Here is a 72,089-nt window from a genome sequence, read left to right as displayed (position 1 = left end):
AAACGATCACACATATATGTATATATATATATATGTATATATATGTGCATGTGTGTGTGTACACATAGGTATATTTATATATATATATAATAATAAAAAAAGGAAAACGTCTACCTTAAACCACTAACCTAGTTCTAAAACAGATCCTTTGTTCGATAAAATGCATGCCCATTGACTGATAGGAAGGGGTGCGGTGGATACTAGAAAGCTGATTGGCTAACTAAAAATCCTCAACATATATAAAAACAAGAAGCAACCACAGAATTCGCGCATAAGCCTGACGAATCCTATAGTGGATGAAACGCAGAATATTCAGTGTAGCTTAATCGCATATATATTTTATAAATTACTATATATATTTATATATATATATATTTATATATATATATTTATACATATATTTATATATATATATATTTATATGTATATTTATATATATATTTATATATATACATATTTATATATATATATATTTATATATATTTATATATACATATATATATTTATATACAAATATATATTTATATATATATATTTATATATTTATTTATATATATATTTATATATATATATATATTTATATATATACATAGATTTATATATATACATATAGATTTATATATATATATATTTATATATATACATATAGATTTATATATATATATATATATTTATATATATACATAGATTTATATATATACATATAGATTTATATATATATATAGATTTATATATATATATATATATATATATATATATATATATATATATATACACTAGACTACCAATGGCCCTTTGGGTCAGTATATATTATAGCTAGCTATGCAATAATGAGTCCTTTAATTATGGCAAAAATGTGAGCGGTTACGTACCACTTTTTACATAAATAATTACATTGCTTTATATCCGGAAAACTACTTATTTTCGAAAAATTTAAATGGGATAATCATTTTCGATCTACTCGAAAATCTTTAGAAGTCGTCATTTTAAAGGAAAATGTTAAGATGAAATCAAAGTAAAAAGATGAAAACAAAGTAAAAATTTACCAAAACTTCTACTTTTATATTTTCTTAAAAATCTACATTATATACAGTGTTGGTTATCCTAACTTTCAAATTTGTCTGACGTCACTTCCGCTGAATGGCTTTGTAAACAAAAGCTTGCAAATATTAATGAAAGCACTTATCACAAGTCAACAGATATAACTTTTGCCGGCGCTGTTGGATAAGTCGTCACTGATCTGAGGGAGATAGCTCTATTTTACTAAGATATTAGCATACAGTGAGCGTCCACATCTTGGCCAATTTAGCTCCCTGTTTCGTACGTTTGTTTTTTCTTATTAGTGACTGCGCAAAAAACTTATTTTTATTTAAAAGAAAAATTCTGATATTTGGGCTTAGCAATGAATTCTCTGGAAAAGTATGCAACGCAAATTGCAGAGTGAATGTAATATTTATAAAACAAGTTCGACGAAATATTTTTTATTTTTTAATTTAAAAACAAACAAACCTTTACTTTTTTTCTCAATTAATTATTCAGTTTTTCTTTCATTTCCATTTTATAGAACAGTTATTTTTTTTTTCATTTTCTTATATTTAAAAGCATTTTAATTTTAATTAAAAAAAAAACGAAAAAAAGAAGATGATATTTAAACGTTTTTCTATATAAACACTTTAATCTATCTGTTGTTATTTTCACTTTATTTTAAATTATTTAAATTTTAGATTCTGTATGCATGCATTTTAATTTAAAACTGTTTGAATTCATTTTTTCATGCAAGAATTTTGGACGCTATAACCAACACAAAACATTTAATATTACAAAAAAAACGTTCGACGACTTTTTGATAAAACAAAGTTTATAGCGTTAGGTAAAAGTGGAATACCTTTAAGTATTTAGTTCGTCCGCTAGAGCATTTCCACTTTATGTTATAAATTTTGTTACATTAAAAAGTCCTCGAACTTGTTTAATAAATATTACATTTCACTCTTCAATGAGTGCTGCATACTTTTCCAGAAAATTCATTGTCAAGCCATAATTTCAGCTTCTTTTTTGTTATTAATGGTTTTTTAATGATAAATGTATTGCGTTTCTTTTAGCGTCTCAAATTCTAGTATGAAGAAATGAATTAAAGATATTTTAAACTCTTAAAAAATGAAAATGACAGAAAATTTGTTTTTATTAAAGCATCGTACTAAACATTTTATGGAATCTTCTGAAGAATTTAGGATTGAATTCGAATCACTGTTACTTTTAAAGAAAAATTGATGGTTTTAAAACATTTCCAACATGCAATTAAACATGCAAATAAAATTCGTAAAATGCCGTTGAAAAAAGAAAGAAGGGATTTATTTTGTCTTTATTTGTATATTCTAAATGCTAAAAAATTGTCGATTAATAAAAAACTTTCATGGCTTTGTTTTTTTTTAATTACGAATGCGCAAAATTCTTTAAACCAGAAGCTGCAGACCAGATACACGGTTTCAATGCCCAAGCAAGACGATTTGAGTTTTATAATATATATATATATATATATATATATATATATATATATATATATATATATATAGTGAATAAATGACAAAAAACTATATTCCGCAATTCATGATATTGACCATCTTATAATTTATTCCTTAGATTCAGTTGACGTTTACAAATCTTGACAGTATCTGTTTCATAGCGCAAAATCAATCACTTAATTATTATATCAATCAGTGAATCTATTATGCCCTTAACGCATCATATCCGTCAAAAAGAAATAAAGTGTGCTTTGACATGACTAAAATCCGAAAATTGGATGAGAAGCTGCAAATATCTTCAATATGTTTCTATTACGCCATTTTGAATTCAAAAACACTTCAAGAACGGTCACAAAATGTTTTCAATCGATATTTATTCACTAATGGACCAGTTTTCCTACCTAGCAAAAATGGACGAATTTTCCAGGCATGAATTTTCCGGATACGAGTTTTCCGGGGACGAGTGTTCCGGCCACTACATATATATATATATATATATATATATATATATATATATATATATATATATGTGTGTGTGTGTGTGTGTGTGTGTGTACATATGTATATAATTTTATATGGGTATGTGGATATGTATAATACCTCAGGGAGATGAACGCTCCTGTCTTGCATAGTACCAGGTGACTCTTGAGCAAAGTGTAGCACCTGTTAGCCTCCTTCTGAAGTATTAGAGGGTTACTAAGATTACTATATATATATATATATATATATATATATATATATATATATATATAGTCTTGGAAGTTTTTAACCTTTAAAACTATACAAAAAAATATTTTTTATCATTCGTTAGAAAACCATCTAGTCGGTAAATCATTTAATCACCTGCAATCACTGCATCAACTCGCTCTCGAATTTACTATAATACCAATAATTTATTTTTCAAGGGATCATCAGTTGCTTACCATGAAACACTGTTGGATATATATATATATATATATATATATATATATATATATATATATATATATTTATTTTTTTTTTTGCGCCGGTGCATGGAAATATCCAGGCTGACGTCTGGGGGGCGAGTTTAAGCCACTAGAAGTGATGCACCCTTAGTCTTTGTTAAGACTTATAGGAGACGAAAATTCTGATGTGAAACCTGAGGAATTTTGTTCGCCCTTTCTGTGGCAAATTATTGCAACGAATTTGTGTTATCAGCCGCTACAAAAAGTGTGGATAGTTTTACATGGGTTTTCACCACTTAAATCAAATCTATTGTGTTGATTTTCTGATAACAATATCAAATCTCATTTTTATTTATTTATTTTTTACGGACTCCTACATGTAAGAAGTCCACTTGCGATTATTTGATGGCAACGGGGACAGGTGGATGATATAAGTAGGAGTCCTTAGCTGGATATTTACACTGCGGCTGTCGATGGCTGATAGCCATTCTACACAGACATGTGAGCATTTGTGCAGTCCGTGTTCACCATCAATGACAAAGCAACCCTTTTTAGATACTGCTTTACCAATGCCGGAGAAGGATCAATAAAAGCAGCCCTAAACATTGCTTGCTTACATATTTACCCTGGCACCGAACTGCAGCTGTTTTGGTATCCAGTATCGCAATCAAAAGAAATCGAAAATCAAGGAAGAAATTTCTTTTTAGGCCTTGGAATGTTTGTACCCTTCATGACGATAATAATGCGCCTGAACGCAAAACAGCTCTAGTGTTTCTTGAACTTGAACTATAATATTGATAATGCAGCACTTATTGAACCCCGCCTTTCTGAAATCTCTCAGTTCAAGGAAAAGAAGCGTGATTATGTTTTCTTCACAAGTGGAAAAGGTCCAGATGAGTCACATCTCTCTGGAGTGGGTTTTGCTGTGAAATCAGAACTTGCGCATTCATTGAAATCTCTGTCTAAAGGTCTGCCAGATCGCATTGTGACACTAACCGTTAATTTAAAACTTAAGGCACCGGTAACACCTGTAAGTTGATATGCAATAACAATGAATAGACCCGATCCAGAGAAAAAGACAATTTTATCAGCATCAGAAGTCATCGATAGCATTCGTCACAATGGTAAGCTCATTTTCGTGGGGAATTTTAATGCTATGGTTGGTGCCGATTCCGATATGTGGAGTGGGGCTTTGGAACATCATGGAGTTTGGAAAATAAATGATAATGGTCTCTGTCTCCTTTCTCTATGCACTGAGTTTAATCTCACTATCACCAACACAGTATCCCAACAGAAGAACTGCCACAAAACTACTTGGATACACTCTCGTTCAAATAACTGGCATATGATTGTTTATGTAATCACAAAGCAACGCGATAGTCATGGTAATTTATTAACGTTAAACCATTGAAAAATCCTGAAGTGGGGACTGCATTATACGACAAGCGAGAAGAAAACTTAGAGAATGTAGAAGTGAATTATGACACTTAAAAATCCTAGAAGGCCATGCGTGATGCCACGTACGCCACTGCCATGAACATGTTAGGCTTACCATAACATAAGCATCAGGATTGGTTCGACAATCCGAATGTTGAAGCGCAAGATAAAATTCAGAAAATGCATCGTGCCCACAAAGCATGGATTGATGAAAAACAAACTCTGCAATGAAAAAGAAGGTTTACAAAACCTGTAAAGCACAAGTGCAAAAATACTGCGATAGATGAAAGAGAAATAATGGACTCATCATACACAATCTATTCAAACGGCATTCGATAAGAAAGACACCAAGACCTCTTATGAAGAAATAAAGAACGTTTTTGGTCCTCAGCAATCGGGAACTTCACTTGTTTTTGCAAAAGATGGAAACTTGTTGACTGATAAAAGCGATATTTTGAACCGCCGGAGTAAAATATTTTTGAGACAATATAAAACACTTACTCTGTTACAGACGACGATGTCATTGGTAGCTTCCTGAAAAAAGAAAACAGAAATTTCTAAGCTGCCGACTCCACAAGAAGTCCTTAACGCTATAAAGCAGATAGCAATGGGTAAGGCACCTGGTAACCATGCTACACCACCGGAAGTGTTTAAGAATGGTGGCCAAAAGTTGGCTATAATATTTTTGTATCTTTTCATATTTATTTGAGTAACAGGGAAAGTTCACCAAGATTTCAGGGATACCTCCATCCTTTATCTTTATAAAAATAAAGGTCTTCGAAATATCGCTTCTTTCAATTGCTGGTAAAATTCTAGCCATACTTATACTCAGCAGATTAATTAGGTATGTTGTTGATGAAATCTATTCTGAATCACAGTGTGGTTTTTGCACTCTTCGGGGAACGACTGATTATTCTCTTTGCGTCAAGTATCTGAGAAAATTTGTGAGAAAAACCAAGACCTGTACATCGCATTCATTGTCATTACCAAAACTTTTTACACTGTGAACCGTACAGCTCTTTCGGGGGAGGTATTGAAGAAACTTGGCTTTCTCAAACAACATGATAAAAGTGATAACATTTTTTAAATTAGATTATGAAAGCATCAGTCGTGTCAAATATGGACTCTTCTGAACAGTTCAATGTAACCAATGACACAAAACAAGGATGTGTCATGACTCCTGTTCTGTTTTTTTTATTCTTCTCTGTTATGTTGAAACATGCATTATCAGATGTTGATGCTGTAAAAATAAAATTTCAGTTCCGTACAAATGAAGGAATATTCAATCATCAGCGCTTCAATGCAAAAACGCTCCTTCGTAGAACAGTTATTTCTATTTGCAAATGATGCCGCATTATTGCAACCTCCCTCGAGGAAGCTTCTTCATTATCGGCTTTCTGTTGCATCACATATCTTAGTAGCGTTGTAAATTTAAGTGCATCGCTCGGTGATGAAATAGTGAATATTAGGGTGGTGCAAAAATAATGTCGTTTTTCATCAGATATGTCAAAAACGACATTATTTTTGCACCAATCTAATAGAATCTCTCGTGCTAGGAGTGCATATGGAAAACTGATTATGGAAAACCGAGGAATAAACCTGAAAACAAAGCTAGAAGTGTATAAGCTGTCGTACTTACCACGTTGATGTATGCATCAAAGACAAGGACGTAATCAAGTTAAGCAACTTGAAGTCTTCCATGAGACATGTTTCCCTACTATTTATGATTTTACTCTTATCCAATGCAGACTCGTTTACACTTTGTAGTAGCAGTGGAATAGAAAGTTTCCTGATTCAATTAAAACTTCACTGGGTAGGCCATGTTGCTCGCGTGGACAATAGTAGGATAGCAAAACAATTGATGTGCGGTCAGCTTGATGGTGGTAACCGAAATATTGGACGTCCTTGGCTTCGTTATAAAGACACATTGAGAGTTAACTTCGCAGCTGTCCAGATCGATGACAAAAAATTTCGAAACTTAATACTAGTGATAGAGGTGCTTGGGAGAGTATGTGGCATCAGCGAATCAAACATTTATCTACGGCTTGTATTCACAAATTAAAATCAACTAGGCTAATATAGCTGCAACGATTTCTCTCAATTGAGTAACCAAAAGTGTTTGTATAAATAAAAAGTCATTTCAAATGAATATAGACTTGCCTTATTGAGCACTGTTATATAGTTTTAGAGGGTTTTTTTCAATTTTTTTTTTTACTCCTGTTCATTCCAAACAAGGCATACTGTCACTGAGCCAGATTCATATGGGTGGAGAGTTGAGCAGCAAGATGTTTGTTCACTTACATTTAAATTTCTGTATATTAATGCAATCGGGGATGCAAGTAACAGGGAGAGAATTCCAAAGTAAGACAGTCCAAGGAGAGAAGCTATTAAAGTGGGAAAACTTTAGGTATCAAGTGCTACTAATCAGGTGACTCATGTATATTTTTGTTGAAGAGTACAAATGCAATAATATATAACAGATATGTACTACATATAGCATGAATAATTGAATAGTTATGTTGATGTAATATTTAATGTTTAATGATTAAGTCTGTAGGCAGAACATATACTTGATACATACATACGTGTACACACACACACACACAAAAACACACACACATATATCTCTATATATAAAAATGTAAATGTTGGTTCGTTCTAAAATAATAAAACCCTATTTCTACGTTACCAATTTATTTGAAATTTTCAGACAACCCATCTTTAGAGTCGAGGTATGTTTTTATGTTATTGAAATAAATTTACCTCGCAAATTATTAAAATATTAAATAAAATAAATATATTTTTAACCGTTACTGCGAATCTGTTCTGTTGTAAAACTGAACTTCCGGTTCGATTCATTTCACAGCCACGAATTGACGAAAGATTTCATTTTCTGTTAACTCGATAAGTAAAAAAAACAAAAAAACTTACTCATGCAGAGAGTGATCCGTGCTGAAATAATGTTATTATTTAAAAAGCCATTCTTACCATGGGGAAAGGAGGGTGTTTTGTACCTATTCTGTACTTTAACCTTACAATTGAATAAAAACATATCATAAACTTTAATTAAACGTGGAAAACGATTTAAAAAAAAATAGCGCGGATCACTCTCTGCATTAGCACACACACACACACACACACACACACACACACACACACACACACACACACAAAAAAAAAAATCCCATATTTAAAAAATTTAAATTCATTTATGTACTTACCAATTTTTAAATTTTATTTATGTTAAGGCTTTTCACTCATGAAACATTACGTTTTAATTGTTTCATTCTTTTCACGGCATTGTTTACATAAAAAAGTTTGTTTTAACTTTTTCTAAACTATTTCATTTTTACGACATGCCTCAACGTATTATAAAAACCCTAACCCCCACCCCATGTTAAAAAAAACGCCCTTCCATAAACCTCGAAAGCCGTTCTTAATATGGGGAGGTTGTTGATTCCGAAAACCGTTTTAACATGGGGAAGTTAGGGTGTTTATAATATGCTGGGGCGAGTCGTAAAATTAACGAAGTTGCTATCTATTATTTATTGCAAAAATTGCTTGAAATTTATTTATTTGACAAAAAAAGTTACATTTTGGTACTTCTTGGGCGTTGAGTTCCATGGCGACCAGTAGAAAAAAATAATAGTCGCTCTCTTAGTCTCCCACCCCACCCCGCACGTAACATATTTTATTTACTGACGTTGCCGTAACTAAACGATTATTTGTCAAATTCACAAACATTTATTTATTTATTTATTTTGAAAAAAGTTTTACTTTTTATGAACATTAAAAGAAAAATAGGTACTCATGCAGAGAGTGATCCATGCTGAAATAATAACGTTACTATTTAAAAAGCCATTCTTAACATGGGGAGGGGAGGGTGTTTTGTACCTATTCTGTACTTTAACCTTGCAATTGAATAATAAAAAAACACGATTTAAAAAATAGCGCGGATCACTCTCTGCATTAGCACCGAAAAATGTTACTAAACATTTATTAATAATTTCTCACTTTTACAAACATTTAATTTTAAATTTCTTTTTAAATGACGACTTTTATCGACTTCAATAAAGTGCCCAGTTGTTAACTTAAGGAGAAAAAAAACCGTTCCAATAATTAGAATTTTTATTTTTTTTTTATTTTAAACAGTTCAAATAATTAGAATTTTAAAAAATAAAAAGTTCAAATTTTTGATAATTCAACAGTTCAAATAATTTGAATTTTACAAAATAAACAGTTCAAATAATTAGAATTTAAAAACAAAAAAAAAACAGTCCACATGATTAGAATAGTTCCACGTGGTTAGTTAATCCTGTAAAATTCTGTGATTTGTTTCACAATATTTGTAAAAGCATCTGTCTGTGACATATCGCATATTTTAGGGTTAAACGGCCTCTCTCGGAACTCAGAACAAGGCGGACGTCGGGATCATTTCCGTAAAGGATAACCCCCTTTTTTTAATAGTATTTTCGGATGAGTATGCTGACAACAAATATCAGTTAAATTTGGCAAATAGCCCCCCCCCCAAAAAAAGTGGTGTTTATTCCGGAAGCTGTTCTTAAGATGAGGAGGTTGGCGGGGGGGGGGGGTGATTATAAGATGGACCTAATCTAAAAAAAAAACAAAAAAAAAAACAAGTTTTTTATGCGCACATAAGCAACTATTTTTTTATTAACTTTTTTTTTTTTACTTTTTTATTTAAAAATTAGTAAATTTCAATGAATAGAATAATAAATCATTTATCATTAATGTGTTTTTGGTTTTGTGTTGAATGAAACTGTTTTTTTTCATTACAACAATAATGAACCAATTTAAATCTTCCGGCATGCGTTTAAGGGTTACGAAATTATCAATAAATCGTTTAGTTACTAAGCCAACGTCAGTAAATAAAAAAAATGTTACGTGCGCACGCATTAGCCTTGAATGGGGGGGGGGGCTCAGGGAGCGACCATTAAATAATTATGCTGGTCGCCATGGAACTCAACGCCCAAGGAGTACATAAAGTGGCACTTATGCACTTATGTTATCGTGCTATTTTTTAAAATAGTATTTTCCTGTTAAATTCAAATTTTACAATATGTTTTTCTTTTATTAATTTGTTAAGTGAAAGTACAGATAACCCGGTCGGTTTCTAATGCGAGGAAAATCTAGCCCCCCCCCCAAAAAAAAGGGGTACTCTGGATAATAACAAAACATTAAAATTGCCTCAGTCTCGAAAGATTTCTTCTCTACTGAACGGGGGAAAAAACGGTGAAGTGTAGTTCACCTTCTGTTTCTCCCCCTCTCTCTTCCTCTCTTAATATCTCTCTTTATCCATCTCTCCCTTTCCCTCTCTCAATCTATCTTTCTCTCTATATCACCCTCTCCATCTCTCTTTGAGCCCCTTTCTCTCTCTAACTCCCTCTATCTCTCTCCTTTCCTCTGTCTCATCCCTCTCTGTTTCTAACTCTCCCCCTCTCTCTGTTTATCTATCAATCCCTTTATCTCTCTATCTCCTTCTCTTTCTCTATTTTCCTCTCACTGTCTCTTTTCTATCTATATATCTCCTCTCTATCTGTCCATCTCTAATCCCTCATCCTATTTTAGTCTCCTAAATTAATTACAGTGAATAAGGCATTGTCAAAACATGGATAAATCCTATTTTAGTCACCTAATTTACTGACTGTGAGAATAGAAGTTATTTGGAAATTACTGCTACCTTGAACAGCACCAGAAGTAACTGGTAAAACCTTTCTAATTAAATTGATTTTGGCAGCCATTTGGTAACAAAATGACATAGCCTTAGCCCTTGCTGCATGAGGAATACCTGCGACCTTGCTGCCAAGTAGAAGAATTATTTATTCTACTTTAAAACATTCAATTTTTCAAAAATCTTATGTTCGACATCTCCAAAACATCCAATATGGGGAAAAATATTGCAGAAATGCAAACTTATTGTTTAGGATGAATGCACAATGGTACGCAAAAAATCACTTGAGGCTCTTGGTCGATCCTTGCAAGATTTGCACGGCAATGTCAGACCATTTGGGAATGCAGTAATATTGCTTGCAGGAGATTTCAGACAAATGTTACCTGTTATTCTTCAATCAACACCAGCAGATGAAATAAATGCTTGCCTCAAATACTCTACTTTTTTGTTCCATGTGAAGACATTAAACTTTACTCAAAATATGCATGTACAGTTGCAGACTGTTCGATCCACACAAAAACTTTTGCATCACTTGTTGGAAATTGGGTACGAAAAAGTGCCAGCTGATCAGAGTTAAGGGCAAAATTCTTTGACTTTTAACTTCTGTAATTTCTGTTTATTTTATCAAAAGAATAGTTAGTTTAAAAGGTTTTTGCAGATATTCAAATTATAAGAATTCATTTGACTGAGTGAATGAGCTATTCTTGCAGGTCAATACAAAGATGCCCATGAACTTAACGCTATTATTCAATGTAAAATTCCAAGTGAGGTAGTCAAATACAAATCCATCGACACTGTTGTGAAAGCAGATAAAGTGGTTAATTATCCAACAGTTATATTTGCCAGGGATGCCACCGCATGTATTGCAACTGAAATTATGTGTACTAATTATCATGTTGTGAAATATAAACCAATCCAAGCTTTGCAATGGCACATAGCTTGCAGTAAAAAAAAATTAACAAACAATATCATAGAAACAACAATCTTAACAGGACCTTTCACAGATGAATATATCTTCATTCCATGCATTCCTATGATTCCACCGGATACATCATTACACTTTAGCAAATTGCACTTTCCAATTTTATTGTCATTTGCAATAACCATCAACAAAGCACAGGGAACAATCTTTACAATTGTGGGCCTTACAGTTACACACTGACTGTTTTTTCACATGGACAATTTATGCTACATAATCAAGAGTCACCAAACCGGAAAATCTCTATATCAGCTAAAATGGAACAGCAAAAACTGTACCCATGCAAAATGGAAATTTAAACCTATAAGAAACATGCTTTTTCTCATTTTGGAACTTTTTCCATTGCGCCAATTTGAGCCACAGCAACGCGTGGCAGGGTACAACTAGTATATATATATATATATATATATATATATATATATATATATATATATATATATATATATAATGCTCCCTATCTTGGGTTGAGCATATTGGGAAGTGATATACAAATCGCCATTAGCATATTATGCGACTCTCTTTGTGTAAACAAATCGAGCGGAGGCATTTGGACGATGTCAAAACATCATTAAATTCATTACCCTCACAGCAGCAACCATATAGCGTAATGGTGAGAAGCCTTGAATGTCATTTGGGTGGTCAGGTTTAGATCCTGGCTCGACGCAGTTGCCTGTCTAGCCGCACTGATGAGCTGTGACACAGCGAAACAATACTGTATGTGGATGACTGCATATATACATATATATATATATATATATATATATATATATATATATATATATATATATATTCTGTTACTTATTTGTTTGTTTTTCCTTCGATACTTGATTTTCTTAAATACTTATTAGGAAAATTTTCCTTTGTTATTGTAATGCTCCCAGATAGGAAGCAACATATTGCTATTCATATTAAAAACCCTTTTTTCTATTTACTTAAAAAGAAAATACAACTTTTTTATATAGGGATCGTGGAATTGCATTAATCTGTAAAAGATCTAGCTAATTTACACATTCTTTTAAACATTCATTTTAATTAATTCCCTATTAGTTTTTTTCATTCGTTTTATGGGATGATCATCTTTAGTTTACTATTACGTGTAATTATATCAATGATTTATACTTGCGTAATACTTGCATAAAAGATTATAATAAATACAAACATCTTTCTATATATATTTATGTATGCGTGTATACATTGGTTTAAAAATTTATTCTAGCAAATTCCTATATCAGTTTTTGTTCTACAGAAATGAAAATTAATATATAGGGTATTTTCAAATATTTGTACTGACGTTCTGTTTTCTTAATTTCATTAATCCGGAAGAAGTGTCGAAATAAAACGAAACATTGATGAAAACATAACTTGGTTTGTTCGTTTTGTTATTTCCCTATATATATATATATATATATATATATATATATATATATATATATATATATATATATATACGAGGGGCGTGCAATAAGTAATGCCCCTGACCCATTTCCCATAGAAGTAGAGCAACGAAACTTGGCACAGTTATTAGTCTTTCTCTACATAGGAACCACCCAGAGTTATGCATTTCTCCCATCGTTTCATGCAGCTCTGGAGACCGTTTTTGTAGAACACCCCAGGTTGGTCCTCCAACCACGACGTGACTTCAGAAATCAAGGCTGCATCATCTGGGAAACGCTTTCCTTTCAAAAACAACTTCATCGCTGGGAAGAGGTGTAAGTCAGAGGATGCAAGGTCAGTAGAGTAGGGAGGATGGGGGAGGATTTCATAACCACACGCCTGTGCTTCTGATCTGGCGACATGTACGTAGTGGACCGGAGCGTTGTCCTGCACGAGGAGGGTACTTTGCTGATCTTGCCCCGTCTCTTAATTTTGATAGCTTCCCTTAATTTCCTCAAAAGTGAAGCATAATAGGCTCCTCTAATTGTGGTAGGAAATCTGTCATCACTACTCCATCCTGGTTCCAGAAGACTGTGAGAATGACCTTGCCAGCGGAGGGCTGCACCCTTGCCTTCTTTGGGGGTGGCGAGTCCAAGTGCTTCCACTGCATTGACTGGGTTTTGGTCTCTGGATCACAGTGATGGACCCAGCTTTCATCCTGTGTAATCAGTCTTTTGAAAAACTTTGACTCATCTTCTTGGCACATCTCCAAATTCATCCTCGAGCACTCGACGCGTTCTTGCTTTTGGAATTTTGTGAGCAACCTGGGAATCCATCTAACAGAGCGCTTATGCGTATGCAAATGGTCATGAATGATAGTTTCCACAGACCCTGTACTAATCTTGACATCTTGGGCTATTTGGCGAATAGTAATGCGCTGATCTTCCAAAATGGCAGCCTACACTTGACGGACAGATGCCTCATCAATGGCAGAAGGGGGGGCGACCAGGTCTGGGAGCTGTTTCCATAGACTTCCGGCCATGTTTGAATTCACGGTGCCAGCGTTTTACAAGGGCATTATCACCATAAGTTTCTTTCATTTCATCCAAAAGTCTCCTGTGGTGAGCATCTTTTCATATACAAAAACCGGATCACTGCTCGACATTCAACAGGCTCCATTTCACACCTGACTCGGTTCAAACACCTGCAAAACAGAAAGCACAATTAGTTCAGAGCTGTTATTTGCCACATAACCCGTAGAGATATAAATCATTGCACATGCAAAATTTCAGCTAGATCGGACAACTGTCGGGGAATTGTCGATAGGATGTATAACTTAGGACAAGCTTGCAAATTTTTCAGTGGAAAAACATTCCGAGAAAAAAACGTTACTGAAAATACATCCGAAATTTCTGGGCATTTGTTGAGGATGGATCTTCATTTGCAGCTTACAAGATCTATCAAAACAAATGGACAAGTTATGTTCCCCAGTCATCCCAACAGAACCGTGTTTTGTCTCTGTATATTTTCAGTGTTTGTTATATATCCTGTTAAATACATGTTATACACGCATCAACTAGAAGAACATGAAATAGAGAAATATTACTGACTGGATGATCACAAACACTAAAGACTCTCGCATACATGAACACGTATATACACCCACAACGAAAACCAGAACCTCAGAGCCTAAAGGTAATCGACTTACTACTAGCGAGTGTTGGCTCAGTGGTAGAGCCTCAGATGTTATTATCATAGCTCAACTTCCACCTGAAAGTCAGAAAACTTTCTTAATAAATATTTTGTATGTTTGAAATATGTATTGTTGAGATTAATGTGAGTTAGGCTAAGTCCGAATAGCTCGACTACCGAAATTACCAGATATGTTAAGATGTATATATAGGAATATGCATTTATGCAGGCATCAGCAAGTATATCGTATATATATATATATATGTGTGTGTGTGTGTGTGTGTGTGTGTGTGTGTGTGTGTGTGTGTGTGTGTTTAGCATGACTCACTGTAAATGTGTTTGTGCATGTGTTAAGTACGAACTACAAACGATGCTGCTTGCAAAGACATTTTGCTACAAGGCAGAGAATGCAAGAAAAGAACTTCATTGAAAAAAAAAAGTCATGGCATTTTTTCCTCTTTGACATGGAGAGCCAACAAAACCACTTTAAGACCTGCCGATGTCGTTCTCTTAACGAAATGACAAAAAAATATAAATAAATGTGATAGGAATTCGTCTGACTCGTGCGCCCGCTCGTCTAACAAATAAAAATATCGTTTACTCATTAGATCAGTTCATTAACCTATATTATACATGTAAGCATACGATTGTAGGCGTATATGGGCGATAGAGATCCTTTAAGCAGAACTCACCATTTCAGGTGCGTCCTATCACCGCTATGAAAGGTTTTGTCTGTTGGTCACACTTTAGTTGGAAATAGATTGTGCAAATTGAAAAGTCGAATCTTATTTGAGTCGGATCAAGCGCTCCTTATAATCCTATAGCCTGAAACACCAGTTTATTTCAATCTATCAGATATAAATTTGAAATAGCATTTTCCTTGGTCTGTCATCGTTAAGTAGGAAACAGCATTCTCATTGATTTGCCATGCTAAAATTTGAAATAGCATTTTTGTTGATCTGTCGCATTTAAGTATTTGATTTGATCTTTCAGATTTAGTATTTTTGTCAATAATATGATTGAATTCAAAATAGTATTTTTATCGATCTAACAGGATTAGGTTTGAAATAGCATTTCGCTCATCTGTTACTTTCTTTAATTCGAAATAGCATTTTTCATTTATATTTCATTGTTAAGTAAATGTTTCGTTTATTTGTTATGCATAGATTTCTTATTATTAAGTAAATATCGATCTGTTATGCATAGATTTCAAACAGCAATTTTCTGGGTTTGTTGTTCTCAAGTTTGAAAGATGATTTTGGTTGATCCATCAAGATTACCTTTGCATTAACAATCTTCGTCATACGTAATTTTGAAATATCATTTTCATTGCAAATAGCATTTTCTTTCAATGTCAAGACTAAATTTAAAAAAGCAATTATTGACCTGTTAGCATTAGGTTTACATAGTATTTTCCACAGTCTATCACGAGTAAGCCTGAAATAATATTTTCGTCGATCATGTACTGTTAGTTTTAAAATAGCATTTTCGTCGGTCTGTCATGGTTAGGTATAGTTTTTTCCTTGGTCTGTCACAGGTTTAAAATAGTTTTTTTTCAGTTTGTCGCAGGTTTCAAATAGCTTTTTTCTCTATTTGTCACAGGTTTGAAATAGCGTTTTTCTCAGTTCCTCACAGGTTTCAAATAGCTTTTTACTTAGTTTGTAACAAGTTTGAAATAGCTTTTTAGTCAGTTTGTCACAGGTTTGACATAGCCTTTTCTTTAGTCTGTCATAGGCTTGAAATATTATTTTCTTGGATCTGTCATGGTTGGGGTTGAAATCGGCCTGTACCGGTTAAGTTTAAAATAGAATTTTCGTTGGTCTGCCATGCATACGTTTTACCTTGAAATTACAACTTATATGTTCGTTTGTATACATCTCTACAGTTTGAAAGATAATTTTTGCTGTTCCGTCATGGTTACCTTGCAGTTTTTATTTGTCTGATACGCTTAATTTTGAAATAGCATTTTCAATACAAAAAGCACAGATTAAATGGACTCATCTTTAAAAATATTCATTCCTGTAATTTAAAAAAAAATCAATCTCCTCTGCCCCTCCCTCGCACCATCTTCATAAGTCCGATGATTAAACATCGTCAGAAGTCTTCATCAGAAAGTCGTGTTTTTTTTTTGTTTTTGTTGTTGTTGTTTTTTTGCTATTTATTCCTCTTTTTAAAATTCTCGTTTTGCTTCCCACGTAATATGCCTTTCTCTCATCCCCTCCCCCGAAGCAATGTTTGCGATGGAGGCTTCCTACTTCTTAAATCCAATTAATGAGGATTTAACAGAACCTGGAGACATCAAACAAAACCGAACTGTCACAAATCAGCCAAACTTAACCCAACCACTACTGAATGAGGATGCTTGATGAAGACACAACTGTCAAATATTTTTCAGTTACATCGATGGCTTTCAAGTAAGATCCCTAGAGGGCCCTAATTAAAACATGTGTAAATACATATGTAGATGCATTTAAGCATCATATATATATATATATATATATATATATATATATATATATATATATATATATATATATATATATATATATATATAATTTATTTGGTTTCAGTCCAATAGTTTATTCAGCTGACTCTGAATAGACCATTGTGCCGAAACCTTGGCAAATTCACTACTGATTAATAATGCTGAATATATATATATATATATATATATATATATATATATACCAACACTGACTATATCTCATTCCTCGCATTGTGATAGCCTTCCCACACAATGCTTCAATCAAACTACATATCAATTATATATATATATATATATATATATATATATATATATATATATATAAATAAGGTGCCGGTCTTGAAGGATCAGGTACTTGCTGTATAACATCGTAAGTATGATAGCTCAATATGGAGTAGAGCATACATTATATATATATATATATATATATATAAACCATATATATAGATATATAAATTATATATATGAATTATATATATAAATTATACGTACATAAGTACATATAAAAAATATATATTACATATATATATATAGTTTATATTTATTTTACATAAGCATTTATATGTCGCTACACATTCATTAGCATGTTTAGTTCAGAAAGTTATAAGTTACTACAGACCGTTTCAGGCGATACTGCTTTACAAAAGTAAAGTTAGAACTTTTCGTCAGTCCAGTAGTAATGAATAATAATAATGAATAAAAATCTAGTGGGTAGAAAAGCAGAAAACAAAAAGATATTTAATATAGATAATATTTTTGAGTGTTTTCGATTTTAATGCTAGTTTTGACATTTAGATGCCGAGGAACATAATTAAATGTGTTTTCATTAGTCTGCTGAAAGGAAACAGTATAATTTGCTTAATTTGATGAAAAGAAGTCACTGAAAAACACCTTTGAAAACTTCTTATGCTTGTCACCAAGAAGATACATGCATTTTTAAAGTAGGCAGAAACAATTGTATGAATAAAAATTATTTTTAAACAAATTCAAAACACTTATTGTTGTGACCCGGGGGGATATCTAAGAAAGACACGGACACGGATATATTTTTATTGAGAACGAAACAGAATGTACAGAAAACAGTCGGAGTATGTAACGTTATGATGGCGTAAACGAAGTACCCCACTTTCCGACAATCGGTATATTTCGGTCTATTTATGCAGTTCAAAAGATTTCACGTTTTGTGCATGAGTGATTCCCGACAACACATCCTCTCAAACCTTTTTTTTTTTACCGCAAAAGCTTGTAAATATCTTTTCTGTTTTAGATCAATAATCAGTGGGTCGGTGAATTTTCTTTTTCTGCTCGGCCATCGCTGTTCTGGGGTTGGTTCGATTGAGTCGAGATGAAACTCTCAAAATTGGCGTCGATCGGGTCTTCAGTGTGTTCTTTTGTTTCTTTTTCTTTCCTTTTCTTCTTCCTTGCCATGTTGTAAATTTGGAAAAAGAAGTCTGTATAGAGTCGCGCGTTGTATCTGGCAGTTGTATTTTGAAATGTTTGAACTGTGCATAGGTAACGCGAGAATAACGCCAAGAATGAGAGTTCAATAGAAACGTTTTAATTTGAATAAAATAAAATACGATTCAAGTGCGCTTGAAACCAAATCACAACGTAATATTAGGAAAATAAACAAATATTTTACTTGTTTGAATTTTATCACAAATATATAGAGCTGCGCGTTGTATCTGGCGGTTGTATTTTGAAATGTTTGAAAATACAACCGCCAGATACAACGCGCGGCTCTATACAGACTTCTTTCTCCAAATTAACAACATGGCAAGGAAAAAGAAAAGGAAAAAAAGGAAACGAAAGAACACACTGAAGATGGAGTCTACCTCTGAAATATATTTGTGATAATTTCAAACAAGTAAAATATTTGTTTATTTTCCAATTACGTTGTGATTTGGCTTTCAAGCGCACTTAATACTATTTTATTTTATTAGAATTAAAACAACGTGGATCAAGTAAAGATTAGATACCCCGTAGCAGACGACGAATACTGGCGCATATTTCAAGTGACACCGGTTGTTCAACCTTTACATTGCCGTTGGTTGTTTGTAAACATGTCAAATAGCAGACATGGTCGAATGTTCGTGAGCAAGATTTAAAAAAATATATATTTACAAAACTTTTTTAAGATTTAAAAGAAAAAAATATATATTTACAAAGCATGTTTTTTTATATTAACTATTTACAAAACTTTTAAGGGTTTAAAAAACAACTTTTTTTCTATTTACACAAAACTTTTTAGTGTAAGTAACAAAACGAACATAAATTTAACTAAATATATTTAAATAAATGGGTGTCTTTCTAAGAGCGTTTTTTAAATATATTTACATAACTTTCTAATAATAATAATAATAATAATAAAACTAATAATTATAGCAATAGTAGTAATAATAATAATAATAATAATAATAATTATTATTATTATTATAATTATTATTATTATTATTATTATTATTATTTTAATTATTATTATTATTATTATTACTATTATTATTATTATTATTATTATTATTATAAAAATAAAAAAGATAAAAAGAATGAACTATATTAATTACAAAACATTAGAAACTGAGAATTTCAGACGCTAAACTTATTTTTATTTAATTTGCCCTTGTAGAGAAGTAAGCAAATAGCAAGTTTTTTTTTCTTTTTTTTTTTAGTAAAAATGAAAATTATAAAAAGATTTGTATCTTGTGATACTACACTTCATCTTTATAAAAAATAAAACATAAAAGATATATGAATAAAATATATTTTTTAAATCTCTATTGTTTATACTTGTTGCTTATACTTGTGATTTAATTATGCATAAAAATTTCCTCGGTCTAGAAGGATTTCTCCTTCATTGACCACCTACATACATCGCACTTTAAATAAATATTGAATTATATAAAAAACGCACAAAGAAAGATTTAAAAAAAATCACTGTACATGAAAATTAATCTTGGTCCCAAAAAATCGAACAAGTCAACTATTTTCTATTTGTTTCTGCCATTAAAAATTTGGTTATAACAATTTTATTTTTATTTTTTTTTAATTATGTATTTTTTAATGGACATCATCCGAAATTCTCAGTTATAACGCCGGCTTATTTATTTGGTATTATTTTACAACCTGCCCTAGCGTAGTATAAACACCCCCAAGCACACTATGTTAAGAACGGCTTTCGCAATAAACGTTACCCAACCTCCCCATGTTAAGAACGGGTTTTGAGGTTGGGGTGTTTATTCTGAAAGTCGTTCTTAACATAGGGAGGTCGGAGTGTTTATAATACGCTGGACCACGTCGTAAAAATTTAAGATTTATTTATTTAGTTATTTATATTCTTCTTCTTCTTCTTCTTCTTCTTCTTTTTATTATTATTATTATTATTATCATTATTATTATTAGTTTTATTAAAAAGTTCTGTAAATATACATTTTTAATAAAACGCACTCAGAAAGACACCCATTTATTTAAATATATTTTGTTTAAATACGTTCGTTTTATTACTTACATTAAACAGTTTTGTGTAAATAGAAAAAAGTTGTTTTTTTGTATCCTTAAAATTTTATAAATATTTAATATTAAAAAACACTCTCCCCAGTGGTTTACTTTGACTTGCGCAACTGCCATTGCTCAAAGGCAGCATGCATTCCGCAGGTTTAACCGACATAAGTCCAGTTCAAACAGACAGAAGTACATAGAAGCTAGAAGTAACGTTAAGAAAGAAATAGCGACAGCTAAGAGGGAATTTGCGGAAACCACTAAAAAACGCATCGAAGCACAAAAAACTCGTGACTTCTGGAAAATCTACAACAGTGTAGTAAATAATGGGCAATCAACAATTCCCCCACTAACCAACAATCACTAGGTTGTTTGTTCAGCAACCGAAAAGGCTAACATGCTTGCCAGTCGGTTTGCCTAAACTCCACACTGGACCCTTCCAACCACCTCAATTTCCTATGCGGACAGATGCCACGCTCGACTATCTGAAAATAACCCCTGCTCAGGTGCATGCTATCATAAAAAACCTTGACACTTCAAAAGCGTGTGGACCCGATCTCATCCCAGCTATGCTATTAAAAAAGTGCTCAGCCGAAGTAGCTTCAGTTCTCTCCAAACTCTACAATAAATGCTTTAATGAATCTTGCTTTCCGGGCTGTTGGAAAACTGCTTCTGTGGTACCAGTATTCAAGAATTTTGGCGAAAGAACTGACCCATTAAATTATCGCCCTATATTCCTCCTCCCACTTTTTGCCAAAATATTTGAGACCTTAATTAACCATGCTCTATTCCAGCACCTTACAGATGCTAAACTTCTGACCGACCAACAATATGGATTTAGACAAGCCCGTTCCACAGCAGACATCCTCACTGTAATCTCTGAACGCATATACCATTCACTGGACAAAGCGGGAGAGGGCAGAGCGGTAGCTCTAGATATATCTAAGGCTTTTGACAGGGTATGGAATGAGGGTCTCCTCAGGAAAATTAGATCATACGGTATCACTGGTAGAATACTTAACATAATTAAATCCTTCTTAGATAAGAGAAAAATCCAGGTTGTCCTCGACGGTCGTACATCTAAACAATATGATATAAATGCGGGAGTGCCCCAGGGATCTATCCTTGGACCTCTACTGTTCCTGATATTCATAAATGACCTCCCCGACAAAATTGTCTGTGCGATGGGTATATATGCTGATGACACCACACTCTATAGCAGGCACGACAGGAAAACAAATGAACACATATCTAAAGTAATGGCTGAAACACTAGAGGATGACCTCCAATCAGTAGTGGAATGGGGACAAAGATGGATGGTCACGTTCAATGCCGCCAAGACTAAACTGGTTTCATTCAATAATTACAAGAAACCTTCTCTACCACCTATAGCAATGGCCAACGCCTCTTTATCTGAGAGTACATCTTTCAAACTCCTTGGCCTAATGTTCACAGGAACATGAGTTGGAACAATTACATTGAAAGCATTGCCAGGGCCACTGCAAGGAAGGTTGGCTCTCTCTACCGTGCTAGAAAACTACTAACACCCGAAAGTATCCTGCATCTCTATAAGGCAACTATTCGCCCATGTATGGAGTATAGCTGTCATATTTGGGCTGGTGCATCGGATACTAGTCTCTCACTCCTTGATGGGGTTCAAAAGAGAGTCGCAAATCTGATAGGCCCTGAACTGGCATCTAAGCTTCAGCCTCTGTCCCATCGTCGAAACGTTGCATCCCTCTGCCTGTTCTACAAGTATTTTAATGGTGAATGCTCTGATGAACTGCAAGCACGTGTGCCCCCACGATGTGAACACCCTCGACAGACCCGACAAGCTGCAAAATCCCACCCCCACACTGTAGAGATCCCTAGATGTAAAAGATCTTTCTACTCCGGTAGTTTCTTCCGCAGAACCGCTAGACTTTGGAATTCCATTCCAGGTCACTGCTTCCCCAATTGTACTGACATGCAGAAGTTCAAGTGTAACGTGAACCAACATCTTGCTGCCCAAATTCCTACATAGTACCCCAGTAGTTGTTTCCCCTGATAGTAGCCCCCTACACCAAAGTAGCAATGTGCCTTGTTTGGGGTGAAAATGTAATAAAAAAAAAAAATTTTTTTTTAAAACATGCTTTGTAAATATATATATTTTCTTTTAAATCTTAAAAAGTTTTATAAAGATATTTTTAAAAAATCTTGCTCGCAAACATTCGACCATGTCTGCTATTTGACATGTTTACAAACAACCAACGGCAATGTAAAGGTCGAACAACCGGTGTCACTTGAAATATGTGCTAATTTTCCTTTTTCTTCTATGGAGTATCTAATCATTACTTTATCCAGCAACGTTTCTATTGAACTCCTATTCTTGACATTATTCTCGCGTTACCTACGCACAGTTCAAACGTTTCAAAATAAAACCGACAGATACAACGTGCGGCTCTATACAGACTTCTTTCTCCAAATTTGCAACATGGCAAGGAAGAAGAAAAAGAAAAAAAGAAACAAAAGGACACACTGACGATGGAGTATACCTCTGAAATATATTTGTGATAAATTTCAAACAAGTAAACTATTTGTTCATTTTCCTAATATTTCGTTGTGATTTGGTTTCAAGCGCACTTGATACGTATTTTATTTTATTCAAATTAAAACAACGTTTCTATTGAACTCTCATTCTTGACGATACATACGTACATATATACACATATATATATACATATATATATATATATATATATATATATATATATATATATATATATATATATATATATATATATATATATAATTTTAATCAACCAGAGGCCAAAAGTTAAGTCAAGGTACGTAAGCTCATGGAGCATATCGATTATATATACACCCACATATACAGGGTGGAACGATAGAATTGTTGCGATAGAAAAGACAGCATGATTCTATTTCCGTTTGATAAAAGCTAGTTTTTTTTTTTTTTTTTTTGCAGACTATCTTTTTTGGGGGGACCAGTTTTGTTTTTCAGTTTGCCAATTGTGTACAAATTCTAAGAGCGATAGGAGCTTTCTATCATGTCTGAAAGAAACACAATGTTCAACGAGCAGGGTCGACGATGAACCGCTGTACAACTTACGCTTTCTACCGATTCACGTAAAAACAATAGGACCATTTCAAGCCCCCTTAAAATGCAAATCCCAACGGTTCAACGTTGTAGGGCACAGCTCAAAATTTCTGGACACGGTTATGGTCTTTGATGTGGTTTCAAGTGACGAACATATTATGCCACCACACACCTTCGAAGTCACCTTAAAAGTCAACACCAAGGTGTACCTGGATGTGCTGAAAAGTCTGGTGATGTCCTGGTGCAATCAGGTGGCGGTTGCCAGAGCCTGGGTGTTGCAGCAGGACTCGGCGCCGGCCTACTTTCAAAGAGACCCAGCTTTGGCTTCAGAAGGAGTGCTACGACTTTGTACTCTTCTTTCACTGCCCCCACTTCTCCTCCGATCTGAACCTGTGGGACTATTTTGTTTGGTCATACGTCAAGAACATCACCAACATGACGTCCCACAACACTAATAATGTCAGTCTGATTGCCATCATCCGCCGAATATTCGCCGAACTCCCGCCGATGCTTGTGGAAAAGGTATGCTCCTTGTTCCGGGCCTATATCGAGGTGTTAATTGAGGCTAAAGGCGGTTACATTGCGTAGATGTCAGCTCTACTACATAATAAAGTTACCGGAATTGATTTTTTTTCAATAAAATTTTTAAAATAAAGCTTTAGTGTTATTTTCTTTAGGGCGACACTTGTATCGTTCTACCCTGTATAACAAACTCCGAATACTTGATAGGACAACTATTCCATGAGTAGGTAAAAGTTTCATATAAAATCTGCGAACAGACATGAATATAACAATAAATATATATATATATATATATATATATATATATATATATATATATATATATATATAAAATAATTGGAACAGAGCAAATTTCAAACGAAATTAAAAAAAAGCCAAACTGCTAAGAACAAAAAAAAATAAAATAAAACTACATTTTCGAAATTTGGCCTAAAAACTACGAGTGGTTCTAAAATGGGTGATCGATTCACTAGAAACTAAGCACCCCTACAAATATTTAAATGTTGACACTTTTCATTTTTATAATGTGGTAGACTAGTGACAATTCGATAATAATTCGCAGAAAAAATTGAAAAAAAAAGATGAAAATAAAAAACAATATGATGGAGGATACCGCTCCTACACATGAACCAAATAGTTTTATTAAATCAACAGTAGGTTCCCCACAGTGCAATAAACTACACTGTACTGTGGAATAAGTCACTGCAGAGAGGCATATGAATCTTTTCCCCTGTACACTGCAATGGATCCTCAACTAGAGCAGGCAATCAATCGATTTGATTTTGAAAAAATGGCCAGTTTAACTGATTTCAATGACAATAAAAGTATGGATGGGCGGAACATTTTTGATCCTCATTCAATCCTGGACAATGTCGCGTCTCCGTGCTCTCACACACACACACACACACACACACACACACACACACACACACACACACACACACATATATATATATATATATATATATATACATATATACATATATATATATATATATATATATATATATATATATATATATATATATATATATAACGTTAAAGGAAATAGCGATAGACCAAATATTAAACATTTTATTATATGAGTTAATTTGATTGTATTGTTTTTTATACAAGTAGCCCCGTTGCAGCCAGATGGCTGCATATTGTGAAAGAAAAGCGAGTAAGTACAGTGTATGTACACAACGAATATTTACGAAACTAAAGTTAGCAATTACTTATTTTTTCGTCGGTTCTCCTGTAGGAGATGTCTCCTTGAACTACTTAAACAAAAAAAAATATTGTATTTTCAACCAATATTAGCGAAAAAAAAATGAGATACGTGGGTAAAAGTATTATTTTATTTAATAACCAGCGGTCTAAACTGATCACTCTGGTCGAATCAGAGAAAGTCCAATTTTTTTCTTTCTTTTTTTGTAATCAGACGGAGAATATGGAAGTAATTAGTTTTAAAAAGAAAAAAAATTATTGTATTTTTTGCAACCAATATTACCGAAAAACATCTGAGATACATGGGAAAAAGTATTATTTTATTTAATTTAATGACCGGTGGTCTAAACTGACCACCTTGATCAAATCAGAGAAAGTCCACGTTTTTTAATCAGACGGAGAAAATGAAAGTAATTAGTTTTAAAAAGTAAAAAAAATTGTATCTTTTCAACCAATATTAATGAAAAAAGTATGAGATACATGAGTAAAAGTATTATTTTATTTAATGGCCGGTGGTCTAAACTGACTACCCTGGTCAAATCAGAGAAAGACCCTTTTTTTTATTAATCAGACAGAGGAAATGGAAGTAATTTTTTTTTAAGTCAACAAAAACACCTTGTATTTTTCAACCAATATTAATCGAAACCTTTTTACTTACTTTCTTTTTTTGGGGATGGGGGATTCAAATCAGAGAAAGTCCTCTTTTTGTTTTGTTAATCAGATGGAGCAAATGGAAGTAATTTTGTTTCAAACAATAATAATCGTTGGCTGCTGCTGTTACTCCCACCAATTTAACTGCTATCACTTTGCCTAACGGCTGCTGATGCTACTCCCACCAATTTAACTGCTATCACCACTACTATTTTTGTCTCTGCTGCTACTCCCACCGATTTAACTCATATCACCACTACTACTTTGCATTTACTTGCATTTATTTTGCATTTCCATACACCAAACATGGATATAAATACATTTAAAACATCCGCTGGGTCATAAGCTTCATTTGTGTACCTAAATTGCCTGGACGAGTTGCCTGTAGGCTGACTTAAACCGCGTCACACCCACACACACACCCACAGACAGACAGTACAGAAAATTATAATAGAACAAGAACCAAAGTTTGCCCAACTGGACAAACGTGAGTCCTTGTACCGGAAAAATATCCAGTAAATAAAATGTTGTTTAGTAAATCGTTATTTTTTTTTACATTTATTTTTTTTTTTTATTTATTTATTTTTTTTTGCATTTACATACACCAAACATGGATATTAATATCACTAAAACATCCGCTGTGTCATAAGCTTCATTTCGGTACCTTACTTGCCTGGGTGGATTGCCTTTCGCGTCACACACACACACACACACACACACACACACACACACACACACACACACACAGTAAGTCGAAGTGACTAAGGGAGATAATAACTTCCGGTGTAATACTGGAAAAATATCCAGTAGATAAATCGTTGTTTAGTAAATCGTTATTTTTTTTTTTTTTTTTTGCATTTTTTTGCATTTACATACACCAAACATGGATATAAATATTACTAAAACATCCGCTGGGTCATAAGCTTCATTTTGGTACCTAATTTTCCTGGGTGGATTGCCTGTAAACTGAGATAAACCGCGCCACACACACACAGAGGCAGACAGTACGAAAATTTATAATAGGATATCTGCTTTTTATATTCAGCTTTGCGTCATGTGTGTGTGTGTGTGTGTGTGTGTGTGTGTGTGTGTGTGTGTGTGTGTGTGTGTGTGTTTGTTTGTTTGTTTAAACAGACTTGAGTGGACACAAACTGAACTTTTGCCTATAAATTATTTCATGCTTTATTTTTCTTCCTATATTTTTAGTCATATCTGATGTCAATTTATAAACGGAAACAACAACTAAATTCGTTACCTTATACTTTCAATTCTGCTGAAAATCATTGTTAAAGTATTCACTCAAATGAATATCAAAATATGTCAATCTGTAAGAGTCAAAATATGCAAGCAATTTAGCTGGCGTTTCGTAGTTGTCACAGATTTTATTCCTATAACATTGTTAATTATTTTACTTTCTATAAAAGTGTTCTTTATTTTTATTTTATAAATTGTCTCATTATTTCATTTTTATAAAATTGTTTATTATTTTAATTTCATTGATATTCATCGAGCAAATTGTTTTAATCACCGTCAAAAGTAGACATTTTGAAATAATATTTTTTCGAAGTAAACGACATGGTAAAATTCTCTTTAACTATTACAAAATACTGGAATAAGTCACACAACGAGTGCCAATACTTATTCTCCTTGAACTATAAACTTTTAAACCCATTTATAAATAAGTGTTAAATTTTAATGCATTTCTGGCAGTTACAAACCCTCTTTCCGGTAAATGAAATTTCTGATTCAGGACAGTAGAATTGAATACTATCGACACATTTTTCCAGATCAAATCAAAATTCAGTCGTGTGAAAAATGCGTCAGATATAATACATTTTAGGGCGCTAACCTGATTATATTTTTGTGCAGCTCTGGATGGAGGTATGCACTCTCTGGAGTGCAATTTTATTTTTCTATTTTATGTATTTCTCATATAGGTTTACCCAGCTCTTTTTGTCTCTTTTGGTAGCTTATACCCCAATTCCCCATCCTCTCGCCCTTCCAATTTCTTTTTTATTTATTATTTCTTCTTTTTTATTACCTTATTTATTCTCTCCCTGACAAGATCGGTTTCTTGTTTTCTTCCAAGAGTATTGAAAGCAGTGGAACATTTCTCCAGAGTTTCAGAGAATTTGACAGAATTCTTCAATAAACTGTTGTTAATGGCACACGAGATTACATTGCCACAGAATGGAACGTATTAAAAGAGGTATCCTGCCAAATCGGTTGAGGTGCGTTCGGACGGAAACGATCATATGTGTTGATAGGTTTTTTCGATGGCAGAAGAACAAGTGTTCAAGCCTTCGAAAACTGACATGGTTGGAATGTACACACAAAAACAAACATTCGACAATGGCCACATTTTAGAAAATATTAACGTCTGATGAATTTCTTCCATCAACACTCACCAGAAAAGAATATGTCTACAAATACTGGGGAACAGTTTTTTAACAACAGTTCTACTTTGATTTAAAACAAAATTGGCATTCTGCTTTCAAACCCAGGCTCAGTTTCTTCTAAGAATAATCACGATAAACGACATTGCTAACAACAAAATAAACATAACTGAGAAATCTGTAACATAAACGTTTACTTAATGCCATTCTATGCCCTATGCTTATTCCCATGGAAAGTGCTCGACTGGGTTCTAATCTTTGGTTTAATCCTTCAAAGACATTCATAGTAAAAGTTCGTCTTACAATCACAACAACAAAAAAAGACTCCCCTTTTTCTCTCCCTGCGCCTAGCATCAAATAGAATTCTGTAGACAAAGCATCTTCGTAAAATCTCCTCACCTGTGGAACACATTATTCCAGTACTGCATCCCTGCTGGTTAATACTTAGTTGTCTTCAAATTCAATGCCAACAAATTCTTGGATTAAACTTTCCCATAAGTAATCAAATGCAGTTCATATCATGACCAATATCAATACTCTCATAGTGACCCTCATCTTTCGGTTGGTAATGATTCTGTCTCGTTTGTCTTTATCCTCGATTGGTTTTTGGCTCTAACAAAGTAAACTAGGAATTAAGTAAACAATGAACTATATGTTATGTATAAGGATGAAAACAGTCTGAGTGACATTTTCTGAGATATTGCCTCTGATAGGATCACGTGTTTTCTACCTCTACATCTTAAATTGCATAGAAGCTGTGTCAGAATCGTCATATTATATGGCGGCGAATGTTAGACCTTCACGCAGTCCTTCCTTGTCTAACTACAATGTAATGATATATCTGCTGCTTCACAAGGGAAGAGAGAACAAAAAATATATCACACGCGGCAGCATGGTCCTGAACAATCTCGTCCACTCGACCCAACACGATCCTGAACAACTCCATCAATTCGAAGCCAAAAACCTCCGGTTATTCGATACGACATGATCCTGATCAACACCGTCCATTCGAACCCAAACACCTCCGACGATTCGACACACCACGATCCCAAACAATACTGTTGATTCGATACGACAGAACACGATCCCGAGCAACACCGTCGATTCAAACCCGAACCTCCGACGATTCGACATGACACGATTCCGAACAACTCCGTTGATTCGAATCCAAGCACCTCCAACCATTCTACACAATCCCAAACGCAATGACTCAACACGACACGTTATCAGATGAACTTTGAGAGTTACTCTCTGAACGACATTTTTTTACAGCCCGACTTAGGTAGGCTAGACTTAGACATTGGCATACAATACTTGATCGCTTCCGTGCATTCTCGTCACAATATCCATGGTGAGTTGGATGTTTAATGTGAAATCTGACAAAACCCAAGACATAAAGTCGATAGATTTGCTGACAATACTAAATTTAGAGTTTATCTAAAGATTACTTAATTACACTAGTGCGGTCATAGAGCATGGATGTCTAGAATCGCAAAAAGATTGGCCGATCAAAGAAAAATTGGAAGCAAGTGATAAGTCCAGACGGTACAGAGTGGTGTTTAAAGACACTTGACCTGCCGAACTGTAAGGATTGAAGAGTGGGCATGTGAAATATATAAAAACAAACTTCTGACCTCTAGGCGACGGGAAAATGTCGTTAAATGAATAGAGAGAGCTAGTAAGTTAGAAAGAAAGAAAGAAAGATACAACTTTTTTGTAGAAACAAATGTTTGATAGGTAATAACATTATGAAATGTATATTTACATATTTTCGATATTCTTAGCGCCATTAATAATAACTGTTCCGTTTAATAATGTTACTATCTGAATGAACCCGTCTGCGAACCAAAAAAGTAGTAGTGTAACAAAAATATTATTTACTTATTAAAAGTTCGCTATATTTCCACTGTTGATAAAGCTCTGAGGTTTGGTAAGTAAACCGTAATATTGTCAGCAAGTTCAGGTTGTCCCAATTTGCAGCGTATCGAATCTTGTTCGAATCGCATTTGTGAATTTTTTATGTTCTCAGTTCAGTAGATAATTGACAGTTTCAATTAATAATGGTACTATCTATACAGACATGTGTGTCCATCAAGAAAATTTGCTGATTATATATATATATATATATATATATATATATATATATATATATATATATATATATATATATATATAAGTCAACGATTAAAGATCAAGTGAATTATCCTGTCAGATATTATATTGAGGTAATACTTTCAAAATGATCATAGCCAAAAAGGTAAAGCTCAATATTTAAAAATAGAGCAATATATAAGTTTAATGATTAAAATTAAATTCTGTCAATCAAAATATATACAGATATATTTAAGTTAAGAATTTATTGCTTGAAACAAGGAATATATAGAGAAAAATTATGTTTATTTCCTTAATCCATGGATTTTCAATAATGGCTCATATCATAAGAAGAAATGAAATGCAATGATATGAGTCATTTTTAGAAAATCCATGCATTAAGGAAATAAACATAATTTTTTCTCTATATATTCCTTGTTTCAAACAATAAATTAACTTAAATATATGTGTATATATTTTGAATTACACAAATTAACTTTAATCAGTATATATATATATATATATATATATATATATATATATATATATATATATACTACAGAGAGGCTTGCCTTCTTTCTGTTGTTCTTGGCCTTCGGGCCGGGATCAAAGTGTAGTATCTGCTGGAACAGATACTGCAAGCAAAGACCATATGTGGAAGCAATCCCACATATAAGACCTTGGTCAATGTAGGGGCAACCCTTCATACCAATTGTCACTATCCAGCTCCCATTTCCCACCCATCGGGAGCTGGTCCCCTTTTCCCTCCCCCTCCCTCTCTCTCCACATTAAAAAACGGCCTTATGCCTAATTTGCTCAGTGGGGAAGCAAATAAATACCTCTTGGCCTTCGGGCCGAGATCAAAGTGTAGTATCTGTCCGGCAGATACTGCAAGCAAAGACCATATTTGGCAGAAACCCCACATATAAGACCTTGGTCAATGTAGGGGCAACCCTTCATACCAATTGTCACTATCCAGCTCCCCTACCTCCCGGGGAGTTGGTCCCCATTTCCCCTTCACTCCTCACATTAAAAATCGGCCGTGTGCCTAATTTGCTCGGCGGGGGAGCAAATAAATACCGTCTGTTGTTCTTGGCCTTCGGGGCGGGATCAAAGTGTAGTATCTGTTCTGCAGATGCTGCACTTAAGATAATTTGTACCAGTCAATGGAGGGGAAACCCTCTATACTGAGACAATTATTATTTTTGGTAATTAGAGTGCCCCCCCCCCTTTTTGCCTACTTTTAGGGGAGCTGGTTTTTACCCCACATTAAAAACGGCCTTGTGCCTTATTTGCTTTGGTGGGGAAGCAAATAAATACAGTAAATCCAGTTATTATCTTACAGAATATTATTGGCTGTAATATTTTATAAAGGGAATCCCAGCTAAATGAAAATTGCTCACTATACCAGATAGTACAAATAAATCATAATTTAGTAATGTAAATTTTATGATGAAAAACGGTTAAATTTCAACTCTAGGAATACATTTCAATAATATATTTTCTTAACCTATAGGTTTTTGATGTTTACCCATCTCCTCAGAGAAAAAAAAAATAATAAAACTATTTGCTAATATTTTCCTCTAAGGAGATGGGTAAACATCAAAAACCGATTAAAGAAATATACTTATAGAAATGTATTCCTTGTCTTGCATATAATAAAATTCTACATTTGAAATTTAACCGTTTCACATCATAAAATTTACATTACTAAATTATAATATATATATATATATATATATATATATATATATATATATATATATATATATATATATATATATATATATTCATGTATATATATGTATATATTTAAAATAAAAATTACAATTAAATTTACCAAAATGATCCAAGATGGTAAAACTATATTATAAAGTATATTATAAATATTAAAGAATTAATATTTATAAAGTAATCTCAACCAGATGTAAAAGCTCGATAAACCAAATGGGAGATAGAGCTTATAATAAGATCATATTTCCTTGGATTTTACTTGTGCGAATGGAAATCCAATTAACTTTCTTGGATTTATATTTTTGGATTTTACCGTCATTGCATAATTTACATTTCACCAGACTATCCATTCACGTGTAATCACCTTTTTCTTTAGCATATTCCCTCCGCTTCACTTTTTGTTATCAAGTAAGATCTTTGGCTTACTTGCAGTTTCATCAAATACTTTTGTATGCAAAATCTGATCCCGCATTTTGCCAATTCCTACCCTTTGATGAGAAGGAAATATTTCTTCGAAACTCCGCGGATTAAGGACTATCCACTTATTGAGTGTTTCCTTTTCAGATTAAATATGTTTTTAACTCCTTTTCAAAGTGTTTTTTAACATGTTTTATTAACTAGTTGCTCTCTCTATATATTTATATATATGTATATATGTATATGTATATATATGTATATATATGTGTATATATGTGTATATATATGTATATATATATATATATATATATATATATATATAAGAGAGAAAGACGTAAATAAAGATGTATTTTAAACGGTTTAACTTACTTTCACACAATATTTCCAATTATTTTCTATTGGATTTATTCTTATGATTAAAACGTTGGGTTTTTGTTTTCGGACATCATTGTTGTTTTTTCTGAATGAATATGGAGTATAGAATACCGTTGTGAGGACACACTGTTTTGACAAACTTTAGATCTTATTATATGACTGAAAATAAACACCATTTTGAAACAGCTGTAAACAGCGTTGATACAATCTTTATTAAGAATATGATTGAAAACAATTTTTGTTTCAATACCATTCGAACAATTTCGAACTTTTTGTTATTCAAAAATATTCCCAAATAGCATCTCATTAGACAGTCTGAAAAAACTAACACTGAATATACATACAGATTTCGGGCATGTCATTTGCGGCACCAAGCAGTTGAATCTACCTTTCTCTCCTCATGTTTATATATATATATATATATATATATATATATATATATATATAGAGAGAGAGAGAGAGAGAGAGAGAGAGAGAGAGATGGAGAAAGAGAGAGAAAAAGAGATGGAGAAAGAGAGAGAGAGAGAGAGAGAGAGAGAGAGAGAGAGAGAAAGAAATAGAGAAAGAGATGATATTCTGACGATTTATATATATCTGATATTCTCTAATGTTTTCACAAAGGAATTACCACTCATCAAGTTTCGAAGGCCACTCGAGGATAAAAGTTAAAGAGTGGACGGTTGTCCCCAGTACAACACCGTAGTAATTGTTACTGTGGAAAATTGTGTTTAAAAATTGTGTATAATTTGAACATTTAAGGGGACGATTAAACAAAATCTTATTCGAATTGGGCGTGAAGACGACCATGTTGTAGACAGCCGTAAAGCAGGCCAGCAGAACTGAGTTTCACAGGCGAATAGCTCTTGAAAAGAAGCTTTGTTCATAGAATCTCCGCTTATATTTCGATACAAGTTAGAGAGTGGGGAAAATGGAATACACACACACACACACACGCACACACACACACACACACACACACACACACACACACACACATTGCCTACCAAATTTCAACTGAATGTGTGAGTGTGTGTTACATGACATCATTACTCTCAACATTTTTATCTTTATTTACAAAAGAGCGATGACGATAATTTTTATGAGTGGGCAAGGAAGCCATTAAAACTATTAACGTATTGCGATTTATTTCACGCGCACGTACGATCGCTAAAACAGTTAATAAATACTAAGTCTTTCCTTTTGCATCCAGTTGGTTTGTATATTTATAATAGTTTCTCAATATTCTAGTGCTTGGGAAAGATGAGGAATAGAGAGAAAGCAAGAAGGAGTCTTTTTTAACATATGGCCGTTTAAGTTGCGCGCTTAATGATGATAATATGTATTTAAACTGTGACAAATTAAAGAACCGACTGAATGAGCCAGTTATATAGATGCCTGGATGCATGAAAACATGCTATTTTACACATTAATTATAAATCATACATACTATATATATATATATATATATATATATATATATATATATATATATATATATAGTCATCCACATTCAGTATTGTTTCGTTTTATCACAACTCATCAGTGCGCCTAGACTAGCACGTTTCCCTGGCTGTGGATTGAACCTACACCCATTGCACTTATAGTCATCAATTCTAACTACTGGATTATAGACGGTGTTCGTAAAAGACCTTATCAAATATCCATTAAATAAACATTTGCTCAACGCTTTTACAGTGTTCAAGCTGCTAGTTTATTTACAAACAAACAGTGAGCCTTGCTTATAGCCAAATAAGCAGTGAGTGAGATACATTTAAGACAGTGCTCAACCCAAAGAGAGGGGGGGGCTTAATATATAGTCATCCACATACAGTACTGTTTCGTTGTGTGTGTATATATATATATATATATATATATATATATATATATATATATATATACACGTGTGTGTGCACATATAAATAAAAAGTTATATATATATAATATGTAGTAATAAATAGTAATATATAATGATAAGTAGTAAAATCGTTCATTTTGTTTTATGAAAATCGCTCCAGACAAGGCATAAAGCCACTTAATGTAAGAAGCTAACAAGAACAAAAGATGATTATCACAAATACAAGAGCTGCTTATTGATCTTAGTCTTGAAAAAGCCAAAGTTAAAAGTAGGAGGAAACACAATTAGCAAAAAGAAGAAATTGGAAAGGATGTTGTATTATAATAAGGTATAAAAAGAACGAATTGATGGTGACCACTTAACCAACGAGTCAAACGAGCCAGAATAAAAGATAGATAATAATAATAGATCAGACAATTCTGAAGAACACATACCATAATGGTATTTATAGAAAAAAACTAGCAACGTCTTATCTGCAAGAGAGAGGTTGCAGAGAAGAAGATAGGATGTGACTAATTTAATTGCAGATACGTTTCTGTATCTTATCAAGAACCCTCAAATGTGGCAGCGATTCACCAGGCTAAATATGATAATATTATTCCATACATGGTCTGATAGTAGATATGTAGAGATAGAGAATCGCCTTAGCTGTGGGAAATTGAAGCAAAAAGAGCAATGGATCTAATAAATGTACCCCATGAAATATTACATGTGAAAGAAAGACCAACAAGTTTCGGTAAAATTTCACATTAAGGCCCGTCTTACGTACGTATATGACAAAATATTTTTCTTGTAGATTTCGGTGTGCTAAAAACGAATCTGCAAACCGTTTCTGTCGCAAAAAAATAGTTTTCATGATATGAAGAAATTAAAGTAAAATAATACCCAAGTTTCAGAGTCGAGTTTTCTTCAAGAGCAGAACAATGAGAATTTTGTCAAGAAAAGGGAAACGCCTCCGATTGAAAGCCCCAATCTGGGTCTTAACAGAATTAAACGAAACATACCCTAATCTATAACTAAACCCAAGCTATCTTCTTAATTAACTGTTAATTTCAACTATTCCGGGGCAGACGAGAAAGAAGCAACACTAGAATAGAGAGTGATATCATCAGTAAAGATATTAATTTTCTGAACAATGTTCTCTGGAAAATCCTTGATATAGAGATGAAACTAAATTGGGCCTAGAATAGAGCTCTGAGTCTCCCCAGCATCGATAATTAAGAGACATCATCCAGAGTTACTTGCAATCTTCAATCAGAAAAAGAAGACCTAATGATGTCAAGAACCTCGGCACCATTATCATACTCATTAAAGAAGACCAGAATGCCACATTCTGTGGAACACCTTCGAAATGTTGAGTGCAATAGCCCTACCCTCTCCTGGATTATCCATAACCGACAGATTCGCTCAGTTACAACAGTTAAAACATTAGCAGTTGAACAAAAACTATGAAAATCATACTGAACATAATTAATTTCCAGAAAATCAACAAGCCTACACACCATCTTTTGAGTGATAATTATAGAATCAGGAGACATCAATTTTTAAAGGAAAATCAGGAAAAACAGCATCAGAATCATCAATACAAGGATTGTCAGCAAAAATATGAGTAAAGAGATCAACCTTATCCTTAGAAGATGAAATAATCTAAAGACCATTAAATAGAGGAGGAATAGCCAACATGCCACTATTAACCTGAGTATTATAGATTCTCCAAACATCATGTGAGCCAACCTTTTGAGATAAAATAGAGTCTGAATCCTTTGAGAGTAGCTAAACTTAGTCCCAGAAATCGCCCTCTTGCAGGTATTGCTACCTCTTTTGTAAGATTGTCTAGAAGCCTCAGAATCACCCTGACGATACTGATTAAAATAATGATTACGATGGGCAATGACAGAAGCACAAGTAGATGAAAATAGGAAGGGAATGAGGATTGAATTGAAATTTACAATGAAAAATGAAGGTGTCAGTTCCAACAGGAAGCCAATCAGGAGTCTCCTTTCCAACATCATTCAGAAACATATCAAAGGTAGGACTCAAAGTTTGATAGAACATCAAACAGGAAGCTGCAATAATCCCTCAGGTAGTTCAATGTCTTCCTATGGAAAGGACGATCAATTGAGACCTAATAGAAGAACAAACAAAAATTCATGCTAGAATCGTCCACAATAAAGTACTTGATAAAATTCAATTATAAGTTGTACTCTTCGGCAGATTGCAGGTTCAAACCTCAGTGAAGGCGACATTCAAAAATACAATTACAAATTACTTAGGAGTTCTACCCAGTCATGACCGATAGAACAAAAGCATGCTACAACCATGGAATATATAAATGTTTCTATTCGAAATTCCCTAGTTCAACAGAAAGATTTCCAAGTTCAATAAGATACATTTGAAGACGGTTAGAGGCTACACTGACAGAAACGATGTGAAATAAGATGAGCACAGTAGTCCGAGGAATCCCAATAATTCGAATAAAACGTGACACGCAACAGACGGGTGGAGCCTCTTATAGATAAGTTTGAGCACATCTCAAATAAGATGCATCCATTAAATCTCAGTCACACGCAATTGAAAATATTTTAAACAGAAGTGTGACGAATAGACCGACGGCTAAACAAAGAGATGCATCTTAACAGCCTTGTGAAAAATTAACCAAATGGGACATTTTTTATAGCAAGCGGGGGGGGGGGGCGCTTATTACATTTCAAACGGCATTGTGACAAACAGACCAACAAAGGGACAGACGAACTGAGTCTCAAAGTAATGCATCCCCTACAACTCCCCTACTCCACTCCCAAGAAAAAGCGGTGTAATTTCTTTAAAAAGAACCCGTTTTATTTCCCAAGGGAGTCATGTTCGTTCATCGGCCATTCTAGTTGGTTAGAGCAGAAAATGGACAAAGATATTTCTTTTTACTGCACCTCATAAATGAGTGTTATCTCTTGAACAAGTCTGTCAAGAAAGTCATAAATGGCTTCTTTCAGGCGGCAGGAGGTAGGCATTAAAAGAGTTTGAGACAAGATCAGCTTTATTACAGCACCGTACCTCATGCCAGATTGGTAGGAGTGACGGGCTAGGCTAGACTAAGTTCGGTTAGTCGTTTTCCTTTACGGCATATCAACTTTTTTCTAGTTATTTAATGCCGAATCCAGTTATTTTCATCAACAATTTTTTTTAACTTCTTGATATATTTATATACTTATTGATTATGTTTGCATAAAAAATATTCATTATGCATATATATATATATGTGTGTATTCCCAGATATAGTTTCATATTATATGAAGGATAGTTTATATAAAAGTGATACATAGAATCCTGATAGGTACTACCACTCAAACACAGAGTGAATTATGAAGAAATGACAACTAAATGATGGATTCTCACTCTTCAAAATGCTCCCAAATTGGGGTCTCACCAGCTGATATATTATATATCATTTGAATTATTCTGATGAGTATATAATCATCTGAGATGTTGTTCTCACATGGACCTATAGCACAATGGATATAGTGCCAAATAAAAGTCAGTACTTGGTCTTCTGGAAGTTGAAGATTCAATCGTCAGTACAAGGGATACAAAGAATAATAATAATAATAATAATAATAATAATAATAATAATAATAATAATAATAATAATAAAAAAAAAATATTTTAGACTTTTACTCCGTCATGGCTAACAGAACGAGAAAAAATTACCTCATGAGTTAAATAAAGGATTCAGTTTAAAATTTCATACAGATTCTAGATTTTGATACAAAGATTCCTGAGTTCAACAAATTTATGGATCCATGCCAGGCCCAACTCTCTTTCTCAGCTTCATAAACCATCTTCCAAATCGTGTCTTTAATCATTCGTTGATATATATGCAGACAACACAAGAATCTATGGCAGCACATCGAGGAGCATTGATGATCAAGTTCTTTCTGGTTCTCTCTCTCTCTCTCTGTCTCTCTCTCTCTCTCTCTCTCTCGCTGTCTCTTTTCCTCTATACATATATATATATATCTTCAGACTTATAGCACATGACACAATAGGGAGAAATAGTAGCTTGTTATTTTAAAGCCTCTAAGTCCTAATTTCTTTCGTTTCATTACCACAGCCAAGTCGCAATAAATGTTTCTCTCCTTAAGGAAACCCTTTTTCTTGATGAGCTCCTAAATCTAACTTTTAGTCTAGACATGTAATAGAAAGCTAACATTAAATTTGTCACTAAGATCTCTGGAAAAATGGTTTAGTCAATCTGTCACCCCAGAAGGTAACTGACCCCTAGTGCAATATAATATGGAGTACTGCTGCCATGTCTGGAGCAATTCTGCTCAGATCTCTTTTTCTTATCTTGACAAAATATAAATCCCGACTTTGTAATCTAGTGGTATATGAGCTGTTCTCTTCCCTGCAACCCAAAGAAGAGATATTGCTAGCCTTTCTACTGTATTGTTATGTTCATGGTATGTGTTTGACTAAGCTTCAATTCCTCGCCCCTCCTCGTAAAATATTCTTAGCAAGAACCTATCTAGCCACAACCACAGTAGAAAACTTCTTTTTCTCTATCTCTGTACCAAAGACCAAATGAATCTCCCGTGAACAGTTTCTCCCCCGAAACGTCCCGTCTGTGGAACAAAATACTGTGAAGCTGCTTCCCAGCAAACTACAATATAGCTGTCTTCAAATTTAATGTAAATAAATTCTTGCTCAGCCATGTGTCTGGATAAAAACTATCCCTTGAGAATGTGATCAATCTACTTCAATTCTTGAATGGTGGCGTTTGCCATTCACCTGACGATCTCTCTCATTTACTCTTGTTGTCGGGTAACTGTGAAAAATTAGTAAATCATCATCATTAGTAAAAAAACAAAACAAATAAAATCTCTTCTCTATAAAAAGAAAAAGATGTTGTGTTGCTAGACATTCGAGTGGATGAGCTAGCTAATGGCTGTATTACCTGCTGCCTATATTGGTGGTTCGGTTATGTACTTGAAGTACATAAAAACTGAAGTCATTGCTTGCGACAGTCAAAGCTAATGCAGAAACTACGTCTGGTCATCGTGTCTACTGTCGCCGACGTTGGACAAAGAATTAGCTCCAAATTATTACTGATACTTCCATGGATCAGAAACAATGGATATGATACTAATTATGCCGACTTCCATTGATCATCGATTCAAGTAATTAACATTAGGTTATGTGACAGGAAATGAGAATCAAGAGATCAGTAATGATTAACAATGGCTGTGAAACAGAAGTCCCTGATACGAATATTCAGATATAACATCTGATATTTAATCACTTTCTTAATACTAGGTTCAGGCAAAAATAACGATAGGGGGTCCTAGTTTTGAAAGGCAATTTATCATATGTTTCTGTTTTTTTTGTTGTTGTTTTTTTTGTAGGTTTCCGACTACTTTTTCATTGTATTTGAAAAATTAAAAACTAAAATTAATTTCCAAAGGTAAAAAAATATTTGTACACGTGAAAAAAAAGTTATGAAAAATGTTTTCGCGGCGATCTAACCAATTCAGCTAAATTTTGAAGTTAAATATTCATTGTAAAAACTCTTTAAAAGATAGATATTAGTTTTTTGGGTCTATTTCAAAGATAATTAGTAAAGTAAAGTCCTAAGATATTGAATTAAATAAAAATAAACACCTTGTTTGTACAAAAAATATCTTTATTAGCATAAAAAGCAGGGGATTCTGCTCTTCGTAAAATTGCAACAAACAAAAGTTTTGTAAACACGGATTAAACGGAAGCCCAAAATTTCAGCCAGTCGAAAGTCTGTGTGAAAATGACGTCATGTAATTAAAAGGAGGTAGGGGGTGCTAGTTTTCTTTCTTTTTTTTTTGTTCCCCAGACGTGCATCCATACATTCCTATCCTGAACGTTTGAATCATTTTTACCATTTTTTATTTAATTATTTTTCTATGTTCCTGTTTTTTTAATTAATTTTTTTAAAAATTATTGTTCAAGATTATATAAAAATTATGTTACGCTGAAAGAGTCACATTTATGCAAGCGAGGAAAATATTAAAATATTACATATAAAAATTATGTGAAAACTGTAATTTAAAAGAAAAAGTAGAAATATTTTTTGCTATTATAATTTTTTGTGTGAAAATATTAAATAAACAATGCTTAATTCAATGATAATATCGGTAGTTCGATAAATTCATTATTTTTTAGAGTTATATCGAATTCATTAATATGGACTTTAGGGGTTCTTTTTGGTAATGTTTCTGTAAAAATTAATTTTTTTAATTATTATAATTTATGATGCTTTATTTTCATAAGTAAAACAAAAATAAATTCATTCATTTTTTTTTTTTTTTACTACAGAAAACCATAACTTTATTAAAGGTATGTTTTAAAAAATAATAATTTCCAATAAGATTTAAATAAAAATAATGAGTTCAATATATTTCGTGATCATTATTTGATAAATACTGAAAATTTCATTAAAATTGGTTACTTTTCTAACTTTTGGTGAAATTTTAAGTAAAGGGAGGGGTCAAAATGTTTATACATTTTGAGCATCGGCATTCATTTTGCACGTACCTACTTAATTCATATACTTGCAAAAATGTGTATGCAATAGATCTCATATACAGTTTTAAAGTTATCTGTGTCCTGTCTGCTGAAATTCCTCTTAGTGATAGACCACCTGTGTTTGTAGAAATTAGACTGACAGGAAACCAGATATTTGAAACGAGATAATTTGACATCACATGTCCATATAAGTCAGTCAGATTTTAATGCCAGAGTGATCCTCACTGGGGTGAAAATTGTTAGATCTTAGCCACCAGCGAAATCAACTATGTTTGTTCAATACTGTGTTAATGACTTTGTTGCAATCCAGACTGTTGAACTGTGCCACATGTTACCCTTTAAGTTAAAGAAAAACAAGCTAATATTCAATATCTCTAATATTATATAAAAGGTGTGTGAGAATTAGGTTCCTATGGACACTTAAATAGCTGGGCTGTTTTTTTTAATTTCATACAATTGTACTTTATGTGCCTGGTAGTGTTCTTAGATAGGTTTTGTATCGAAATGTCTTCGATAAGTATCGATAATCGATAATTGAAAAATTCCAATGAAAGAAGGAACAGGCGATTTTTACTAAAGATAACGCCTTATACAGCCTAACACCAGCAGTGCACTTAAGAAGTTTTATTACGGTACAAGCTGAAAGGCCCGGCATATAAAATCGATACTGGGTTCTGTGATATGACAGGAGTGCATTTGAAATGAATGTTTCTGTTTAGAGCAAAATTTGAATATGATACTTGACTTTAGCATTTTAAACTTTAATTCAAGCTGTTATTTATAAAAATAATTTTATAAAAATCAACAGTCGGTTCTCTACAGTGCAATATAAACTACAATGTATTGTGGACTAAGTCACTGCAGAGAAGAATTTGAAGCTTCTTTCCAGTGCACTGCGGTGGGTTCTCGACTAGAGCAGGCAATTAATCGATTTGAAATAAAAATGTGAGATTTTGATGACAATAAAATATGGAAGGGGGAAACATTCGTTGATCACCATTCAATCCCTGGCAATATCGGTTCTTCCTTCTGGTTTGGTATAAACGCATTCTGTTAATGGAAGAAATTTTAACTGAATAACTATTACTATTTATTCACAACACACTTGGTGATTGATTTGAAGAAAATCCTTTTATTTTAACCGATCAAAGAGTGTGATTGGAAACCTGATTTTGAAAGGATACACACTGGGCACCACTTTACTCTGCAAGCCTACATTATCATTGCAATGAGTAATAGCATCCTATCTGTCATGACTTAACATTTACAGGTAACATGAACTAAAATAATATACCGAAGACATTGCCAATGTTAGTGCACAGATGGTGGGTTCGCATTGCTGCAATAGAAAAGTACTCACATTTGAGAGTATCCTATATTCCTACAAAGCCATCATTCGAGCATGCATGGAGTATTATTGCCACATCTGGGATGCTGCACCAACCACTTGTCTATCCCCTTTAGACAAAGTCCCCAAAAAGAGATCTTAATCTAATAGGTTGTACACTGTCTACAAAACGCTAAATCATTTCTGATTGCCAGGATGTTGCATTCCAGTTTTTGTTTTTCGAGTATTGCATTGGAATGTATCCTGACAAATTTGCTGCGCTTGTGCCCTCTTAAGATAAATACCCTAACGGACTTGACTAGCAGCTAAATCCCAACCCTTTATTGTGGAGGGTCCCAGATGCTGAAAACTGTTCTATTCTAAGAATTGGCACATCTTAAAGGCCAAGATCTTTCAAGTTTCGATGGTGTTTCGAGCAACAGCCATTTCATATCGCTCTACAAATACAAAAACAGATTCAGATTCAATTCAAATTGGATTAGAATGTATAACCATTGAATAACCATTGAAAAATTGAAACAAACCTAGGAAAGACTTTGAAATCTAATTAACAACTTTAGAAAACGATTGCATATAAAGATGAGAAGTCATGCTATTGAATGTGAAAATTATTTTATATTGTACCAATATCGTTTTCTTTTCTTCTTTTGTTTATTTTTTTACTTAGTAAATTTAATTTATCATTATGAAAATTGAGTTTATATATATATATATATATATATATATATATATATATATATATATATATATATATATATATATATATATATAAAGCTGAACGTCTGTGTGTGTGTCTGGTCACGAATAGGCTCCTATATGGTTGACTATTATAGAAAACTGATCACCTATCATGATAGAAGATGTATTGAGACACAGGAATGGGTATGTTTGATCTGGAATAATGATTCATTAAAATTGTGGGGTCTGCATACGCGCCTGGTCCACAAAGTATGGAAATAAAATTTTTTAAATTAAAACAAAAAACGTTTACAAGTGTTTTTGATATAGATGTACATAAGAATACTTTGATAAGTATGTTTTAACTTAAATAGGGATGCTATAATAAAAATGTGGGGTATGGGTTCGCGCCTGGCCTCCATAGAATGGAAATATGCACAAACTTTAATAAAGACTTTTCATATCTATCTGCGTAAGTATACTTTCATAATTATGTTTCAGTTTGAAGAAATATGATATAATAAAATTATGGGGTGTTCGTTCGCGCCTGACCTCCATAGAATGTAAATATGTCACTAAGTTTAACAAGGTTTTTTTTATTATAGATCCACAGAATATTATGATAAGTGTTTCAGTGTTAACAGGTATGGTATAATAAATTATGGGGCTTATCTATTTTATCTTTACTTTCATCCTATTTTGCTTTGTTTTAATACCCCGAAGGTATCTCTTTACAACCCTTCCTTTTCATAACCTATCATACTTTCATAAATCAGAGTCCATTTTCCGTAGGTTGTTTTTGAACCCAGTCAACGACGGGTACTTTTGCTAGTATATATATATATATATATATATATATATATATATATATATATATATATATATATATATAAGTAAAAGACGTCATGATATTGTAGAAGTAAATTTACAATATTTTATTCAAAACAAAGAAATACGAGGTAAATGTGAAAATATTCCTTACTCCATGGAATTTCAAAGAGAGACCCTTCTCCTCAGAGGAAAAAAAGAACTTTAGCAAAGGAATATATAAATTAAAATCTATTTTTGCTGGTTAGCGCTATTTTTGAAGACGGTAGAGAAAAGTGAAAGAAAATAAAAGTTTACAGGAAAATAAAAAATAATATTCAGCAATATCCAATAATTTTGGTTGCAGATATCCAGTAAGAATAAAATGTTTGTATTGTACATGGCGATTTGTAAATCCAAGAAAAGTTCAGTAATATATATATGGTTTCCGCTCTGCCAGATCTACAGCAGATGCGCTAATGGTTATATAACATAGGATTAGTGAATCTCTTGACAAAGGTTTCCTTTCCAGGGCAATTGCTCTTGACATATCAAAGGCCTTCGATAAGGTATGGCATAAGGGCCTACTTCACAAGATTTCCAGCTACGGTATTACTGGAAATATTTCTCAATCATTAAATAATTTCTCTCTGATAGGTTCATAAGAGTAGTGGTTGCTGGGCAGAAATCAGAGGCCCACATTATTAATGCTGGAGTCCCCCAGGGATCCATCCTGGGCCCAACTCTCTTCCTGATCTACATCAATGACCTCCCAAAACATATACTTAAATCATTCGTTGACATCTATGCTGATGACACGACCATCTATAGTAACACATCAAAGGTCGTAAATGACAAAGTTCTCTCAGATTCTCTCTCCTCTGATCTTGAGCGCGTGGTACAATGGGGGAAGAGGTGGCTGGTCACTTTTAATGCATCCAAAACCAAGCTTCTATCTTTGCATCATCAACGCTCTGATCCCCATCTGGCATCAATTGGGATGGATGGCTCTCGTCTTGGGGAGGCTCCATGTTTTGACAAGCTTCTGGGTTTGACCTTTACTCCTGATCTGAAATGGAACACGTACATCAAATCTGTTGCCAGGGACGCTGGGGAAATGGTGGGATCTTTCTACCACTCCAGAAGATATCTCACTACTGATGCAATTCTCTATCTGTATAAAAGCCAAGTACGTCCAAGGATGGAGTACTGCTGCCATATCTGGGCAGGAGCTTCTAAAAACAGCCTGTCCTGCCTTGACAAAGTACAAAATAGACTTCGTGGTTTAGTGGGGATGCCCTTTTCTCTTTCCTGCAACCTCTTTCCTATAGAAGAGACGTTGCGAGCCTGTCTTTGTTTTATCATTATTTCCATGGCAGGTGCTCGTCTGAGCTCCAATCCCTCGTCTCCCCTCGCCAATCTTTCACGAGAAACACCCGTCTGGCTGAAACTACTGTCAATAATTTTCCCCACTCTTTATCTGTGCCTTAATCCAAACGTAGATTCCATGAGCAAAGCTTCTTTCTTAGAATTGCACGCCAGTGGAACTCTCTGCCACTTGCCTGTTTCCCACCTGACTACAACCTGGACGTTTTCAAGTCCAACATAAACAAACTCCTGACAAACCGCCCCCTTAAGTAAGACACTCTAACTAAACGCCCAATACTAATGATTACTACAATACTATCTCATTGATTACTGTACACGCAATAACCCTTATCCCTGAGTGGCCTTCGGGCCTTGATAAGTAGTGTACCCATGTAATATATATATACATATATATATATATATATATATATATATATATATATATATATATATATATATACGACAATAAAATTATATATCAGGTTGAGCAGAAAGTTTTGTGGAATTTTTAATTTTGATTTCAAATAATGCATTTTTAAATACATTTTCGTTTTTCTATTATGTTTATTTTTATTGTTAATACAAGAGGAAAAAAAAACTAAATTCTCAAAATTTTTTTATGTCAATTCAAACTACGCCAAAAAGCTGCTGAAACAACTCGTAACATCATCAAAGTGTTTGGCCCAATAACCACTACTGAATGCACAGCAATGTTGGTTTAAGAAATACTGTGACGACGATGAGAGTCTTGGAGTTGATGAGCGTAGTGATCGCCATTGGATGACAACAATCAATTAAGAGCCTTAGTCGAAGCCAATCCATGCAAAATTGTTCGAGAACTTTCTTCTGAATTAGACATAATGTATACAATGATTTTCCACCACTTGAGAGAGATTTGAAAGACAAAAAACTTGATAGATGGGTGCCTCACAAATGTAACAACAACCAAAAGAAACATCGTTATGAAGCGTCATCTTCCCTTCTTTTATGCAACAAGAACGACCCATGTCTCAGCTGAGATGTGACTTTTGATGAGAAGTGGGTTTTACAACAACCGACCACACTTAGCTCAGTGGTTAGATGCCAACAAAGCTCTATGATACTTCCTAAAACTAGAGTTACACCAAAAGAAGGTCATGCATACTGTTTGCGACCAATCTTATCCATTACAGTTTTTTGAATGCAGGTGAAACCATTACAGTGGAAGAGCACTGTCAACAAATAGATGCAATGCATCAAAAACTTTGACAACAACACCCAGCATTAGTTTTCTCCATGACATTGCCCGATTGCACGTTGCTAAACCGACCCTGGAAAAGTTGAACGAATTGGACTATGAAACTCTATCTCATCCGCCATACTCTCCAGATCTTCCACCTATGGACTACCACTTTTTCAAGAATCTTGACAACTTTCTGCATGAAAAATGCTTCAAAAACCTAGGCGATATCAGAAACACCTTCAGCGACATCTCGACACCAGAACTTCCTGGCATGAATACGCTTGTTTTGCGTTGGCAAAAGTGTGTTGATTCTGATGGTGCTTATTTCGACCAATAACTTTTGTTTGAGCCTTTTGTGTTATTTAATGCTGAATTCAATCATTTTAGTAAACATGTTAAAATGTTAAACATGCTTATTTTTTTCATGACGTTTGATTTAATTATTTATCCATTAGGTAGTTTTGTGTCATATGCAGGATAGGTTGTATTCAACCCATAGATGGAACAGGTTCTATTACTCTGAGTGAGAGTGGACATGAGAGTAATTGCAACTAAGTGGTGACTTGTCATTCTGATAAGCTCTCAAATTGGGACCTCACCACCCGATATATTTTTTGCCCCTCTTTACTTGTCTCTCCATGAAGGCAAAATTCAAAGAAGTGGTTCTCTGAATCGGAGAAAAATTAAAATTACTCTAGTTAAGAAGGATGTCCATTCTTCTAGCTGAGGATAGAACAGAAATTACATTTTGCCGTATTTATTTGCAAATAAAATAATAAAAAAATTAATTTACACACAAGGTACTATGAAAAGTGTGAGAAGGGAGGAGTCAATTGTCATCTTCTGTCTATATTACTCTTTACTAAATTCGTTCCTCCTAGGACTGTTCTTCCAAATCCAAGTTCATACTCGGGGCATATTTTAGTTAAGCCATTGAGAGAGACCCTGACTGATAATATCATTCTGGGTTAGAATGGATCTGTGAGCAATGGTAACTAAAGAGGTGACTCCACATTTCCTAAAGCTCTTTAATTAGTGCTTCACCAATGCATGCATTTTTTAAAAACATATCCAGCATGTGGGTGGGCTTAAATACAGGGTGGGGCAGAAATAACAGTTTTTTGTTTTTAATTACGATTACTCTGCCTAGTCGTAAATGCAACAGCTCAAATACGGTAACAATACTTCATGCATTAGCGAATGATTATTTTGTAGAGATACGTGATACTGTCCTGTGTGAGTGATTTTCTAGCATGGTAGAGAGAGACCACCTTCTTTGCAGCAGCTGTATACTATTAAAAATACATCAAATAAGTACGTTTTTTTTTGGGGGGGGGGTAGTAAGGACATGCCATTTTATAATTTAATGATGAATTATTTTGTTTATTTCAGATAAAAGTTCAAAATGTGGACAATTAAACATAAGGTGTTTGCACAGAAGGACCACTTCAGAAAAAAGCCTCCTGAGGCAACAAGAATCGTAAGAACCCCACATAATGTGGAGCACGTTCAGGAAGCTACTCCCATGAGTCTAAAGTTATCTGCTTAAAAGCATTCTGTTGCCTTTGGAATTAGTGTTCGCTCTACAAGTGCATCTTACATGAGGAGCTCCACTCTCATCCATACAGATTAGGCATTACAGAAAAGCTTCTGCAAGCGAACTATGAGAAGTGGCTTTACTTTGAACGTCAGACGAAAGATTTTCAAAACAAATGACGACGTCATTTTTTTCATGAGTGATGAGACCATTTTTATCTGAATGGAACAGTTAATCAACAGAATTATCGGCATTGGGCTGAGGAAAATTGTAAAGAACTGCATGAAATGCCACTGTATATCCAAAATTTAACATATAGGGGAAACTGAACTGATTTAACCTTACTTTTTGAAGATAATGCTGGAAATTTTGTTACATTCAGATGATCAATAATTTCTTTCTGCTTGAGTTAAGATAAATCTAATTCCAGCCCGACGTGTGTGGTTTCAGCAGGATGGAGTGACTGCACATACTGCCTGGAATTCAATGGACGTTCTCCGACAAACTGTTGGCGAATGGCTTATTGTCAGATTTGCTGAAAATGCATGGCCTCCCCGGTTTCCCGACTTGTCTAAATGTGATTTTTTCTTGTGGAGATATGTTAAGGAACGTATTTATCAGAAAAAAACCATGTAACATTGAAGAATTAAAGGCAGAGATTGGTCTTGTAATTAAAGAAATAGGCCAAGACCTGTTGCAGAAAGTGGATGCAAACTTTCATAAACGCATTCATAACTGATCACCGAAAATGGATATCACATGAATGATATCATATTCCACACTTGACTTTATAAAATGGTTAATTTCTTTGGATATATATATACGAAAGAATTATCTCAGTTTATATAAAATCTTATAATTCATGATTGTAAAAATAACCTGTTATTTTTGCCCCACCCTGTAGTTGATAGGGTTAAGAAATTAAGCAGGCAAAGAAAAGGTATAAAGGGATGCGTCAGAGTGGACCTGAGAGTAGTGATAACTGAAGAGTAACTTCATACTCATTAAAACTCCCAAAATGATATCTCATCACTGGATTCAGTTCCATGTTATACTTAGGAGAGAAATAAATTTACAAGAGAGCATTCTGGAAATTTTAGAGCAATTATTTGGAAATTTCTCTAATTATTCTAATAATTTTGAGTCTGTAAAATTTTAGATGAAATTGTATCCAATTTTTTTTTTTGTTGTTGTTTTGTTTATATTCCTTAATCCTAAATGAATAAATAAATAAATCCAAGAAGAGGAAGTAATCAGTCATGCTTTAATGCAATCATCAAAATCAAAGCAGCCATTTTGCTTTTTTTTTTTTTTAAGTGATAATGCTCTTAATGAGTAATTTAATGGTGGGAATTTGGAGACTAGTTATTTAATTTTTGAATAATTAATTGCATTTCTAGCAAAGTGGTAGGCAGGTTGGATGCTTAATTGCAGTCCATCCTACGAGCTTACGCCTGCACATAACGAGATATTATCTAATAGCATCCATTTGCAGCAAATGAGATTCCATTTGGGAGCCATGAAAATCATAATTTGGTAAGGGAGATAATCCTTATTTTATAATGGAAAATAACTGCGTTTCTCTAAAATGCTGACTCATTCAAATTTCCTTCTTTTTTACATACGCTCTGTTTAATAATTTTGCTGATAATTGCCGCAGATAAAATTAGCCAGTCAAACAAAAGAGCTTTTAAATATCGACCAATTAGATTTCAAGTTTTGTTATGTTATCTAGAAGAGAGAATTATATCTTTTATTGGTATTTTGTTTTTTTAATTATTTAAATAATATATATTTCAATTTTACATAAAGTTTCATTATTTATTAATTTCACATTGATAATTTATGCCAAATATAAAGCAATTTATATTTCGAGAAATTAGTGAAGATATGTTGTATTTGTGTGTTTGTTGGAATAAAGTTTAAAACTATATTTTAATGATGAAACGAATAAATAAACTTTTATCAGTATAGGTCAGTTCAAATTTGGACAGTATTTTTTTAATGAGTCTAAATGGCCTAAATGAGTAGAGGAACAAAAAATTGATTCTATACTAAGTAACATGTGAGACAACATCCCAAATCACACTAAGCACGGTTGAATATTATTTCTAAAAATAAAAACTGACGACATACAAATTAAACAACAACAAAAAAAAACATGAGAAATAAAAGAATGAATCCAATCTGACTTACAATCTGACTTATTAAACCTGTGATTTAAATTTTCTCTTCGTTTTATATTAAATTCTTCACACTTTAGAATAAAGGATCCATTTAGTATATAATTTTAATATTAACTGATTTCATTTTCTGACTAGCATGTGTTAATGATCATGTATTTTTTTTTACCAATTGACAAAGGAAAGAATATAGATAAACACACTTTTTATTTGAAGCATATACACCATACAAAAAGAAATGCCCCTTCCCTCAAAAAAAAAAAAACACATAAATATTTTTTTTAATGCCACATCAGATTAGTGTTTGGAAACCAGCACTATATTTAATGTTATTGCTGGGGTTAATGAATATATTTTTTGATTGTAGTAGTTTGTAATATACTTTATATATTACTATTGTATGGCCATTTAACAAAAATGCAAATCCGACAATATTGTAGTAGTAACTTTGAACGGAACTGATAGTACACTTTGTTCCGAGCCAGAAAGTCAAGAAGTGTATTTTTGTTCAAATTTCATGTTTGATACAACAGCGACATCAGATGAAATTTTAAAATTAATTTTTTTCACTCTTCTGTGATCATGCGAGCTTAAAATTGCTAGTCCCAAGATACTTCAAATTAATAAAAAATGGGGTGGGAGTAGGTGAGTAGATACAAACATAAAATTATCTTAGCATATTATTATATAGATGATGGTAATACACCAACTCATCCTGGAAACTAAAGAATAGTGTAAAAATGTTAAACAATTAGAAAAGACGAAAAAAAAAAACAAAAACAAAAGAAAAACCAAGAAAAATATCAATTAAGAATAAAATGGATATTTTTAGGGCACGTCCAATCATATATTTCAAACATAAACTTGAAACCAGCAACAAAAATGCTTGATCACATTTAAGCCTAACAAACTAACGAAAATGACATTTTCAACTTAAGACCAACAAAGATGTTATTTCAAATTTTAGTATAACAAACCTCCAAAACGCTATTTTTAATTTAAGTGTAACTAACAGATAGATAAAATGCTATTTCAAATTTAAGCCTGTGACAAAAAAAATGCTTTTTTACACTTATGCGTGCCGGACAACTCTATGGTCTTCAGGCTATAACCATAATGAAATACCTGTTTTGTCTTGATGAAAGGTCGATCATTTTTTTAGGCTGATTCCATTTTTATTTTTATCCTAATTCACAATACCCCATTTTGAAGAGGTGGAGTTTCATCACATACAAGATTTTATTACATGATAGACCAATAAAAATGCTATTTCAAACTTCAGCATGACAAATCAACAAAGATGACGCTTAACACTTAATCATGACAGACTAACAATCATACTATTTGAAAGTTAGTCACAAAAAAATGACGGAATTGATTTTAGAAACTGAAGCATGACAGACCAACGGAAACGCTATTTAAAATTTTTATGTGAATGACAAAAAAAAAAGACATTTTATCTTAAACAAGTCTGCATAGCAGACGAACAGAAACGCTATTTCATACTTAATTATGACAGATTGACGAAAATACTATTAATAATAATACAATATACCAATGAAAATGCTATTCTGGATATAAATATGACAGATCACTTAAGATTCTATTTTAAACATAATCATGATCAACGAATATTAACGCTATTTCAGATTTAAACATGACAGCTATTTCAAACTGAAGCATAATAGACCAAAAAGTTTAGTCAGAGTGAAAGGACGGTTTTCATTGGACCCAAAGCCACCAGAGTTTAGGTCATTTCTGAGATGGCTTATTCTCTATTGGCTGAAGTATAGTCTCATTTCTATGCAGTTCTAGTAGATCCACTTTCCCAGGCTTTGCCTTCTCATCCTTTGAGAAGAGGTTTGTTTATTGCATATCGCATGTGGCATCCCTACCGAGAAATGCCGATGGGCTACTCAAGCATTTTTGCAGGCCAAAGTGCTCTTCCTCTAGGGCGCTGGCTTTTCAAATTCCATTTTCCTGACCTTGTATCACATCTTCCAGCGAAAATGCTATTCTAAATTTAAATGTGATAGAAGGAACAAGAATCCTATTTCAGATCGAGGCATGAAAGACCGACCGACTGACTGACAAAGTTTCTCATAGAAATGAAGACGTATGGAAAACTGATAGAATATAAAGAAAAACATTCTTGCAAAAAAAAAGAAGCGAAGTGGATAAAGATAATGAAATTACATGAATTGCAGAGAAGCGAAAGTAAGTCCAAATCTGCAGATAAAAACAGGAAAATCCTCCCAGAAGAGAAGCTGATCGTCTTCACTGCCATTGTGCAACGCCCAACTCCTCTTTTCTAACCCTAACCTTCACCCAACGCATCCTGCCCCTTAGCTGCATCCGTACTGGAGTGGAAAAGTCCTTTACAAGAATGCTGCCAAAGCTCCAGCCTCATTCGGAAAACACACTTTACTTACAATTTATCTGTTATTGCTTATTCATACAGAAGTGTCACATTGTTTCTACTAAGTACATTTTTAGGAGGTGAGGGGAAAGGCTTATTAAATCTACTCAGTCCTAGTTCGTTTATTGGTGATGGGGGTTGGAGTGGGCTTTGTTCGTCAGGAAAGATATGTCCGTCGTAATAAAGGAAGAGAAAAGAGCTAAGATGAAATACATAACTAAATAAACGCGTGTTTTTTGATTTGTGTTATTGGTTATAGTACAACGAGGACAAACAAACTGAAAGTTATCTCTCTTTTCTATTTTTTCAAGATTCATTTTGTCAGCTTTTTCTTAATTTTCTTCATCTGATGCCCTTCGCCCTTCGGTGATTGCAAGACATTTAGTCTAGCAGAAATGGCTAGTATCACTTAAGTGAGAGATAGACCGATAGAGAAAGAAAGAGAAAGATGCAGAGGGAAATATTTAGAAATCATCGAAGGAAAGGATGTAAATCATCAGAGTGAAAAATAGATAGATAGATAGATATGTAGATAGATAGATAGATAGATAGATAGATAGATAGATAGATAGATAGATAGATAGATAGATAGCTGGAGAGGCAATTAAAGGAGTGGGGTGGGCTAAATATCTCCAAATTACTCCAAAGAAAAATTAATGAAAGAGAGACTTTTAAAGTGATTGTTGTATGCATTATATTTTCCACTGGTGATTTATAGAAATTTATCTACTCCTATATAAATACCAAACAAAAACTAAATAAATGATCACTGGAGATAGAGAGAGAAAGAGAGGGAGAAATGTCTAGAAATCGTTGAAAGAGTGTCTGGAAATCGATAGATGGAAAGTTATATGAAAGTGACTTCTGCATAATTCCTTAATCCATTCAATGACTCCTAGAAATTTATTTCATTGCAGAAATGTCTAGAAATCACTGAACAAAAAATAAATGTTAGCTAGTGATCAGTAAAAATAAAGAGAGAAAAAGAGATATCTGGAAATCTGTGAAGAAAGAGAATTGTGATTTCTACACTCCTTATATCTGTAATCAGTAGTTTCTGTTTCTGTACTTAACCTTTCAGTGATATGTTAATGTTTCTCGACCTCCTTACAGAAATGGCTTAGAAATGCTGAGAGAGAGAGAGAGAGAGAGAGAGAGAGAGAGAGAGAGAGAGATGTTTAAAAATCACACAAGGAGTGGGTGAGAAAGAGAACGAGAGTAAAATGTGTAGAAATAACAAAAGAAATAAAAATGTCTAAAAATCCATAGAGCAAATGAAAAAGAATTTATAAAAATTAATGAAGAGAAAGAGAGATGTATAAAAGAGATTTTTACACATATCTCTCCATATATTTAGAAGTTTCTAGATACTTCTCTACCACATTCTATTCTAGACATTTGATGATATATAGAAAATGATCAAAATACACCGGTCTCCTAAAAAGATTTGTATTTGTTGGTCAAAGTTGAGGTGAGTGAAGCAATTGACCCTGCCGCATGGCACGTACTCAGTCGCCTGTATCTATTTATGACATGCCACATCAGGAACTATTGTGAATTGACTTTGCTCTATGAGCACCATTTCATAGCCATTATTCATGAGAATGCTTTGAGCCTGCTCTCGGCCTGCCAAGTTAGTACGACATCTGATGAAACTTACTGTTGTTCTGAATAATATCTTCTTAAATTTTACAATTGAAAAAGATTATCAGAAATAGTACGGTAACAAAGTAAACGTTTACATGAATTTTTAAATTTAAATCTAATATTCATATTTTGTCAAATATTGAATTATGTATTAGTTTAATAAATCTTATTTTTTGTTATAATATTATATTTCTTACTATATCTACAGCGATTCTTCCTCGCTCTACAAATAATATTAAACGTTTTTTATATCTTCTTATATTTCCAAATGGAACCAGAAGAAGGCTGAAGCATTAAACAAATAAACTTTTGTGAATGAAACAAAGACAATTAAAATGAAGCTAACCGTCCGAAATATGTAAATAACTTTTTAGAATTTATTGCTAAATTTATCAACGTTCTATATTAGTCTTTTAGACTAATATATATTTAATCATTAACACAGTGACATATAGTGGGGGGGAGTGGCAACGGCATGGTGGTCCATCCTAACTGAGGGGTCATTCAATCATATTCCAACTATCCTCCTTTAACATAATATCACTCAGTACTAAGACTTATATTTCCGTTTTTGAGGCATATAATCAAGGGGTTGGCCTGAGTATCATCAGACCTCTACATACCACTGCATTGGCAAGATGACTGAACCGCACTAGATCTTTTTAGATCATCACTTTGCTGCTAAACAGTATTTTTGTTACCATTATCTGAAAATGCTACAATTATCCTAGTAACTATAATAACTATAATGAAAATATATTCTGAAAGTGTTGACAGTTATATGTATTAATAATGGAGATTTGGTATCTGTTTGAAGCAGGAACTATACTATTTCAAACAACTGTATTTGAAAAAAAAATGTTATTGTTTATTGACCCCAATCAAGGTACAGTGCCACTAAGTCGTAAGGAGCTACTATATGGAACCAAATTTGCAGGGATACTATATAGGGAGTTGTCTATTCACATTACATTTGAATTTCTGCATGTCAGGAAAGCAGAGGCCTGGGGTAAATTTCAAAGTTTACCAGTTTGAGGAAAGAAGCTATTTGAGTAGAAGGCTTTACGTCATCTAGGGATCTTAACAGTGAAGGGATGGAATTTTGTGCTTGTCCGTTTTTTCAGGGGTATTAACGTCGAGAGGGTACTAGTGTTATGAGTTCGTCCAACCACTTATCATTAAAATACTTGTACAACAGGCACAGGGATGCCACATTTTGGCGATGGGACAGAAGTTGGAGTTTGGCCGACAGTGCAGAACCTATTACATTGGCCGTTATTTTTTAACCCTATCTAGGAGCGAAAGACTAGTCGCAGATGCACCAGCCCAAATGTAACAATATTCAATGCATTTATGAATATTGGCTTTGTAGATATACAGGATAATCTCTTTTATTTTGGGTAAGTAGTGTAGTACCTGTTCTATTGTCATGATGCTATCTTCCCAGAAATGGCCTCCTTCTTGTAGGGGGGAAGTGTTGCCTATGTTCGTTCTTCAAGATAGCATCCTCCCACTCATTGCCTTCTCCATTAGGAGTTAAAGAGCGTAATATATTCGTTCTTCATGCTAACATCCTCCCAAGCATTACATTCTCTTTTAGAGGTGGGAGAGTGTAATATATTTATTCTCTATGCTACCATCCTCTCAGGCTAGCAGAATTATGCAACAAGAGGGAGCATGTATTTACCAGTCAGAATAATGATCGATTTGGTATGATCACCTCAAGAAAACCAATTATTGAATTTCCTTTACCCTATTGAAAAGTTGCTGCAAACAACATTAAAAGAAGTCAAACAGAAGAATAGTATGAGGTAGAGTTTGCTCGATGTTAACCTGGCTGCGTTAATGCACAGAAGAAGGGGACAGAAGTTTGGTACTGATCCTTTCATTATACATAATTGTTGACCCTGGTGAAATATATCTTTTGATTATGGGTACAAGAATATTTGCATCCTGTTTTTGACAGAACTTGCTTTCTAAAAAAATACAAAAATAAAAACCCAAACGCGACAATCAGAATGTACAAGATTAAGCACATGGTTATCGCGAAAACGGTCCGGATTCCTCCTCTCGATGCTATCACATTGGAAATGAAAGATATTTATTAGAGATGGAGAGTCGATCTGATGCCAAGAAACTGGTGGAAAGGTAGCGTAAGAAACAAGATTAAACATTCAATGTGGATCGGGTTATTTAATGACCAGTGTAGCTGAGTCGTCCAAATGTAATAACGTTTTCTCTTATGAGGAGGGGAAGAGAGAGAGAGAGAGAGAGAGAGAGAGAGAGGAGGGGAGAGAGAGAAATGAAAAGAGAAAGAAAAGGAGAGAGAAAGAGAAAGACGATGATCATGTACGATCATAGAAAAGGCATACGTACAGACATACGTGATACACACACACACACACACACACACACACACACACACACATATATATATATATATATATATATATATATATATATATATATATATATATATTGCTATTTCATGTATATACACTTATAAAATAATAAATTACATAAATATCTTTTCGGTATTTTGTTCAATAATGTTAATAGGCTAGTAGAGCTTAATAGCAATATAAAAATAAGCTTATAGCAAGTAAGCTACACATAAAGAATGAAACACAAATTTCATATACATATAAATATGTGTACGTACTGAATTAGGTTGTATATGTACTGCACTGCATAGTGCATAGTTGCAATATATGCAAATAATAAATTTGCTGCAAATGAGAAACATTTACCTAAAAGAAATGAAACAAGCCAAAAAAAACGGGAAATATGTTTGCTTTAGATTTGGCCATCCAGAATTCGATTTGTCAACTTGAAAAATGAATGTTCCTATGGGTACGAGATTCCTTGCTGTGTTTATGACCCACTTAACTTCTTCCAAAAATAATGGCAACTTAGATGCGGGGACCCCTTAGTCATTAGGTTTTTATGTCCATACATTGCCAGAAGATTAACCTTTTCAATTATATATCTTTCTGTTGTTGTTCCAGATGTCTGTTTGTCTGTCTGTCTCTCTCTCTAATATATATATATATATATATATATATATATATATATATATATATATATATATATATATATATATATATATTGAAGTATTAAGAATTGAGTACATGATTTTATGAATTGAATTAAAAATATATATATATATATACTGCAGCATTAACACTTCATTATATAATGTTATAAATTGAATTTTAAAAAAATTCTTAATGCTGCAATATTTCAAGTTATAAAATTGATTATACCTTTTAATAGAATATCTTGTCCTTTTCTTTTCCAGTTTTAACAAGTAGTCCTTTACGTTTCCATGTTTAAGCTTAACCATATTACTTTCCATGCTCGCATTTTTCTATTGTAATCCATGGTTTTTCCAGGCTTCCAATAAATTCACTTATTCTTTGTTTAATTTCAGTTTTATTTTTTTGTCCCCATAAACACATATGTAATAATAATGTCCGGCACTCGTCTGCTTTCAATAAAATCCCCCAAATTATCTCCCTTTCATGCTTTCATTCTCTCTGCTTCACTTGTTACTTCTCTTTTCCAAATAGTAGCAACAGTAGTCGCTTAAGCGACGTGGTTGCTATGGAAACCAGTCATAAAAAAGCTTCACACCTCCTTACATATTTTTACGATTTTGAACACACGAAAATTAATCATAACCGTTGTTTTACTGAACCAAAATTGATTTTTGTTTTTCACAATATAGCTGAGAAGGTGATCTATAAACTGTAATAATTGTTTGAAATTTGGTTGAAAAATGAGTGAGCGGTGACGCTTTAAATCAGTTCTAAATGACTAAAACTGCCACTTAACCATCACTACCGTGTTTGAATGATATATATATATATATATATATATATATATATATTATATATATATTATGAAAATAAAATACATAAAACACGTTTTAAAAAAGGGAGAAGAAGAAGGAAAAAATAAAAGGGAGTTAACTGACCGGTTTCGCCCTCGCCTTTTCAAAGCTGCATAGAGGGATTTATGAGTAAAAAGAAAAAATCAAAAATATGTACATTATTAAAATAATGTTACGTTGCGTTCTGTTCTTGGGGAGACAGGGAAGCGATTAAAATAAAGCAACGTTACGATGTTATTTTCAAAGATCCTGTTAATTACGCTCAAACCTAAGAGACATTCCCTCTGTTTACAGAGAGAACGGAAATGAATAGTCTTCAAGATCTTTAGATGGAATGTGGAATGAGCATGACTCAAAAGTTCAAATGAGTTTGTGCTTAAGTTCACTGTGCATGACGAGTTTTTAATGAGATGGTCAATTATTGAAGTATAGTAAGTACGTCCATTGCTCTGTATGTCTCATTTCCGATTTTGCGAGGTACGTGCTGTTGGAGTCTGCCATCCAATCTTAACGTTGTTCAGCCTACATAGTTGGCACTGCAACTACTGTCAAAATTATAAATTACATTATTATGATGTGGGGTAGAACATCTTTACGAGAGGATGCCATTAAGGTTTTTGTAGAGAACAAAACATGCACATTTGAAGCAGACTAGCATTTTTGAACCCTCGAGCTTATTTGTTTAGCGAATTCCTCACTTACTGTCCCCAACCACGGTAAACGAAGATATGTTGAGCATTTAGCCACCGTTTGAACTTTAATTTCAGAAAATTCAGTTATTTTTCTTTTCATAACTGACTTATTCCCATCAAAAGGGTGCCCATTCTTGGATAAAGTGTCAGTAATAATTTAAAATTCCTCATCCATTTTTGATTTGTTAGGTTCCTAATTAAATTGATCTTACGTTTTTTTTTGGGGGGGGGAGGCATGAATCCCAGCGTGTATACAGACCCATAAATGTTGATTTGCGGTATATTGCTAGAAATGTAACTAGATGGTGTTTTTGTTACGAATACGCCAAGGAAAGCTATGGACGAGTTACACTCTCTTTCATAAGTATAATTTAACGCGGGATGCATTCTATTAAGTAGAGAGAAAAATTATTTGTCCCAATTTGATTATTGAAGAGACAAATAGACTAATTGTTCTTCATGGAAACCCACGGAAATATTCACCATTATCTGTCCCAGGACTGAGCCCACGGATACACCTTTTTGCCGATACATTACATCATTGAAACTGAATTACACAGATGTAGTGGCAAATTTCATCAGCTCAACAAATATGATTTCAGAAATAGGAGGAGACAATATCTGGCTACGATATAAAAAATATGTACAGATATTTATAGTCTCTAAAATCGGGACACAATTTATCAAGATTTTTTTCTGTTACTAATGTCATAAGAACACATACCTTTATTAACAACCTTAGATTTTTGAATAAAGTCTATAAAATAAAATCAAACTTTAAGATAGTGTTTACTGTAGTGTTCTAATACTGGTTGTAAAATATTTAAGATCCATTTTGCAACCTTTTGGAATTTGGTTTCTAAAGAGGTTGTTGAATCATGAGTTGCGACAAGGTCCAATTTTATCAATTTCTCCGTGTCATTCAGTATGACAGATATTTTGTCAAAATAATCATGATGATTTAATACAACCCCTGAACCTTTATCCGATCTAGTAAGGACTACCGATGTTTTTCTCCAAGAGTTTTAATAACTGCATAAGGTCTTTGCGCCATTTAAACTCTGAATGGTATACTTGCATAGCTGTAATCAAGGGCGTTTAATCTTGCTTTTAAATCCCTTACTTTAATTTCAGAGACTGGTGAAAGTCTCTCTGCTTGGGAATTGAGAATTTCAAATTCCGAAAATACCTCTTTCCATTTAACACCGCGCAATGGAATACAAAATTTTAAATCATGATCAAAAATTAAAAGTTCAGAATGAGACAAATCATGGGAGGATAGGTTCAAGACATTCTTGTCAATATTTGAGTTGGTGGTATACCCAAGCATTTTTGTATATTAAATGTTGCAATTTATTGTTGAATTTAAGAACTAGTTTTTTATGACCACGTTCTTGTAAAATTACAATACAGTTTGTGAAACGAATTTTGCCACAGCACGAAAGAATGCTTACTACTTCCCTGCATACTGTTTTCTTGTGTTGATCTTATTTTCCGTTTAATCAGCGGAATCGAGACAAATTTCTTAATTAAAGTGGAATTGTATATTGTCATGACGGAATTGGTCAGTTGGCTCCCCCTTTTAGTTTCTTTCCTCTTCTCCCCCTTTTTAAAATGTGTTTTACATATTTTACTATTAATCATGAATTATAAGTCTTCCCTTTATGATTGCAATATTTAAATTTTGTACCCCCCAAATTATGAGATATATATATATATATAGTAAGTTATATAATATATATGGCAATTAAGCTACACAGAATATTCTGCTTTTCATCCACGCTAGGATTCATCAGGATTATGCGAGGAGTTGTGGTTGTCTCAGGTTTTAATATACGTGCATTCTATTGAGTTTTTAGCTAGCCAATCAGCTTTCAAGTTCTCACCGCACCCTTCCTAATTAGCCAATGAGCAAGCACTTACAGGACAAAGGCCCAGCTGACGTCCGGTTCGCCCCTTCCTTTGTGTGTGCTATTTTAGCGGGGAGCGTAGATATCTAGTGTTCTGGCCTATTTTAAACCTAGGTTAAACGTGTTTCTTTATTTTTTATGTTAGTTTATCTATATACATACAAAGGGTGACCAAAAAAAAACCAGATGACATTCAATTGTTTTTCTGAGCATTTTACAGTCAACGGAGAAAAAAAGCCAAAGACCCTAGAGTTTTGATGTGATGTTTTGAATATAATAAACTAGTTATGACCAAAGTTTCAATTCATTCAGACAAAACACTAAGAAACGGGGCCTGATTAGAGTTAGGGTCCGTTTTTTTGAGGCACCCTATATATATATATATATATATATATATATATATATATATATATATATATATATATATATATATATGATAATTAATGTGTATGTATGTTTATCTTATTTATTTATTTTCTATTGTTATTGTTCATTTTAAAATTATTTTGTATCGCTATCCTAGATGAAAGTTTATCCTGTGAACACAGTTGTTCGCTATTTCTCTCTTATAGTTTAATAGATGTTGGGGTACTTTAAAGTATAGGATAGCAAATTTTCATGAAAGCATAATCTACATGGATCCTCTAGGTCTCTACATGTGTTTGCGTGTCTTACTATTTTCCATTCAACTACCGGCGAACGTCCGCTTTCTTTGAGTTCTCAATATTTGTTTGCTAGAGTTGTTTTCATTCGGTGTTTTTTTTTTATTTTTCAAAGTACTTTTGTGGTCATAATATCGGGTTTTGAAATCTAAGGAAGTCATACCTACGTAATATTTCTTGTTATTTGGGTTTTCTTTTGCAAATATTGTGGCCTGGTAAATTATACTTTTGGTTAGACATTTATTTTGGGCAAAGTGTGTGGGATCTGCAATTGCATTTATCTTGTTCATTATTAATATTTTTATTTTTGTTTCTAGTATGGGCGTCGTTGTTCGGAGTTGGTTTATTATTATTATTATTATTATTATTATTATTATTATTATTATTATTATTATTATTTCTACTAGTTACATATGTGTCCTTTGTGTTAGTTTTATTTTTGTCCTGGTGTCCACTTTTTTATTGTTTTTTTTTTTTGTTTTCGTTGCTTTTATTTAATATTTTATTATTATGTTCTTTAATTAGCATCTCTGAATTTTCGCAGCAGCTGTAGGATAATTTTAGGGTATTTTTATTGAAAATATTTTGTAAGGGATTGGTTTTCAATAAGATCTAGAAATTTCTTGCCAAGTTTTGGTTTGAACATTTGTATGGCGCAATATAAAAAATCATAGTTCTTTTTCATCTATTTTTAATTTTATTATAGTTATTGGTGTTTTGTTGCTTATATTTGATATCAATATTTTTGTATCCAATATTTTTAGGTGTGTTTCGTAGATATTGATTGACCTGTTAAATACATTTTCATCGCTTGAGTTATTGCTGAGTCTACTTCCGATCGAGTTAGGAATCTGTTTCATAATTGATGGTGGGTGATTGGACTTAGGGTTTACGTATATTGGATTAACGTTATCTTTTAAGTAGGGTTCATATGTGTTTTTATCTAAATTTAACGTGACGTCCAGGAAGTTTGTTATTTTTATGTTAGTTAGTACGTCTACTTTTAGGCCTAATTTTTTCATTTCCTTGTGTATGATTTTCTTAAAGTTATCTCCCTTGACTTTGTTAGAGTGTTTATGATAGCTAGTCCATCATCTCTTTATAGGCCGATATCCGTAGTATCAAATATGCTTGCGAGAGTATGTAGAATGAATAATTCCACAAGATCTGATGCCTCTGCAGAATCCCGGGCACCCATCGCCAAATCAAACGACTTTTTCATTTTAGTTTTTATCCATTGGTTATTGTTATTTACTAGACCTGATTTTCTAAATTTTTTTAATAATGTGGATTTCTTCCGAGGATATATCAGTGTATATATATATCGGACAAATTTAATATAAATAGTGCGATTTTAATGCTTTAAATTCACATAAAAGCACTTCAATACGCAAACATCCTCTTTCGAAAACATATTTAGGTATACAGAAATATTAGCAGTGACTTGACAGTTAGTTGATGCAGTATACATACGCAGTTTATATATATATATATATATATATATATATATATATATATATATATATATATATATATATATGACAAATATCATATACATATTACGATTATAATTCTTTATATTCGAATAAAAACACTTCAATACACAAACATCCTGCTTCAAAAACACATATCTAGAAATGAAGAAATATTTACGAGGACTTAGGCAGTTAGTGTTGAAACCATCATAACAAAATACAGGAAATCTTAGAATAAAAGCGGCATTATTTAAATATAACTTAGAAATTCTGAACCGATTCGAACTTCAAGTACATGCACTTATTTGACTCGCACGTTCACACTGACAGAATCACAATCATAGAAATATGGCAAAGTCATATTTTATTAATTATACGAGTAAATACATCGTTCTTCCATTTATATATCTTGACACGCAATGTACTTGCTGCAAATCTCTTAATGAACTGTATGATAAATGTATTTACATTAAAATAAAGAAAATAAAAATAAAAATAAAAAAATATTCAAGTATTGAACATTTGGTAGATGTTCTTCTGAATAGTATTGTAATGTCATAATTATACAACCATTATCTTTCTTTGACCATATCGAATTTCTCTTCTATGAACATTACTTGCGAACGAGAGAGTACCTTTTCCTTTGTTTATTTCAGACTATCGTGTTTAAAGAAGAAAGCACAAAGCGTAACATAGCAACACCCTATTTGAAAGGAAACTCTAACACCTTGTCCCTTCAAAAACGTAAAAATAAAAATCAAATTTTTCTACTATTTTGCTACCGATTAAGAGACAATTATTCAAATTATAACGTATTAAAAATACTAAGTTCTTTAACTCTTCTTCTGCTTCTGATATTTCAATTATTTTTACTGCTATCGACATTACTATTTAAATTTTTTTTTTACATGGAGGTCGCCACTTATAAAGGCCCGGAAGCAACTCGGGGATAAGGATTATTGCGTGTACAGTAATCAATGGGATAGTATCATACTAATCGTTAGTACTGGAGATTTGATAAAGTGTCTTACTTCAAAGGATGATTCATCAGGAATTTGTTTATGTTGGACTTGAAGACATCCAAGTTGTAGTCAGGTGGGAGACAGGCAAAGGGGAGAGAGTTCCACAGGCGTGCACTTCTAAGAAAGAAGCTTTGTTCATGGAATCTACGTTTTGATTTAGGCAAAGATAAAGAGTGGGGAAAATTACTGACTGGTTTCAGCTAGACGGGTGTTTTTCGTAAAAGATTGTTATATATGTCTGCGATAACTTGTTTTAGGCAAGCTGAATTTTTAACATTACTTATAAATTGCAAAAATAAAAGCGAAAAATTGAAAATAAAATGAAGATTCTATAATCGCCTTGTTCAATTATTATTCAATTGTCCAAATAAGTCATCACTTTTTAAGTAATTAAAACTAAGAATGAAATATAAAATTAATTTATGCTTGTATCATTTTGTATTTACACTGTCACTAAAGACAACAACATTAAACAATGTGTAATAATGCATGATTTTGGAAATTTAATAATTCGGTTAAATAAATGTTGTGTTTACTTTAAATCGAAATAAAATATATGGCTGGATTTATATGTAAGTTTAATATTGGATTTTTCACAACCTTCGGTAGTTTGTATAAATCTGGATTAGATTACAAAGTAGGAGTATTGTTAATCTATATAATAAAGTAAAGTCGATTTTTCAACTGCCAGTTCAGAATTAATCAGTAATTCTGGTTAAGACATACAACGCAAAATGTTATTTTCTAGTTTTGTCATCGAAATTATTTGCTCTATTATTGTCGCCCGACATTTTTTTTTTTTTTTTTTTTTTTTTTTGCAATCGGTAATTGATATATTTATGTATTCTGGAATACTTTTAAAATAAGACAAGTAAAACAAAATTATACTCAAACAACATTAGCAGACAAAGAATTAATGTTTTTCGTATTCTGTTAAGAACAGTTAAAAATTGAAAGTTCCATTTCACCCGAAACGATTGTGTAAAGCTAATCATGAACATGAGTTAAGGACGAGATGTTTTATTTTTTCTACAAAAACAACCCTGAATTTATAATAAACATTTAATTGAATTTTAATTTGTTAAATATTATATTAAAAAGTGTACACCCATTTTATATGTTATTGTAAATTATGAGTGTGTTGTAAGGCTGTGTCACAATCGTGGAGCACTTCACCGGCTCTGGCCTTGGCAGCTGAGACCCGAGGACATTCATCCACATCCTTGTCAGTCCGCCAATGAATCAGATTAGAATATCGTTTAAATCGTTAAAAAATAATACATAGCAAAGAATACAGTTTATTTTTAAAACGTTTGCAGTTTACTATATTTATAAGTTTCACCATAGCAAACTGGACAGCCTGAACAAGTAATTTTTCCAATTGTTTTTATTTGCATAATCTGAAAATGTGGTGTGACAGACTTATACAAAGGCGTTCCAAAAGTTATGTCTCCTATTTTTTATTGCGCTCGATTGGATCAGAGGTAACTGCAAATTGCATTGTTATAGTGACTGAACGCATGCATTCATGACCTAAAAGTTTCATCTCTCTGTTCAAATATTGACGGTGTGAAACTCTTTGAACTCAACCCCTGTCATGGACGTACGTCAAAAGCGGAGATGTGTCATTGAATTGCTGTCAAAAGTGCAATAAGAATGGTGGCGTAGAAAAATAAATTCTGTAGCTCAAAAGGTCGTTCGTTTTAATTGTATCAATCCTGTCTTCATAGCTCTTCAACTTGTTGAGTTAAAAAATAGCACAATAAACATTTAAAATTTTTAATATTGATTTTTTGTCTGAGTTTTTTTAATATGATCGATTAAACACAAACTTTCCAGACATAACTTTCAGAAGATTGTCACTTAGAACTGATTGTTTACCTGTTACGTCACTTGCCCATGATTGACTCGTGGATTTTAAAGCCATTTAAAGAATATAATTCTCTTTGATAGGTCAAGCTTAAGTTTGAAATAGAATTTTTTTTCATATATTGAAAGAATATATCGTAAGAATATAGGTTCATTTTTACCTAAACTAATATCTTAATTTCTCTGCTGTATTAAATTTTAAGATTTTTATCCAAGAAAATATTTCAATGGCAACAATAACAGAAAGGTTTTTGTTTTTTAATCCTTTGAAATGATGTTTCATAATGTGTGTATTCATTCTTTTTGCGGACTGTTGTCCTCATCTTCAGAGTTGTTGTTTCATCACGTCTTGGACAACTCTGGCCTTCTCCAGGTGATTAACTGTGACAAGATAGGAATGATGAGTCTTCAATGTCCATGATGCAGTGGCTACATGTTGAGTCTCTAAGGTTTCAAGTGGGCATTGTCTGAACATAGCGGTTTCAATCCTACCCAAGCAGGCTATAGGATTAGCTGGCCAAAACATGGTGAGACAACAACTATGGAAGGCGTTAATTACTGGGAATAAATTCCTATCACGACACGATTAATCACCTGAAGAGGGCCAGAGGACGAGTTGGTTAAAACGTGATGAAACGACAGCAACTATGAAGATAAAGATAATTCGCAAAAAAATAAATAAATAAATAAAATAAAATATACACAAGTTCAAAGGAGTCAGCAAATTAGTGTTTGGAGAAATACTGCTACTCCAGGCAGTTATTATTTATTTGTTAATAAAAAAAAGTCAGGTGAGAAAATATGATGAATATTTGTTGTTGTTGTTGTTGTTGTTGTTGTTGTAATAGTAGTAGTAGCAGCAGCAGAATTTAAACTGCTAAAATAAATAAAATTGATCTACTATTTAGCAATTAATCATATAGATATATAATAATCAACTACATTGTTTAAAGCTGCAAACAAAATGTACATAACAAAAAATAAATCCAAGATGAGTTTTCAATTCAGTCTAAATTAAATCTTTATATTTTACGTTGTGAAGTTTATAAAAGTGCACTTAGAAAATTGATAAATTTAAAATTAAATCTTTTATCTTAATTTTTAAAGTTTATAAAAAACATTTTGTTTAACTATTTTCATGCCTTGCAACAAATGCTTTTCTAACTTGTACCTATTTACAATGCCTCCCCACGGGACAGGGTTAGACACCGGGGTCGTTTTTTAACGTGGAGAAAAGGTACAAGCTCACTTTTTAAGATTATATATTTTTTTTATTAAAATTAAGAAAAGTGAATCTGCTTTTGTATACATGTAACGAGTTGAACTTATTTCTTGTTTCAATATTCTACTTGGGTGAAAAAGTAGTTATTTGTAATAAAAAAATTCTTAAAATCTGATTTAAAATATAAAAAAGTAAAACAGAAAAGCAGATAAAATTAAGTCTACTCTTTTGTCTTTTCCATTCTCTTCTTTAATTTTATTTCTCGTTTGTTTCTCTATTTTCCTACCTTCTCTCAGCTCTCATATACTATATATGGTATTGGACACTGTTCGGTTCAACATACAACTTTATAAGAGTAAAATTATATTATAACACATACCGATTGTATTTATAGTATTGAGTAGATTTGTGTTCAGTTTCTACCACATTCTAAGTGACCTACTCATTATTACACCTGTTACCTATAAGGAATTGAACACTATTTCATATAGAATTTTCAATTTACCGAAATTAATGTTTTTGTTTTAAGCACAAATGAGCTATTACACTTAACTTTTTACATTTTAAACTTACATTCAAGTCATTATCACCGCACAAGCAGTAAGGCCAGGCATATAAAATGAATAGTAGCTTCTTAGATATGACAAGGGTGCATTCGAAATGAATGTTTCTGCTAAGAGCACAATTGCACCATAATACTTGACGTTTGCATTTTAAAATTTAATTCAAACTATTATATATAGTGATTTTATAAAATAAACTGTAGGTTCTATACAGTGCAATATAGACTACAACGTGCGGATATACATGTGAAGCTTTCTCCATGTGCTTCACGATGAGTTTCCAACTTGAGCGAGCAATCAATCGATTTGATTGAGAAATAGATGATTTCATCAATTTCGATAACAATAAAGGTATGGGATTATGAAACATTCATTGATCATCATTCAACGCTGGCCAACGTCGGGTCTCCCTGCTAGTAAAACACTAAAGAAAATTTTTAATTTGAAGAAATTAGTTGTTGTAAATAGTTTTATCAAACATTGCTTGGTTGGTTACTGTGTAGCATATTGACGTTTTTCAGGTTATTTAATGTTGAATCAAATGAAATTGCTAAAAGCTTTTATGCTTGCAATTCTTAACATTTTCACATATTTTCTCATACTACAAATGTATGTTTAGCATACAATTTGTTTGTATATTAATTAATTTTGTAGGTGTGTATTTTTCTAAACGACAGAATATATTTAACTTATTATTTTTAGCATAACACTGTTACTACAAATATGGGTACGAGTGGATCTGTGACTAGTGACAATTCAGGAATGATTTAACACTTCCAAATTACCAAATTGGTATCTCACTATCAGATAGAGTTTTGACTCATACCTAAGACGGTTTATGAAAAAAATTGATCGGAGATAGGTTAGTTTGCAAGTCAATGTCTATAAGCTGTCCAACACATGCCAGTACGCAATATGGGCATTAGATCGAAAGTGAGAGACTTTGATTAAACCTGATTTTTGTGAACAAAAGGTTCCAAGATCTCAACAATATTTGGAGCATGTAGATAATTTTTAACGCCACTCGTGCCAGAACTAAATTAGATATACAATTTTATTTTAAATGTGCAAACAATGTTCATTTAAAATTTGTCACTTTATTTTTGAAATAGAAAATAATTTTATTAAATATTATGTACATCACTCAGCAACGTTTTCATATGGAACCATGTCCTTATCTCAATAAAGATTTACGGTTTAACAATGATCTTTTCGCTACTTATAATCTAACAAAGAAAGAATAAAATGTCTACATATCAAATTCTAACTCAAATAAAGATTTTTCAAAGATATAGTGACCGCCAATCGATCGAAAACTGAGCTTATTAAAATCTATTAAAATCCATTATTTCTAAGCAACTTTCGGTTTTACCAGAAAGGTAAAGCCTTGAAGTTTATTATGTTAAAAGCAGTATAATATACCCCTTTTCTATAATTTTTAATAGAATTTTTAAGTTTTAAATTTTAAAAAAAACGCGGTTGCCCCAGTTTTTGCCAATTGTAAACAAAACAAATATTTTTTAAAGGTTTTCGAATCAATTTTTATGTCTAAATAAAATTTACTATGCTTGGCTATAAAAATATGCAAAAATATTAAAATACAATGTCCTTATATTTAAATAAATTCAAATAATTCAATTATTTAGCACGATCTTCTACATTTTATAAACCATGTGCTTACCGCCGCCACCTTGGAATTTAGGTATGGGAACTCCCGTCACGTCTAAATATTTATTTAAGCATTTTCATGGATTTTAATGTAACTAGACAGGCAAATACATTTTTTTAAATAATTGAATTAACTTATAATTAAATTTATATGTTATTTGTAGCTTTATAATTTTTACTTCATAATAATTGATCAATCAAGCTTTAAATTTTTCCTAAGTCTTGTTAAAGGGAAAGAAAAACTCCTTTTTTTTCTATTTTTACATAAAACATAATTTTTGGCCTTATATTTCTCTGTTTTAATATTACTTTTAGTCAGTTCTTAATTTCATGATTAAAATCATTTTTCCTTTCTTATTTTCTAATTAATAATAACCAATGATAATACTTAACTGATTAATAATAACCAATGATAATACTTAACTAATTAATAATAACCAATGAGCCAAAATCTTTTTCCATTAACTAGATCATATTGTATTTTCCCTAATTCTTTATTGCATAAATCAAGTTGACAAAGACTTTCATTAGAATTTGGTGGTCCTTAAAAGGGCCGTTTTTGGTAACCCTCTGGGGGGATGTAATTTGTTGGGATGTCACAACCATCATGTACGGAAATCCATGTCTTCATAGTTATAGTTCATTTTCAAAAAGGGAGATAACAACTTTTTGTAAACCGTAATGGGCTACCGTATCTTGAAACAAAACAGTAATACGCAGATACAATTAAGACTTATAATTTTCACACCTTGTTTTTTAAACAAATTTTTTTTTTGTATTGATTCTTTAAAGCATTCTTCATGGACTGGTACATGGAAAATTTACATATTCTAAAATAAAATTTTTAATTTATTTTTAAAGATTTAAAACTATGCCTATTTTAGCGTTTTCGTAAACAAAAATACTTTTTATCCTCATCTGAAAGATAATGATTATAGATAACATATTCAATGAATCTCGTACTTCAAAACGCAAAAGATAAAAATTAAACACATTCAAATTTCGGATTTCAATCTTCACCGGCTGAATTTCACCGGTGAATTTTTTTTGTTTGTTTTTTCTACACTCGTTCACCCTCCCCTACGACAAAATGAGTGTGCTTAGTGGATCGCTTGGACTTTAAGGAGTCGAACAAGGGACAAATGAGAAAGGGAGGTATAAAGTCCCACAAAATATATTTATACAACGAATATGAATAAAGTAACACCCATATAAAGTGCATTCTTTACTTAATAATCGGTGAGAATTCATATTGATTAGATAATTATCTGATTTTTGGTAGGTTTTTAAAGACACTCTGTTACGAAAATCACAAACACTTCATAAATTTGGCGGTTACTACAAGGATTTGTCTTAGAAAAATTATTGAGGTCTGAAAAGATGAATAAGAAGAAGCTGTGACAAAAAGGTAATTGAGAAACAATTTTTGAAATATTCAAATCCTGCTCATTTGAAATCTGTCATATACATTTTAAGATGTTAATTGCTTTATGCAATGTTTTTTTTTTTAATCCAGCAACGTTCTTATATGGGCACATGCCCTTACCTCAATGAAGGCTGATAGTATATCCATTACCGTTTCAGGATTTATAGTCTGACAATGCCTTCCTTTCTGTCTTGGGAGACAATGGACACTCTTAGTAAAAGTGGCTGTACATAGAATCATGAGGCAAGCGTTGCGCAATCCCAAACACCACCTTTCTGAGTCAGTACTACCTGATTCCAGTAGCAAGAAGTCAAAGACAACTGGAAACAATGTCAAGATAAGCGGAGAGTACATACAACACCTGGTATTCCCAGATGGTCACTCATTTAGTTCTGACCCGGCTCAATGTCACTTAACTTCAATGATCAAACGGGAACCGGTGTGTTAGCATGATTATGCTGTATTATAGTCTAACACAAACAGATTAAAATTATAAAATATCCATTTAATAGGATATAATAATGTGAATCAAAAGGGTGTGAAAGACAAAGAGATTATATTTCTATAAATACAAATTTGGTTCTCAACATTAGAAAACAACCAACTTTATTGAAATAAGTTTTTGAGCAGCAATATTATTTTCTCTAAATTCCTTCTTTTCAATAGGGTTTGAATATTTGAGAATGCGTCTTTAGTAAACCTTTTGCATAAAATATATACATAAAAAAGGCACAAATCCTCGTAAAATTAATGAAACCATTATAGCATGATGAATGATACAGGTATTCTTAGAACCATAAACAGAGAAAATTTCAAAGGTTCACTGATTCCATTCATTTGCTGTGTTTTTTTTTTTCTCGTGTTTTTATTTTATGATTTAAAGAAAAAATTTGAGCTTTTTTTAATATTTATGATTTAGATTGATTAAGTCTCATTGAAATTTTCAAGGATATTCATCTTAGAAAAATTAATGATGTCTGA

This window comes from Euprymna scolopes, chromosome 2, assembly GCF_053919585.1.
Source record: "Euprymna scolopes isolate OS-2025 chromosome 2, ASM5391958v1, whole genome shotgun sequence".
Taxonomy (NCBI): Eukaryota; Metazoa; Mollusca; class Cephalopoda; order Sepiida; family Sepiolidae; genus Euprymna; species Euprymna scolopes.
This window is presented reverse-complemented; position numbering follows the sequence as displayed.